The following is a 72,089-nucleotide window of genomic DNA, read 5'->3' on the forward strand; positions in this document are numbered from 1 at the left end:
CGTTCTCGCTTCCCGCGCGCATCGTCCCGGGTTCGATTCCCGTCGTGGTCAGGGATTTTTCCTGCCTCGAGATGACTGGGTGTTGTTCTGTCGCCTTTATCATCGTCATTCATCTCCATTACTGTTAGAAGAAGGCAATGGCAAACCACCTCCACTACGAGCTTACCTAGCACAGCCGTGTGGGTCTTCCGCATCGTCCCCTACGCTCCTCCTAGTATGGAACCTCATCATCACTTTTTCGTACTTATTTCTTCACTCTGAATTAAATAAACTGACTTAATGAAATATGCACTGCAAAAAGCAAACACTTCGATAAACTACAGGCAACAGGTCAGAAGAGCATAAATACACTCACGAAATCTTCATTCAGTATGAAAACATTAGTTACACATACTGTGCCATGTTACTCTCTAACTTCGATCAAGTTCAGTTACATTCAGTATTAAATACAATCTTGGGTTGGAGCATCAGTCGTCCCAGAGTAGAACCCAAACAATAACTGAACAACGATATACAGGGTGTTACAAAAAGATACGGCCAAACTTTCAGGAAACATTCCTCACACACAAATAAGGAAGAGATGTTATGTGGACATGTGTCCGGAAACGCTCAATTTCCATGTTAGAGCTCATTTTAGTTTGGCAGAGGCGGACCAATTCCATGGCCTCCACGCTGTCCTGACCTCAACCCTCTTGACTTTCATTTATGGGGGCATTTGAAAGCTCTTGTGTACGTAACCCCGGTACCAAATGTAGAGACTCTTCGTGCTCGTATTGTGGACGGCTGTGATACAATACGCCATTCTCCAGGGCTGCATCAGAGCATCAGGGATTCGATGAGACGGAGGGTGGATGCATGTATCCTCGCTAACGGAGGACATTTTGAACATTTCCTGTAACAAAGTGTTTGAAGTCACGCTGGTACGTTCTGTTGCTGTGTGTTTCCATTCCATGATTAATGTGATTTGAAGAGAAGTAATAAAATGAGCTCTAACATTGAAAGTATGCGTTTCCGGACACATGTCCACATAACATATTTTCTTTCTTTGTGTTTCAGGAATGTTTCCTGAAAGTATGGCCGTACCTTTTTGTAACACCCTGTATATCAAATTGTATTTAGTTTTCAACAGAGGCTGGCGAGCGCTCTTTGACTGCCAGTAGATTGCAGCCTTGGTGTTGCGACTCGAGCTGCTGGGTGGTAGCTACATTTCTCTTCGCCAGTCCCATCGAAAACTGCGTGGCTCTTCAGAGATGTACAACTCCTGTAAACATTATTATTCCAACCATTAGCACAAACAAATTCCCCTCACTTTTAGCACACCTCTCTGCTCAGCAGTGATGACACACGAAAACCGCCCATACCTACAACATATCTGAGGATTAATAATTAATATTGCCGGTGGCAAGAGGATGACCATCACGTCCGCGACAAAAATAGTCGCGTCTCTAGCTCAGCACTAGTCTCTCTTCGGTTGCTACTGAGTGTAATCCGTTCTGGAAATCGCGGTACTTGCATAGTTCCTGCAGAAGACTGCACTTTTGCAGAAATATCAGCTGCTTGATGATAACTGGTGGGGATTTAACAAAAAAATGTTCAAATGTGTGTGAAGTCTTATGGGACTTAGCTGCTAAGGTCATCAGTCCCTAAGCTTACACACACATCCATGCCCGAGGGAGGACTCGAACCTCCGCCGGGACCAGCCGCACAGTCCGTGACTGCAGCGCCTCAAACCGCTCAGCTGATCCCGCGTGGCGGGATTTATTAGAAAACAGGTTATTTCTTTTAGAGGGATGACGAAATTAACCTTGTTACAGCGTCATGTCTTTGCAACAAGGTATTTATGCTGTAAAATGTTTCAAGTTCTTTGTTGTAGTCGATGGAATTTCCTTGGAATCAAGTGTAACCAGTGGTCTGTTTCATATAATCAACTTCTGAAGTTTTAGACTTGTTTAGAAATATTTAACGTCACAGCTTCGAAAGAACCTTAATAAGTAGTTGCTGCTATCCGTAACATTTCCACTGTTCTGATCTCTGCAAGGTATACACGTAAAAAAAAAAAAAAAAAAAAAAAAAAAAAAAAAAAACGGTGACTGTAGAACCTAAACATTTTATTCCATTCAGAAGATTCTTTCTACCAGGGCTAATTACATTAATTCTGACGATTACATGGGTTTCTTTTTACGCTTTCAGAAAATTAATTTTCACACCCAGCGCGTTCCGCTTTTCTACTCCTGAACACAATTCTCCTCTTTCTGGGTTGGTTTCCTTTGCGCAGTCTCAGAAGAGATGGAACCGGCACAAAGATAATGAATCCTCGAGAAAAGATGAAAGTTGTCAAAGAGAGAATTTAAAAGCAATATTCCTGGAGACGCCCGAGGCAAACACGCAATAAATTATAGCTTAAACAACTGAACGACTCTCAGGCCTACAGAGGAAATTAAAAATGTAGCCCAGAATGAGAAACAAACTTAGATCCGATTTAGAAACAATCAAGACGAGCGATACTTTAAATTAAACGCGCAAAGGAAAGGAGGATGGGGAAGGGAGCTCCTTTTAAATTCCAGCGCCGTTACTGTGAAGATGTGGGCGGAAACTAATGCATACATAGAGATGCACCTCTTTCAATTATCTGCAAGAAATTGGTAATTATCTCGTCCTATTCACATAGCCACACACAGGGATGCTGTTAGATTAATTTAGGTTACTCACACTCTGAAGCGAAAAATGGATAAAAACTGTTTGGTCTTTCAGTTCGGTAAATGTAACTGGTGCCGTATGTCACTGAACAACAAATCGCCTAACGCTCTTTACTCGATTCACAATTACAAATAAATGTAAGTTTTAGATACGATTAGTTCAAAAATGGCTCTGAGCACTATGGGACTTAACTACTGAGGTCATCAGTCACCTAGAACTTAGAACTACTTAAACCTAACGAACCTAAGGACATCACACACATCCATGCCCGAGGCAGTATTCGAACCTGCGACCGTAGCGGTCGCGCGGGTCCAGACTGTAGCGCCTAGAACCGCTCGGCCACCCCGGCCGGCAGATACGATTAGGATAATTAAGTTTTATACCGAATAAACATTGACACTTGAGAGAAATCGAATTCACAGAACTAATGGAGCGAGGTGAAAGAAACTTCTTACGCTTATAACTGGTGAAAGAAAGTAGTCTAACGTTGTTCACAACGTGATGCAATAATCTTCAGGCATTATTAGTTGAAGATCCCACAAAAGGGAACATTAGGCGCTTCTGCTTGGCGTAGACTGACTGGATGAGGTTATAATCCTTATGAGTGAGAAAATGGCTACGCACATATTTATTTATTGATTTTATTTTTTATTTATTTATTTATTGATTTATTTAACCTGGCAAGATTAGGGCCATCAGGCCCTCTCTTACATCTAACCAGGCATTCTACTTATTTTATATTCATATGTTTTAGTAGGCATGTTAAACTACATCTAGTACAAAAAGTGAAATAAACAATTTGAAAGGTACACCTGGAAAAATACATACATATAGAGTTTATTTTCTTATGTCACAAGTACTGTTATAATTAGACATTATTGAAGAGACAGATTTTAGATAGGAGTGCCGGCAGCAGGGAGTATGAGGGAGACTCATGGTGAAGGGAGGAGAAGAATAGAGACATGATGAAACATAATTAAGGAAATATAAAGGAAAAGAATATTGCGTGGCTAATAGAGAAAGATGAAGAGGAAGGCATCTCAGGAGCAAGATAGGAGACGCTAGCTTTGCTATTTGACAGATGAGGGGATTGTCCTTGTACATTAATTTTGTGGAGAACTTTGTGAGGATGATAGTAGGAAATGCTTCAACTTCTTCTTAAAAGCAGCAGGAGATCGAATTTTGCGCAAGGTAAGGGGCAGTTTGTTCCAGAGGCGGACAGCGGCAACTGAGAAGGAGTTTGCAAAAGTTTTTGTTTTGTGAGTGGGCACAGTTAGGATACCAAATAAGAGTGACCTCGTGTTTCGATTATGATGACATGACAGGTTTTTAATCTCTGAAGCAAGGTACTGGGGTGCTTGCGCGATGAGGAGTCGGTGAAGTAGACATAGAGTGTGGTAGTCACGCAATTTGTCCGGCCGCAGCCACCCTAGCTCGGAGTATGAAGCACTAACATGATCATATCGGCGAATGTTGCAGGTGTAACACACACAGGCATTCATGGTTAGCTCTAGCCGTCTTTTGTTTTCACTACTCATGCCTTGTTGAATCACATCACAATAGTGGAGGTTCGGTAGAACGAGTGCTTGCACGAGCTGGCGTTTCAAGTCCTGTGGAAATATGTTCCGAAACTTTTTGAGAGCATAGAGACAAGCAGACGTCTTTCGGCACACTGCGACTGTATTCTCCGCCCAGTTGAGATGCTCATCCAAAGTTACACCCAAGTTCTTCACTGTTTTCTGATATGGTATTGGAGTACCGTCGAGCAGAATAGGAGGGAGCCGTTCGCGGAAATCTGAACTTATTAATTTCTGATGGGCTATTAAGATTACTTGCGTCTTTCTTGCATTTAGTTTAAGCCCCAGGTTTTTCGCCCATCTCACTACTGAAGACAGATCACCATTCATCTGAGCGATTGCAGTGTTTACATCTTCAGGTCTGACGCTTAGGTAGAGCTGGAGGTCGTCGGCATAGAAATGATATTTATAGGAGGACAGAACCGACGAAATATCGTTGACATATAAAGAAAACAAAAGTGGTCCTAAGACTGATCCTTGTGGCACTCCCGAGGAAACATGTTTCCAGGAAGATTTTTCATTTACGCAGACAACACATTACTGTCTGTCTTTTAAGTAGCTTTCAAACCATCTCATTGCACTATCAGAGAAATTAAGCTGTTGCATTTTTCTGAGCAATACGTCAAAGTTAACAGTGTCAAAAGCTTTGCTGAAGTCCAGTAGCGTCAATATTGTTGCCTTTCGATTGTCGATGGCATATTTCAGGTCATCAGTTACTTTAATTAGAGCAGTGTTTGTGCTGTGATGTTTACGGAAGCCGGATTGAAATTTGTCATATAGGCTGAATTCATGCAAGTGTTCCGTGATTTGGTCATGAACAATATATTCAAGTGCTTTGGAAACAGCAGGCAGTATGCTAATTGGTCGGTAATCACTAGGCAGTTGCGGGTTTTCGATCTTAAGGATGGGTCGAATTAGGCTTCTTTTCCATGCAGTGGGATATATTCCGTTCACGAGGGAAAAATTAAATATGTCAGTTAAGACAGGTACTAAGATATCGGCAACATTCTTAATCATGGTTATACCGATACTGTCGTTGCCTATTGCATCAGAAGAGATTCTCATTATTGCTTTTCTTGCCGTATTTGTTGTTACATGTTTTAGATGGAAGGTATCGTTGTTAGTTATCCTGTTTGGGGATTCTTGTGGATGGTAATTATCAGCTGTGCTGGTATTCAGAGGTGCAGAGAAGAATTCATTTAATTCGTTAGCTGACACATGAAAAGTAGTTTCCGATTTTGCCTTTCCGACCCCCAAGCTACGGAGATTCTTCCATAGAGTCGTGGGCGTCAGATCGCTGCATACAAGGGAGCGAGCGTGCCTGATTTTAGCATTGCGAATGCGTTGTTTCACTCTGTTCCGTAGCTTTCTATATTCTTCGAAACGCTCGGGTTTCGGATCTGACTTGAAACGCCTGTGGGCAGCATCCCTATTAGTCATCATTTGACGTAATTCAGCTGTCAGCCATGGAGCAGGAGATTTTCTTACACGGATTGTGCGCACAGGTGCATGTTTGTCATAGAGGGCAGTGAGTTTATCACCAAGTTCATTAATTTTGCCGTCGATTGTGGGTTTTCTGATTATTTGATGCCATGAGATTTCTGAGCAATCGGCTGTTAGAGCGTCAAGGTCAATACGTTTCATGTTCCTACAAGTTATGTAACGCAATTTGATCCTTGGGGGCTGCACAGAGTAGGCCAGGAATATTACATCATGTGCTGAGAGGCCAGGGGCCGATGTTTGACCAACATCTCTTACTTTGTCAGTCTGTTTCGTTGCGATTACGTCTATAAGAGTATGACTGTGCGCCGTATGGTGTGTAGGTTGTAATGGAAGAATGTTCATGCTATTGCAACTAAACAGTCTTCTTAGGTTTATTGCGGAGGGACTGTCTCTTAGCAGGTCTATGTTCAAGTCACCCATTACGATGACATGTTCGTATTGACACTGAAGTGAATGTAATGCACATAAGTGCGAGGCTAAGTGTGAGTTTTGTGTGACGCTGCTGTGAACAAGTAAAATTCCGCGCATGTTCATTCGTGTCATAACTTACAGCGTGCTGACAGATTTTCATCGTGCGACGTGATCTGCAGTGAACTCGTGTATGTACTGATGTTCTGACACGGTGATCCAGTTTACGACTCTGTTTTCAAGGTCGCTATTCTGGCTAAAAGCCACTGACCACAAGAACGAAATTCGCCAATAAGAGTGGTTTATTTTATTTATTCATCGCATGATGACAGAGAAATACAGATAAATATATACAACAAATACATACATTTCTATACAGATACACACAACTCAAGTGCGTAATTTACTCACAGTTCTACGACCAGGTTGGAAATCCAGTCAGAAGCTTCTGCGGACAAATTGTGAAAGCCTTCCATTGTCCTTTTGAATGCTCTGCAAGAACATTCGAATGTTATGCGATGTACGGTTTGCTGCTCTTCACCATAGCCACATTCAGTGCAGGACTTCCATCCCCACTGGTGTAGCAATGCTCCACATCTGCCCCGGTCAGTTGTGATAGGATTTGTCGGAGTAGGTAAAAGCCGTCTGGCCGCTAACAGGGAGTTTTGATTAACAGGAGATGCTTCATGGAAGAATGGTGTAAACAACGCAGTAATTGGTATTTAGAGGTATGGAAGGAGGTTTTGTAGGATGAATTGTCACGGAACATAACGTGATGTTTAGCCGGGCGTGTATCGATCTGAAGGATGCCTGCCGAACTGTACAGGATGAGGCAAAAGTGTGGATACTCCCCTATAAAAGTCGAACGGTGTGAGGAATCCAAATGGCGTCTCGTATGGGGTATCTGTAGGCGGGGGCGCAACCTATAGGAGCTACGGCGACAGCTGCGGCCATCTTGAAATTCGCCGTATTGGATTTGGATTACGTGTTTCAAATGGGAAGAGGGTCACGTGATACACGATTCTGCACTGCCTCTTCTTCAGGAATACACATGTGAAAATCTTTTTAAGATATCTTAATATGTATAGGAGCTATGACTGTTAAAGTCTGAAATTGCAAGGAAGTGATCAGTTCTGTTTATTCCAGAAGGAGTGTGCGCTGATATGAAACTTCCTGGCAGATTAAAACTGTGTGCCGGACCGAGACTCGAACTCGGGACCTTTGACTTTCGCGGGCAAGTGCTCTACCAACTGAGCTACCCAAGCCTGGGTCTCGGTCCGGCACACAGTTTTAATCTGACGGGAAGCTTCAGTTCTGTTTATTGTTGCACAATGGCAGACAGCAGGAACGCATTGAAATTGTGTTAATGAGTGGTGGACAAAGTATCAGAATGACTTCTGCTGACTTCAGTGTCCAACATCCTGAGAGAAATGATGTTTCACATACGACAGATCCAAGATATTGGACAAATTTCGTTCAACAGGCTATATGGTGTACAAGCCACGCAGTGGACGTCCCGGAACGGCCACCGACGACGAGACAGCAACAGAAACTGTGGCATCGTTTGTGAAAAGTCCACATTGAAGTCCGCACCAGTTATCAGCAATATCCGGTGTCAGTCAGGGTTCAATCCTGCTTGAGCTGCACGCACACCAGTAACACTCGTACAAGTTACAGTTGCAACATCGTCTCTCGGAGTATGACACTGATCGACGATTGCAGTTTCCAGAATGGGTTCTGGATTACTTTAACAGGAATTCAAACTTCATACGGAAGGTGTTGTTCAGTGACGGGGCTAACTTTTACGTGTAAGGAGAAGTAAATAACCAACCGTCATTACTGGTCGGAAGCAAATGGGTGGATCCCTGTAGAAGTATTGCTGCTGAAAAAGTTATGGTTTGGTGTGGGATTTGGGACACAAAAATTGTGGGTCCGATGTTTGTTTATGGAACCTTGAATGAGAAGAAGTATCTCGACATGCTCCGTGATTAGGTGCTTCGAATGCTGCTGAAATCGCAGCGTGATTTCACAACCTTCTTCCAACCAGACGGTGCACCTCCCCACTAAGCTACTGAAGTCACGTAGTCTCTGGGTGAACAGTCTGGAGGTCTCTGGATAGGTAGGAGGGGTCCTATCGACTAGCCACCACGGTCCTCTGATCTTACATTCGCGGGGACATTTGAAATCAATTGTATACGAGGTGAAAAACAACAATGTAGACCATCTCTGCCGGTGTATTGAGACCCACAATTCCTGCGACCTGTGCAGCAGACTGGTAGAATAGATCCCAGTTGTGTGTCCAGAGCAATGGACATCGTATTGAGCATTTGCTGTTCTGACGACTACGACAAGTGTCGTAAACTTTAACAGACCATAGCTCCCACACAAATAAAGATATCTTAAAACAGATTTTACATGTGTATTCCTGAGAAAGTGGAAATTCAAAATGATGCGCCACATAACCCTATTTCCATATGAAAGACGTAACCCAAATCCAATATGGCGGATTTCAAGATGGCCGTCGCTGTCGTTATAGCTCACATAAGGTGCATCCCCACCTACAGACGCTCCATACGAGGCACCATTGACTTTGGCACGCTTGACTTTGGAGTATCCAGTCTTCAACTTCACCCCGTAGTTACGTGATTGTGTTCTGTGGATAGCGGGATTCGGTGCTCCTGATACTGTGACGACATGAGATTGTGTTCTGTGGGTTTATACTGGATTACCTACATAATGGATGCCAAAAATATTACTCGAATTTATGAGGAAATATTAGTCAGTGGTATTACAATAAATTAGTAAGTTCTAATACTTCAAAGATAAGATAGCACGATGTATTTGTATTACTCTATAGTCATTGTTGCTGTGATTTTCGTTATTCATTTTTAGAATTAACTAAGGCACGGATAGGCTCCTGAATATCGTCTTCCATCTTCTGTCTGCCATAATATAAAGACGCATTTTCTTCTTACTTATGCTTTTACAAATAATAATAATAATAATAATAGTAATTGTATTTAGGTGAATTTATGTGTATTTTTATAATAGTCCAGCAGAGAGCTTATTAGTAATGATATGTCGAGAATGTTTCTCTGTTTCGGTTTCCCTGTTGGGAAGCGATTGGTTTGGTGACGTGTCGATTTGCGAGTCGTTATATACAGATTTTCATTCAGTAGAAATCGAATCTTAGTCTCAGTTTCTTGTGACGAAATCGGATCAATGTTTCTTGTGCAATGTAAAGCATTGTGTCGCATTATACTTTGTATTATCACGGTCCGCCGTCATCAAGTTTGTCTGCTCCCCAAAAACGACACTGAACCTGACCACTACGAAATCAAGTAATCAACATTGAACTCATTACCCCATACTTTTCTTTGTCCTCGCCTTTCTGAGGTCACTGTGATGTATCCCAACTCCGAACAATTAGTTTTCGGAGGAATTAAATACATTCATTACTTTCATTCATTACTTTTCAGTCAAATTTCTTCTCTTAATTTGAAAAGGATGCATTACAGAATGCTTTCCACCCAGTGACAAACAGTTTGTAATAGTATATTTTCTTCATCAGCATGATGATTTTAATTACTAGGCCAAACTGATGGACTAACGAGGAGAGAAAGTGCCATTTGATGAACGATTGAAGAAACTACGCAAGGCAGACGTTTAGCTAAAGCAACCATTTCACGGAACGACTTTGATATTGACGTATTGCTAAAAGCGATACGCTTCCTTTTTCTGATGGCGAATGGAACATCTTCAAGGAATTGGAAATACAATGTTGGGCACAAGGGTACACGTCTTGGGCGTCCGTAGAAACCCATTCAGGAGGGACAAGTTTATAAAGCTAACATATTTGAGACAGCTTATTCAATGAGTTCCGGGAGATGTACTGACCAATGTATTAAATTTGACAGGAATTTCAGGGGACTGATAGCTGTAGGCAGAATTTTCTTTTGGAGGTACATGAAACTGATGTCTAAAATTTAAACATATTTCAGTGGCATAAGCAAAGTAAACCTATTTATCTTCAGTTATGTTATTCTATCAGTCCTCAAAGATAGTAATAATGTTATTAAAATAGTTTCCTACTGGTGGCAGAATATTTGAGCCTGTTCACCTGTGCTTAGTCTGATGATGCAAATAAAGAGTTTTAAACGAGAAAATGACATCGCCTGTGCTGGAGGAGCAGAAAATGGATGTTGCGCTGTGTCGCACTCCGTAGAGATTGGAAAGGCACCATCTCCTGGAGAGAACATCATTTCGACCTTCTCTTGTTTTCTCTATACTAGAGACTAGCGTTCGGCGCTAGGGTGCTGGACCGGCACGTTTCTGCCGCTCGTTAAGAGCTCCACGAGAAAGCGACAGAGCAAACGGAGCCGGGGTCCTGTTTCGACACTGTTCTGTTAAGATTCACACTGGCCTTGACGGCAGGACAGCGCCGAAATCTGCACCGCACCTGAGAACAAAATAACTTCCCGTCAAGAGTGTGACAGACCTGAGTTCTTCAGGAATCGCCAAGGCCGCAGTATGTCTCGTCGGGTTCATAGTACTAAATTTTTGCGATGAATAAAAAGTTTGTACCCCAAAATTAAGTCGGGTGATGCCGAGGGAATTAGATTAGGAAATGAGACACTTAAAGTAATAAAGGAGTTTTGCTATTTGGGGAGCAAAATAACTGATGATGGTCGAAGTAGAGAGGATTTAAAATGTAGACTGGCAATGGCAAGAAAATCGTTTCTGAAGAAGAGAAATTTGTTAACATCGAGTATAGATTTAAGTGCCAGGAAGTCGTTTCTGAAAGTATTTGTATGGAGTGTAACCATGTACGGAAGTGAAACTTGGACGATAAATAGTTTAGACAAGAAGAGAATAGAAGCTTTCGAAATGTGGTGCTACAGAAGAATGCTGAAGATTAGATGGGTAGATCACATAACTAATGAGGAGGTATTGAACAGAATTGGGGAGAAGAGGAGCTTGTGGCACAACTTGACTGGAAGAAGGGATCGGTTGGTAGGACATGTTCTGAGACATCGAGGGATCACCAAATTAATATTGGAGGGCAGCGTGGAGGGTAAAAATCGTAGCGGGAGACCAAGAGATGAATACACTAAGCAGATTCAGAAGGATGTAGGCTGCAGTAGGTACTGGGAGATGAAGAAGCGTGTACAAAATAGAGTAGCATGGAGAGCTTGCATGGGGGCTTAATTATATAAATATGAAAATAATTTTAATTTTTTGATTTAATAGCTGTATGTCTGATTACGTAGTCTCGTAAACGGTTGGCCCTGACTAGTTTTAGTACGCAATCTGACTGCATAGAACAACAACAAAGAATGAAATGAAAGTTTCCGTTAATACAATCAATGAATTAAGTCCCCAGCAACTATAAAACCTACGAACCCAACAAAGCACAAGTATAACTGTTCTGTGTGTGGAAGTGTGATTCAACGTACGCATCTGCCACGGTTCTTCTTCAATAAGACAAGAAATTTTAAATATCATTTATACTGAAGTAATTAAAAAATAGAAATACTATAATTGCGCAAGAAAACCAGAATTACACTCTAATACAAGAACACAAGCCAGATGCTTTGTTGACTGAACCTGTAATGACGCATTATTCAAGACATGAAATAATGAGAAAAAAAACCGAGTTTTGTTACCTTCATATATATTGACGAAAAGCACTCTAATCATTACAACATCTCCATTAGAACAACATCTGCTATCTAGCCCATCAAATAACTGCATAAAACATGGAACAAGCACTCACTACTACGACATCTCGACAAGAACTTTTCACTACGACATCTCAGCAAGCACTCCCTACTACGAGTTCTCGACAAGCACTGCCAGTGGAGGCGGCGGAATAATACTCTTTGGCGCGATCTCTGGCGCTGTGGCTCAGTGTAGCCACTTTTCCACCTTTCAAGCTTCATCAAACCAGTCTCAGGACTGAAGACCACAACAACAACAACAACAACCACCCCAAAATTGAGGGGGGGGGGGGGGGGCGAACATTAGTAGGCTACTATTATCAGAAGTAGCATTTTATTCGTAAAAGTCCCACTATCTGTCCTCTTGGATGCTCTCTCATATATAAAGTTTCTTTTTGTTACACAGTTATTTTTAGTGATATATGAATGCGTGGTGTCTGTTCTTTCGGACATGTCCAAAACAGCAGACACCTCTCATTCACATATAATTCATACGGCTAACTGGGCATTGGGTCCAGCTCCTTCAGTGCGCATGCACAAATACGTCGGACCTCCTGTGGGAATCTCAGAGTAGCGAACAGTGAGTCACTGGACAGGGACAGCGGATAGGTGGTGCACGGTGGGAATGTGGATCGGCCGCGAGACGCAGTTGCGATAACGCTGTGCCCCGGATGGCGCAGGGGTTACCGCAACTGCCTACTAAACAGGCGATCCTGGGTTCGAATCCTGGTCCGGCACACATTTTCGCTCGTCGCCGCTGATCCCGCATAATGTCCCGCTCTGTCTGACAGCAGTGATCCCTCTCAATTTACATTTTTAGAGTCGCTATCACCTGGTTCGTTTATAGGGGTTTCATTATCGTTCAGCAATGTATGCAGCGCAGAAACTATTTGTAATGTATGGTCCACGTTTTGGAAGTAAAAAATGCCACTATCGTTAATTCGGATTTAATAAAATGCACATTGTGATTTAAATTTTGAGAATAAGTAATTTTTACGGCTTTAGTTTATGCTAAAGGAATTCAATCCGTTCACTTTGCAGGACGCCAGACTCTTTATACAAGCATATTAAAACACGCTGCAGTGTGCATACTACACCGAAAGAGAGGATGTTAGGAATGTATTACCGCAATTTGAGAATCAGAGAATGAAATGTTAACGATAGTACATGTACTAAACTACAGGATATTATCATGGACAACACAGTGGTATATTTGTAGTCGAATAACAGAGAAAACCAAAATTTGTCGGTTACTCAAAGAAGAAGAGTCTTACAGGGAGATTTGCCTGGGAAATACTACAAACTAGAGACACGTTTTGCATAGAATTGCTGATTCTGGCTCAGACGAAGCCTACGAAAGTGGAGGATTACCAACGAGAACCGATCGATGGCGAGCAGGTAACTGAGAACTGTCAGTTGGGGAAAGAGTCAGCTGCTCAGTTGTGACGACGGTACAGCCCGCGAGTGAGTGCCTGAAGTCATCTGGGATCATCGGTACGGGATGACCTGTGACGCTGTAGCAGCATTTAGTGACACTCTTGACTTCTCCAGGGCTCTAACGGTATTCTTCTCCAAAGCTCCAAATGAGCATAACTGGCTCACAAAGTGTTCTCCTGTTCTTGTTCACCACTTACCATGGACAACTCTCGCTGATTTGTCCGTTGTATGTTCTACAACCAATGTGTTATCACTTTTCTTTCTTTTTCGTAGCGTTAATCCTGTACGGGTCCGTTTACTATGATTTGGCTGATTCTGTATTAGAGATAGATGTCCCAATCTTGAGTCCATAGTCTCTTGTCTCTCTGAATTCCCGTGGAATCCAATGGTGCCAAGTGTAAATTGTAGTTTAGGTGCCTACCACTCTATATCAAAGTGCACAGTTCACCGCTTCATTTGTTACTTACCTCAAAGGCTTCCTTTTCTCTCTTGGTCAACCACATGTGGCTTGCTCTCGAGTAGGAAATGCAAAAAAAATAGTATATATAAATCACAGATAACAAAATGAAAAAGGTTGTTTATAAACAAGTATTGTAAATAGTTAGAATGTGTTTTCAATAATTTCTATTGCCTCTTATACATACATCAAAAAAAGTTTTGCATCACCCCAGTTCCCAGATCTCCTGGAGATTGACGTTGACTGTGGATATCGTATCACAGACACAGTACCTTAGACCGTTCAGAGATGTCACTAAACCCGCCCAAAAATATCAACAGCCATTCATGAGCAACGCGTATTAGGAGGTCCGACAGCCGATCAGTTCCAGTCATTCCACCAGGAAGGAGGTACACGGCTCGTGTTGTCACCGCTGTTCGATCGCGTCCACATTGTTACTTTGTGCCAGGAAGGGCTCTCACTAAGGAAAGTGTCCAGGCGTCTCGGAGTGAACCAAAGTGATGTTATTCAGACATGGGGGAGATAGAGAGAGGCAGGAACTGTCGATGACATGCTCAGGCCGTCCAAGGGCTACTACTGCAGTGGATGGCCGCTACCTACGGATTATGGCTCGGAGAAACGCTGACAGCAACGCCACCATGTTGAATAACGCTTTTCATGCAGCCACAAGACGTCATGTTAAGAGTCAAACTGTGCGCAATAGGTTGCATGATGCGCAACTTCACTCCCGATGTCCATGGCGAGGTTCACCTTTGCAACCACGTCACCATGCAGCGCAGTGTAGATGGACCCAACAACATACCGAATGGACTGCTCAAGATTGGCATCGCGTTCTCTTCACCGATAAATGTCGCATACGCCTACGCCTTCAACCAGACAATCGTCGGAGACGTGTTTGGAGGCAACCCCGTCAGGCTGAACGCCTTACACACACTGTTCAGCGAGTGCAGCAGGATGGAGGTTTCCTGATGTTTTGGATTGGCATTATGTGGGGCCGACGTGCGCCGTTGGTGGTCATTGAAGGCGCCGTAACGGCTGCACGATACGTGAATGCCATCCTTCGACAGATAGTGCAACCATATCGGCAGCTTATTGTGTAGGCATTCGTCTTCGTGGACGACAATTCGCGCCCCCATCTTGCACATCTTGTGAATGACTTCCTTGAGGATAACAACATAGCTCGACTAGAGTGGCCAGCATGTTCTCCAGACATGAACCCTATCGAACATGTCTAGGATAGATTGAAAAGGACTGTTTATGGACGACGTGACCCACCAACCATTCTGAGGGATCTACGATGAATCGTCGTTGAGGAGTGGGACAATCTGAACCAACAGTGCCTTGATGAACTTGTGGATATTATGCCACGACGAATACAGGCATGCATCAATGCAAGAGGACGTGCTACTGGGTATTAGACGTATCGGTGTGCACAGCAATCTGGACCACCACCTCTGAAGGTCTCGCTGTATGTTGGTACAACATGCAATGTGTGGTTTTCATGGGCAGTAAAAAGGGTGGAAATGATATTTATGTTAATCTCTATTCCAGTTTTCTGTACAGCTTCCGGGACTCTCGGAACCGAGGTGACGCAAAACTTTTTTTTGATGTGTGTACTTTAAAAAGTATTGTAAATAGAATATGTTTTCCATAAAATTTTTTTTACCTCTTATAGTTATGGCAGTTATAAGAGCCGAGGGACACGAAAGGGAAGCAGTGATTGGGAAGGGAGTGAGACAGGGTTGTAGCCTCTCCCCGATGATATTCAATCTGTATATTGAGCAAGCAGGGAAGGAAAAAAAAGAAAAATTCGGAGTAGGCATTAAAATCCACGGAGAAGAAATAAAAACTTTGAGGTTTGCCGATGACATTGTAATTCTGTCAGAGACAGCAAAGGACTTGGAAGAGCAGTTGAACAGAATGGATAGTGTCCTGAAAGGAGTATATAAGATGAACATCAACAAAAGCAAAACGAGGATAATGGAATGTAGTCGAATTAAGTCGGGTGATGCTGAGGGAATTAGATTAGGAAATGAGACACTTAAAGAAGTAAAGTAGTTTTGCTATTTGGGGAGCAAAATAACTGATGATGGTCGAAGTAGACAGGATATAAAATGTAGACTGGCAATGGCAAGGAGAGCGTTTCTGAAGAAGAGAAATTTGTTAACATCGAGTATAGATTTAAGTGTCAGGAAGTCGTTTCTGAAAGTATTTGTATGGAGTGTAGCCATGTATGGAAGTGAAACATGGACGATAAATAGTTTGGATGAGAAGAGAATATAAGCTTTCGAAATGTGGCGCTACAGAAGAATGCTGAAGATTAGATGGGTAGATCACATAACTAATGAGGAGGTGTTGAATAGGATTGGGGAGAAGAGAAATTTGTGGCACAACTTGACTAGAAGAAGGGATCGGTTGGTAGGACATGTTCTGAGGCATCAAGGGATCACCAATTTCGTATTGAAGGGCAGCGTGGAGGGTAAAAATCGTAGAAGGGGACCAAGAGATGAATAAACTAAGCAGATTCAGAAGGATGTAGGTTGCAGTAGTTACTGGGAGATGAAGCAGCTTACACAGGATAGAGTAGCATGGAGAGCTGCATCAAACCAGTCTCAGGACTGAAGGCCACAACAACAACATAGTTTAAAGTTTATCCTTTTATTCCAACTATAATACAGTCACACATCAACTCCCTGAGAGAAGCCGGGTACACCAGCTAGTGTGGCTATAAAGTTACAATCATATGTGCACATGTTTTTAGTCATAAAAAATGGTTCAAATGGCTCTGAGCACTATGGGACTTAACTTCTGAGGTCATCAGTCCGCTAGAACTTAGAACTACTTAAACCTAACCGACCTAAGGACATCACACACATCCATGCCCAAGGCAGGATTCGAACCTGCGACCGTAGGTGTGTCGCGGTTCCACACTCAAGCAACTAGAACCGCTCGGCCACCCCGGCCGGCTTTTAGTTATGCTATGCTAAGACTGACATGATGACGTCCGATCATAATACCAGCTCGTGATGATGAAATCTCGGTCTGATGCCGACGGAAATAAGGGTTAGGGTTCAACGTCGCCTCGACGACGCGGCCATTGGAGACAGAGCGCCCCCACTGAATGGAGAAGAGTCGGGAAGGCTGTGGGCGGTGTACTCATCAGCGGAGTAATCGCGCCATATGCCTCACATGAATTAGGGAATACACGGGAACGCTAAATTTGTAGAAATGGACGGCGATTTGAGCCTCACTTCTCTCAAATGCAATTCCGTCGCGTTAACAACTATACTATTACGCTCGACCTGGTGTCGAAATAACCTGCCACTCGTGTCTTACAAGCCCACTGGATACAAGGAAATAATCTCTCCAGCACAAATGCTGTGAAAAATTGCAATCTCATACCTCGTTTTTGCATCTGCACTCAACCTTGTTAAACGCCATTCATCGTCACCATCACCAACAGCATCATGATCAGGGAGTACTTCCAGCAAGCCGGGTAGTGTGTTTCCGAATAATTTGGTTTTACGTGTTTCCGTCCTAAAAGATTTCCTCCTTCATCACAACATTCCATTTCTCTCACTCTCTTTCAAAGTCTAATTTGGTCCACCCACTTGGTCTTCATTGTACATGTTCCTTTCCAGGTACGTTTCAAATGGCAAAACAGCTTCAGCGTCGCTGCACAAAGCCTTGCCTCCATGGCCAATGTCAGATGTAGATCTCACCTTATGCGCTCGTTTCTGATCTTGTCTCTCCACATCTTTTGTAGAGAATACCCAAGGAACATAATTTCAGTAGCACTAGCTTTTACCTTACACTTTTTGTTTACGACGCGGTTTCCAGACTATACTATATGGAAAGTTCTGAAAATGGTCTCTTTATCTCTTCATCGTTACCCCAGACATGTCTTATTACAAGATTGGATACTTTAGATCGCTTGGATATCTTTTTCAGGACCTCAAGGTTTGAAATCCCACCACGTGCTACAACACTACTAAGATATGCGAAATTGTGTGCATTATCAATCTTCTCCCCTCCAAAAATAGGTTACACGAAGTGGGTGTTCTATGCAGTCACATGATGTTGTTTTTATTTACTTATCACGTTCTTTGGAACATCCGATCCTCAGATAATTTATCATGGAAAGAGTAATTACATAGTTAACAGACTGCTGATTAGAAAATCTATAACAAGATAATTAAAGAATTAATAAAACACGAAAACATTTTTGAAAAACTGTACGAATAAATAACACGCTACAGAGAAATATTTTTAACTTCTTAGAGAAACTCCTGTGCATAATTTAACCCGCCAGGATAGCTGTGAATCTAAAGCGCCGCTTTGGGGATGTGAACCTGCGCCGATCTCGGATCAAATACTTCCCACGGATTAACTACGAGGATGTGGGTGCCTTAGTGTAGTTTTTAGTCAGTTTCCCAAACCCATCTGTTCCAGTCCCTCTTTAGTTTCTCGATTCACAAACATTTAGAAAACATTCGTTCATTGTCACATCAGTAATATTACACGCAGACAGTTGGGGTACACGTATTACGTCCCGAAGTGGCGTGGGGGAGGAACGGGGTGAAGAAGAGGGGGATAAGGGGCTGGCGACTTTAAGGGCATCCAGCAGCCCTTGAACTAAGCATATCAAATCCGTTAACCTTCACCCGTCGCGCCCATTTTGTAACGCTACGTCAACGCCCACTTTCGATTTATTATAAACACTTAAAATTTCTGGAAGAATTTTCGGAGTGCTATCAACTATTACATCATCGTAACGCATGTTGAAAGACGTATTACTATTTTCTTATTCTTTGGGAAATAGCCGGCCACTGTGGCCGAGCGATTCTAGGCGCTTCAGTCCGGAACAGCGCTGCTGCTACGGTCTCAGGTTCGAATCCTGCCACGGGCATGGATGTGTGTGATGTCCTTAGGTTAGTTAGGTTTAAGCAGTTCTAAGTCTGGGTGACTGATGACCTCAGGTGTTAAGTCCAGTAGTCCTTAGTGTCCTTTGAACCATTGGGCAATACGACAGCAATACGAGTTCGAGTCTCGGTCGGGCACACAGTTTTAATCTGCCAGGAAGTTTCAGTTTCTAGGCCAAACGAATTCAACTCAGCCAAATTTGTAAGATCGCAGTTTCGTTCCCTTTCATAATTTATCCACATTGATGTTATTTTTTATATATGTGCAGTCCACTACTATACCCTGCAACATTTCTAAGTCCATAAGCAATAACCAAGATTCTGAAAGGTTACTAACCCCACGCGCTGCACTTTGTGGTCCTGGTTGTGCTGCGACTACAGAGTCTGACACAAAAATTTTTACACTCTTCGTCAGACTCTATCGAGATATCGATATTGTCGTTCGATTTGAGTTACGAGTGTGTTGTAGTATAGTCTTTGGCTCGACAGTGGTTTTTAAAGTTTGATAATGCCGTTGAAGTGCAACGTCGGTAGAGGCGGGAGTTTGAAACAGATCCGCCAACCCGACTAACAATTAAACACACTATTGACAAGTTTGACTTGCATGGAGTCCGCCCCGGTAGCTGAATGGTCAGTTTGACGGATTGCCGTCCTAAGGGGCCTGGGTTCGATCCCAGCTGGGTCGGGGATTTTCTTCTTCATCATCATTTCATACCCAACCAGCGCGCAGGTCCCCCAGTGTAGTGTCGAATGTAGTAAGACCTGCACCAAGGCGGCCGGACCTGCCTCGTAAGGGGCCTCCCGGCCAATGACGCCAAACGCTCATTTTCATTTCATTTCATTTCATTTCCTGGAACGATTTGTGATACTCACAAAAGAAGATTAAACTCCTCTCAATGAGGACAACTACAAAAATGAGCCACAAATAATAAAACAAATAGCAGCTGAAAATGGATAAAAATAAAACATGACAAGCGAACAAAACCAAAAGTTAAAACAAAAATGAAAAGTGCAACCAGCACAAAGCAGCATACAGATCAACACTAACACACAATCACAGGCACACAGAACATAAATACATAGAACACAAACGCACGCAACACATCTGAAAAATAAACATCCACAACAACAAATAAGTGGCACTGAAACCTCCCCTTGGATAAATTTATGTTTTTACTGTGCTGGTAAACCCCTTACATTATTTGATTTTCAAACAGCTGAGAAAAACTGAACGTACTCAGACATTCCTCTCTTTACTTACTCTGATCATCACTAAACTGACACACAATATTTTTAGCGCAACGCAATCTGACTTTCAATAATCCCTACACAAGAATGGTCATGACTAACAATAACCTATACCTGTCATGATTCACTTACCTCACAAAAATCTTCGTTACTCGAACTACTGCAACACAGCGAGCGCCACTAGTGCCAGTTAAATAAAAGATTCAAACTACTGAAGGCACTAACTACTGATAGGCATACTTAGCAAATGAAAGATTTTGATAGAGAACAAACAATGTATTTACCTTAATAATGTTCAAAAGTCATCATATAAATATCAGTTCATGATATCCAACATTACAAATTTACTCTTTCTTATGGACACACGTCCAGATCGTCCGCTCTCAAAATTCTGCCATCTCTCTTCCCACATCCACCACTGCTGGCGGCTCACCTCCAACTGCGCAACGCTACGCGCTGTTCACATCCAAGTGCCCAACACTACAATAGCGAATATTCCAACAATGCCAATCAGCCACAGACTTCACACAGCACAGTCAGTGATTTTCATATAGAGCGCTACGTGGCGTTACCAACACAAAAACCTAAACAGCCTACTTACAGCACACACTCACCTACAACAACAAAGCAGCTCACAGAATGTCACTTATTTTTTTTAAAAAAAAAAAAAAAAAAGAAAAAAAAAGAGGACTTAAACTTCCTGCAGAACAGGCAATTCTATACTCAAGAAACTGAGGCCGACTAATACTAACACAAACACAACATATCTGGGATATATCAACTAATGTCAAGAGTGCAACTCAAATTATTTTAGAAGAGCAAGTAGATATTTCAACATCAGGTACACTGAACACAAAAGGACACTTGAGAGTAGCAGCAGTCATTTCACGTTTGCAGATCATATTGTTGTAACACCGAAAATGCAGGTAAAATACCTTCTGCACCATCCAAAATTTTCGCCGTTTAATATTCGTTGATAACTTGCACTGTAATTTTGATTCTGAAGCTGTTAGCTGTATTACAGAAACTACATTTAATACGTAATCGACGTACTAGCGTGTTTATTTTTGACTGCATATAAATGCAGTAACTGTTCATTCTTGTATTGCATAACAAAGGCTACTTAAACTAAAGTAAAGTTTCACTGCCAGAGCTAATAACTAAAACATACTGCATAAATTAAGAGTGCACAATTTCATTTATTCTGCATTTAGCTTAGCGAGTGACTTCTGAGGGCTTGGTATGTACTTCACTGTCGTTATTTTAAAAGTAAAACCATGTGTCATTTGCTTAAAGTAAATTCAGTTCAATATTTCAATAATCAAAATTAAATTGCTTGCCTTTTTCTAAATTTTGCATTACGTTACAATGAGGTTACCGAAAGTTATTTTTTACATAACAATGTTCAACCAGTAATTTCATTTAACGTTACTTTCAAAATTTAGTGTTTTAGAATGAGTAACTTCAAACTCAGTGCCTTCTGATTCATTTCTTTTCTGGTGAACTGTTATGCTGTGGTAGAACGTGACAACGTTCTGTTGTCACGCCAGTGATTAATTGGTTCAAATGGCTTTGAGTACTATGCGACTTAACATCTGAGGTCATCAGTCCCCTAGAACTTAGAACTACTTAAACCTAACTAACCTAAGGACATCACACACATCCATGCCAGAGGCAGGATTCGAACCTGCGACCGTAGCGGTCGCTCGGCTCCAGACTGTAGCGCCTAGAACCGCACGGCGACTCCGGCCGGCAGTGATTAATTGCTCAAATTTCTTCCCCATTACCTTTCTCATGATTCTGGAGATTCATAGCCCTAGTGGGCCGGTAACCACCTAATTATCCCTTCTTTTTAGCTGATTAGTGTTTTCTTTGTGTTATCAGTGATTTTTGTAGTAAATATTACGTGGTATCCTTTTTCCCCCTGTGCGGTTCGTGAGCGATTGTACTACATTCCACCTATTTCAAAATTATCATCAGAATTTAACTTAAATTGCGAATAGGTTCTCCCTTCAGAAGAGCCTATTGTGCACTTTCCTCCAGCTAAACGGTGTTATTTTCCATCGGGAACGATAGCCTAACTCACTGTAAAAATTCATTAGGCACATGCGATCACGGTCAGTTATGTCGCAATCCAGGAGGCCGATTAGGAAGGAGGAGGTTACAATGTGGACAAGAAACACAGACTAACACAAACACGGACTTAAAACTGTTTACACGCAGCAATAGACGTACACAGAAGCTTACATTAGAAGAAAATTACGATATACAAAAATCCATAGTGGAAGGAAAAGAAGTGATGAATGAATGGGCAGTACTATGCGATAGAACGCTATTCTCATTTCTAAAGGAGTTATCTGAAAGCCAACACACAGCGAAGCAGTATGTGTTAGGAAGCTCTACTCAAACACATTGTGGAAGCACGAACATGCAAGATCTACAAAAAGTATGTACACACATTTACATACATATTTCGGTCACCCATCTCAATGAACATTTCATAAAGCAATTACCACGCATTTCAGCACTTTTTTGGAAAAATAGTACTGTAACCTCATAAAAAATGTCAAAGGGTAAAGTAGCGAATCATTGTTTACAAAAGCAAAACATCATAATATAACGACAGTAGTGCTATAGAAAGAAGAAAAAAACAATTGTATTATATTAGGCGTTAAAAAGTTGTGAGAAATTACGAAACAAAACACTGATAAACGCTTATTAATTGCACTTGACATACTGGGCGACAATAATTGACTCTGTGCTGCAAATAAATGTTCAAATGTGTGTGTAATCTTATGGGACTTAACTGCTAAGGTCACCAGTCCCTAAGCTTATACACTACTTAACCTAAATTATCCTAAGGACAAACACACACACCCATGCCCGAGGGAGGACTCGAACCTCCGCCGGGGCCCACAGCACAGTCCATGACTGCAGCGCCTCAGACCGCTCGGCTAATGCTGCAAATACCGAACAGCTTTGTCAACACCATTATGTAGTAATTAATTTATATTTTTGTTCGTCATGTTAATATTTCTGTCAGTACTTCTAGTAATGTAAATACTGTAATCGGAAGAAACTGATAAATATCAAAATCCATAAATTATATGTACAATGTTCAACAAATAACAAATAAAACCCACTGTAGATGGAGGCGTTTGTTCAAGGCGGAACCACATTTCCGTATTATAAAATAGCTAATCTCTTGAACCTATGGTTTAGCTCTGGTAGTGCCTCACACACAAAAGACTAAATCGCGTTTGATGAGTTCTGGGGGGTCCAGTTTTACCTCTACCTCCATGTTGAATTAATTTCAAATGACGTCGTCATCCGCATACACAAGAGTATTTACGACAGGTGTTGTCAGACGTAAAAAAAAAAAAAAAAAAAAAAAAAACCTCAGACGGGCGATGCAGAACCGGAGAAGAGGAATGTTGAGCAGGGGCATAAGCCTTCTCCACGACAATGCTCGCCACATCAAACCGTGCATGTTCTGCAACAGTTTGGATGGGACGTTACCACCCACCCACCATACAGTCCGGACCTACCGCCCAGTCAGTACCACTTGCTTCACAAGTTGTTGCAACAATGGCCTGGAAGGTGCTTCAGTGACCACGACGAGGTGAAAGATGAAGTTCGGCGCTTCTTCAGCAGGACGGTGGCAGGCTGGTATGAGACGGGCATACAAAAAATGCTACAGTATTTGCAAAAATGCATCGATCGAAATGGCGATTCTGTGGAAAAATAGAAAAATGTGGAAGCTAATGGTGACGTACAATTTATTATAAATAAACGTTTCTTTATATTTTTCTAAAAAAAATTGGAGACCTTACTTTTGGGATGACACTCGTAGGTACTCTTTTTGCCGCTTCCTCGGCCCCTCTTCGTTACGGTATCCTCGAGCAGCTACTTCGTGTCGGAAGTGCGCTTGTCGCCGTAACAACGGCACTCCGGAGCCGATTAGTTCGTGCCGCCCGCGATCGCCTGCGGGTCGGCGGAAGCGGACGGGCCGGGGACGCGGCAGCAAGTGTGTTCCGGTGCCACGCCCCGGTCGCGACCCGCTGACCCCCGAGCGCAGAGCCGCGCGGGCAGATCAGTAGCCGCGCAGACCGGGCGGCGCCGCCGAGGTCACGTGACGGCCGCCGCGACGCGTCGCGACGCCGCCGCCGACGCCGCCGCCGCGCGCCGGCCGGCCGCCGGGTCTCGTAGCGCGCTGCGCCGCAGTGCCGCTCCAGCCGCCGCCCGGGCGTGACGTCACGGCTCCTGGAGGCGGCGCGCGCGGCGCGTCGTCTGCTTCTGCGACGGTGGCGGCGGCGGCGGCGGTCCAGCACCTGCCCGCTGCACTCCTCCGGCGGAGGGCGCACGGTCGGCTGCCGACACAGTGGGCGCAAGGGGCCGTCGCATTGTTGCAATATGACACCGCAGTAAAAGCGAACTGGGCAGCTCCACTTATGTTTCTGCTGGGTAGAACTGTTTATCTCGATGTCAGGGTAGTTTGAAATCCAAATATCAGTAATAAAAGGCTGATCGACAGTTCATGTGGCTACCGCGTTGCAACAACGTGTTCTCGGCCGACGCACGCGAAGTGGCATTAATATTAGCGATCGTCACTCTGGAAGCAGGAGTACTCGGAGTTTAATCCTCGAACCAGAAGACATTTGGCACTCATTCTGCAGACCGGGGACATAAAATTCGTTGTAGCCACCGAGGTCAGGGCTGCACCAGAAGTGTCGCTAATATTTCAGTTTCCATTTCTGGACGGTCTAATTCTTGAAACAGCAGACTCGTGTATTTTTACGCACAGCACAGTCAGAGTAGTGATTTCGTAGATCACGTCTTAACGTCAACACATCAATTCGGTTGTAACAGTCAGCGATTAAACCAGGTGTGAGAGAGGTATTTGCAGTTGGGAATGGAGCATCGAAACCATACGTAATATCCATCTAGTGTCGTCAGTTCCATGATAGCTTTCTGGATACCAGACTTGTAGTTCCGAAGTGTATCCACATCCGTTCTTAACTGTAGCTTTCCCATACTAATTTAGCTGTCACGTGACACTCTGCCCGAGCCAGTTTCGTCAGTTTTCCGAGCTGCCTGGGTGGAATAAAGAATTGCAGAACAGCGCACAATACAGAAAACACTGTTCGAGTCGTGTGCCAGTGTGACTGACCCTCGGAAGAAAGGTGGTAGAAGAGTTCAGGTGTACAGCAAATTCTCAACTATAGCAGCAGTTCCTGTTATAAGGTCGAGAGTAGCAAGGGGGAGGGGGGGATGCGACGAGACAGGAGATCTGTCCCGTTAGCCCGGACTGTCTGCCAGAGCGGTCTGCTGTCGTCGGCAGCGCTCGGCCCGGGCGCCGCTTCAGTTGCGTGCGGGCGCAGAGGCGCGGCGGGCTTCCAGACCGTCCCCTGAGACACAGACCGCCCGCAGGCTGTGCGTGCTGTGCGTGTTGGTGGGCGTCGCCACCATGCCGTGGCTCAACACCTGCCTCTGCCACCACCAGGGCCGCCTCGGATCGCCGGGGGACGACGAGCACAAGGTAGGAGGCGCGCCAGCGGTGGCCGCGCACAGCGGCTGCCAAGTCGCAGTAACAACTTTATACTATCTGGCTGCGGTATCAGTCACAACTAGCAAGTAGCAAATAAAAGTAGCACCACAAAGTACACGGTGTATCAAAAAGAATCACACGATTTCACACGTTCTGAAACTAACAAGGGAACCTCCCCATCGCACCCCTCTCAGATTTAGTTATAATTTGGCACAGTGGATAGGCCTTGAAAAACTGAACACAGTTCAATCGAGAAAACAGGAAGCAGTTGTGCGGAACTATGAAAAAAATAAGCAAAATATACAAACTGAGTAGTCCGTGCGGAAGATAGGCAACATCAAGGATAGTATGGTGTCAGGAGCGCCGTGGTCCCGCGGTTAGCGTGAGCACCTGCGGAACGAGAGGTCTTTGGTTCAAGTCTTCCCTGGAGTTCTTTATTTTCAGACAATTATCAAAGTTCAGCCACTCACACATAATCAACTTCGCTCTCCAAAATCCCAGGACATGTTCAGATTTGGTTGGACATATGCAGGATTTGACGTTCTACACACGGGAAAATTTGAAAACGTTAAAAACATATATTTTGACAGAGCACAGGGAAAACTGTGCGACTGTGAAACTGTTGCATTCATTTGTTGCAGTTTATGTGACAAACTCTTATGTTTTCATCACTTTTTTGGGAGTGATTACCACATCCACAAGAAAACCTAAATTGTGCAAGGTACAAGAATCTTTTTACCCATTCGCCAAGTGTACAAGTTAGGTGGGTCGACAACATATTCCTGTCATGTGACGCACATGCCGTCGCCAGAGTCGTATAGAATACATCAGACGTTTTCCTGTGGAGGAATCGGTTGATCTGTGACCTTGCGATCAAATGTTTTCGGTTCCCACTGGAGACGCACGTCCTTTCGTCTACTAATCGCACGGTTTTGCGGTGCGGTCGCAAAACACAGACACTAAACTTATTACAGTGAATAGAGACGTCAATGAACGGACGGACAGATCATAACTTTGCGAAAATAAACAAAGTAAACTTTTCACTCGAGGGAAGACTTGAACCAAGGACCTCTCGCTCCGCAGCTCCTCACGCTAACTACGGGACCACGGTGCTCCTGAGCTCAGACTAACCTTGATGTTGCCTATCTTGCGCATGGACCATTCAGTTTGTATATTTTGCAAATTTTTTTTTCATAGTTCCTGTTTTCTCGATCGATCTGTGTTCAGCTTTTCAAGGCCTATTCACTGTGCCAACTTATAACTAAATCTGAGGGGGGGTGCGATGGTGAGGTTCCCTTGTAAGAAACATGTACAATGAATTTTGCTTTCTGATGAACAGGAAACTCAAGAAGTTTTTTTTTCATACCTTTTCATAGGTGTTCAATATGCCCCCTCTGGACATATAAGACACATGTCAATGCGGAATTCAGATTGTTCCCACACTGCAGCGAGCATGTCTTGAGTTACAGATTCCACAGCTGCTGTTACGCAGTCTCAGTTCATTCATCGTCGTTGGTAACGGGGACACGTAAACAGAGTCTTTTATAAACCCCCGCAAGAAATAATCACATACACTCAGGTCTGGTGATCTTGCAGGCCAGTAATGTAAGTCTGAATCATTTGGTCCAATGCGACCGATCCATCGTTCAATAACCCCTTGATTTAAAAATTGCCACACTTCCAGATGCCAATGTGGCGGCGCCTTATCCTGTTGGTAAATGAAGTCGTTAGAATTACTCTCCAATTGTAGAAAAAGAAAGTTCTCAAGCATATCGAGACATGTGCTTCCTGCAACAGTGTTCTCGGCAATGAAAAATGGACCATACACCTTTTTCCGTGAAACTGCACAAAACACATTAAATTTTATAGAGTCCCTCTCATGTTCCACAACTTCATATGGTTGTTCCGTACCCCACATTCTCATATTATGACGGTTCCCCTTTCATTTAAATGGAATGTCCGTACCCCATATTCTCACATTATGACGGTTCACCTTTCCATTTAAACGGAATGTTGCCTCGTCACTAACCACTAAGCAGGGAAGAAAAGTATCTTCCATCTTGCCAAGAACTAAATCACGATGTTTGTCACCTACACGAAGAGCTTGCAGTAGTTGAATTTTGTATGGTTTCATGTGTAAACGTCGACACAACAGACGTCAGACGGACGTCGGGGGCAAGCTGAGCTGTCGAGCTGCACGGTGAACGGATTCCTGCAGACTCCTTGTGGAACTATGGCGGATGCGTTCGACGCCTGTGTCAGACACTCGGGGACGGCCCGGCGATTTGCCTTTACAGAAGCAACCTGTCATCGGAATTATTCTCACCATTGTCTAATGCTCTGTGCTGTAGGAGGATCCACACCATACCTAGTTCGAAACTCACGCTGAACAGTTATTACTGAGCCGCACTGCGCAAAACGTAGAACATAAAACGCTCTCAGTTGTCCCAACACCATTTTTATTACGATTGAAGTGGGCGCACACTGCTGCTACCTAGCAGGAACCATGTAAAACTCGAGTGTTTGCTTTTTCCAAGAGTACGTTGTTCACGCATATATGCCAAGTACCATAATAGTTAAGATTTTTTAAATCGGATGATTCTTTTTGACAACCTCTGTAATTTATACTCTGGTTATCCGCAGCTGCTTCAAGACAAGTTGTTGCGAACAACTCGGGTAACAGCTGGTAAAATTGTTGTTTTATTGAAGTACAGCCGGCTTCGCGACCGAAACCCGCATTGTCAGGTGCACCAGTGTTAAAGAAATCTTGTGTGTACCCATCACTCCTAGTCAAGATATACAGGGCGTTACAAAAAGCTACGGCCAAACTTTCAGAAAACATTCCTCACACACAGATAAAGAAAAGATGTTATGTGGACATGTGCCCGGAAACGGTTAATTTCCATGTTAGAGCTCATTTTAGTTTCGTCAGAATGTACTGTACTTCTCGATTCACCGCCAGTTGGCCCAATTGAAGGAAGGTAATGTTCACTTCGGTGCTTGTGTTGACATGCGACTCATTGCTCTACAGTAATAGCATCAAACACATCAGTACGTAGCATCAACAGGTTAGTGTTCATCACGAACGTGGTTTTGCAGTCACTGCAATGTTTACAAATGCGGAGTTGGCAAATGCCCATTTGATGTATGGATTAGCACGGGACAATAGCCGTGGTGCGGTACGTTTGTTTCGAGGCAGATTTCCAGAACGAAGGTGTCCTGACAGGAAGACGTTCGAAGCAGTTGATCGGCGTCTTAGGGAGCAAGGAACATTCCGGCCTATGACTCGCGACTGGGGAAGACCTAGAATGACGAGGACACCTGCAATAGACGAGACAATTCTTCGTGCAGTTGACGATAACCCTATTGTCAGCGTCAGAGAAGTTGCTGCTGTACTAGGTAACGTTGACCACGTCACTGTATGGAGAGTGCTACGGGAGAACCAGTTGTTTCCGTACCATGTACAGCGTGTGCAGGCACTATCAGCAGCCGATTGGCCTCCACGGGTACACTTCTGCGAATGGTTCATCCGACAATGTGTCAATCCCCATTTCAGTGCAAATGTTCTCTTTATGGATGAGGCTTCATTCCGACGTGATCAAATTGTAAATTTTCACAATCAACATGTGTGGGCTGACGAGAATCCGCACGCAATTGTGCAATCACGTCATCAACACAGATTTTCTGTGAACGTTTGGGCAGGCATTGTTGGTGATGTCTTGATTGGGCCCCATGTTCTTCCACCTGCGCTCAATGGAGCACGTTATCATGATTTCATACGGGATACTCTACCTGTGCTGCTAGAACATGTGCCTTTACAAGTACAACACAATATGTGGTTCATGCACGATGGAGCTCCTGCACATTTTAGTCGAAGTGTTCGTACGCTTCTCAACAACAGATTCGGTGGCCGATGGATTGGTAGAGGCGGACCAATTCCATGGCCTCCACGCTGTACTGACCTCAAACCTCTTGACTTTCATTTATGGGGGCATTTGAAAGCTCTTGTCTAGGAACCCCGGTACCAAATGTAGAGACTCTTCGTGCTCGTATTGTGGACGGCACTGATACAATACGCCATTCTCCAGGGCTGCATCAGCGCATCAGGGATTCGATGCGACGGAGGGTGGATGCATGTATCCTCGCTAACGGAGGACATTTTGAACATTTCCTGTAACAAAGTGTTTGAAGTCACGCTGGTACGTTCTGTTGCTGTGTGTTTCCATTCCATGATTAATGTGATTTGAAGAGAAGTAATAAAATGAGCTCTAACACGGAAAGTAAGCGTTTCCGGACACATGGGCACATAACATATTTTCTTTCTTTGTGCGTGAGGAATGTTTCCTGAAAGTTTGGCCGTACCTTTTTGTAACACCCTGTATTACTCAGTGAATATTGTCTACGTACACTGGTGAACGTGACAAGGATGTGATGAGTTAATTTCTGTTAATTTCTGTGAATTTCTGGTGGGTGGATCACGTATCTTAATACGTGAGCCACCCACCAGAGTCATGTTTTAAGATTTGCCTGCACCGGTGTGACGGTAGGGCAACTCGACGTCGGGAGGAGTAGAAGTGGCCCGTACAAGCCACTGAGGCGGACTATGCATGCAAATTTTAATACGTGGCTTTACAATGTATTTCCGTAAGAGCTTGCAAGAATGTAGCAGGACATAGAGAATGCTCTACTGAACAAACTGAGGTAGAGAAACTGGGGTCGGAGAAGCCAGCTTAAGAAGATATAGAGTAGACTTTTCTACTGCTTACTGTCTTCCAGGTTATTTACAACTAACATGCGTTCAAGTTTACACGTGCTGTGCTGTTTATTTACATGTACATTGATTATTTCCTGCAAGGATACAAGGAAGACGAGTCTGATTATTAGGAAGTCTACCTGGCCGTCTTATCGGCCACCTCTACGTGAGTTTCGTACAAAGAGTTCCACCTGAGTTGTTGGAGAACGTACCCTTGGCTGATCGTGGGAGGATGTGGGTACAACATGACGGTGCATCGCCTCACTTCAGTGCTGATGTCGGCAAACATCTCAGTGCTGTATTCCCTGGTCGCTGGGTTGGAATGGGAGGTCGTATTCCATTGCCTGTGAGGTCACCTGACCTAAATACCTTTGATTATTTACTATGGTGCTATTAAAAGCTACTTGTGTAGTAGACCCCAGTGGATACGGAGATGGAATTAGCTGCCAGAATTGTAACTGCTTGTGATGATTCGAAACACTCGAGGGATATTTGTCAAGGGACGTCAGAATCTTGTTCGCCGATGTCATGCTTGCATTTGTGGTTGATGGCCTTCAGTTTCAGCACATCTTGTAAGATACAGTACAAATGGTACCTTCATTGTGTCAGTGACGGTATTTGCAGTTAACTGTAACTAAAGTAAATAAAAAGTGTACAGTAATGTGACTACTGTATTTCTATTATCTTCCTAAGCTGGCTTCACCGACCCCAGGTTCCCTATCTCTAATTGTTCAGTGGAGCGTCCTCTACGTCCTGTTAATTTTTTGCACGCTCTTAAGCAAACACTATGCATAACTACACGATCAAACCGCCAGCAGTTTATACGAAATTAATGGATCACGTCTCTCTCACCATTCGTTCGCCACTGTCATGTAGACAACATTCACAGAATAATATTTATTGACTAGGTGCGATGGGTACACCTATGACCGTTTCATATTGTTCCATCTGATGATACGGCTTAAGGCCGCGAAGTCGGTTGTGTGTCAGTGCGATTTTACCAGCTGTTAGCGGAGTTCTTCTTAACATAATAAAAGTAGCGTATAACATTCCAACGCCGTGAGCCAACTATTAGAAGAAGTTTGCACTTATTTCTAAGACCCTTGTGTCACGCTTTCCAGTTTCGCTGCGATTCAGTCACAATTAAAATTCACAAGTAGCCACTCAGCATTATAACATTGAACGGAATGTGCTGTACATTGGCTGATGTTCTTACTTCGTTCTAACAACCTTGTGTCTCACAATATGGACACATTATCTACCTATGGTCGAAGAATGAACCACACAGCTGATTTTCTCTGTGAAAAATTTTACACTTGATGCTTTACCTACCAGCATCACTGATGTGCGAGGGTGGTTTGAAAAGTCTGGTAAGAAAAGCAAGAAAGCATGTTTGTTTCATAAGCAACTCACCTTACTTCCCGACATAGTCTGCTTCGACGGATATACAGTTGATCCAGCGATCCTCCAGCTTTTTCATGCCATCGGAAAAACTCTGCAAAATACGAGTAGTTGACTACAACTACGACTTCCTCATTTGATAAAAATTTCCCTCCAGGAAGAAAGTTCGGGAACAGGAAGAAATCAGTTGGCGCTAATTCTGATGAATAATGTGGATGATGAACCGATTCACTGATGTGTCGGATGGTGCGTTATGCTCGTAGAAAAGCACTTTTCTGCAGGTCAAACTTGATCTTTTTTAACCAACACAAGTTTCAGACAATCCAACAATGAAGCATAAAAGGGTCCAGTTACGGTTCTACCTTTCTCAAAGTAATCCGTGGGGATTATTCCTTGGTAATTTAAAAAAACTGTGGCCATCACTTTACCACCTGACAAAATGGTCTTTACCTTCTTGAGTGCTCTTTGGCCAGCCTTTGTCCTTGGTTTGATTGCTCTTTCGACTCAGGTGTTTAATGATGGAGCCAGGTTTCGTCAACAGTCACAAACTGGCGTGAAAGGTCTTGTGGGCTGCAATTAAAAATTGCGAGATATTTTGTTGAGATGTTGTGCCGCGTTCGTTCATAGTCAACTACGAGTAACCGCGGCACCCACATTGCACACAGCTACTTCATGGCAAATTATCTGTGATGGTTATTACGTATGCACTCGATCAGTTGAGAAGCCTACAGTCCTACCAATCTCACGAATCCTTATTCGACGGTCTTACGTTAGAATATCATGGTTTTTTAAAATGGTTATCTTTGTAGTGACCTCAGTTGGGCGGCCGGAGTTTAAATCCGTCAATCCAAAAGTAAATAGTCTTCAATGATGGTGCAGAGTCAGCGTGAACTTCATCAAATTCTTTTTTGATTTGTGCGTCAGTCCAGCCCTTCAAATGAAAACGTTTAATGACACCAAGAAACTCCGTTTTCTCCCTTTTAAACTGAAATCTGGACACTGACGAATTCACACAGCTGTACATTGTTCAAATTCTTTACACAATCCTTGGAATAATCAAGCTTGCCAACCAAGGAAATGCAACAAAAATTTTCCATTCTTTGATGGAAATTTATCAGACTTAGCAAACTATCCTCGTATTTGTGAGGAGTGTTACATTGTCTTCTTCTCCCCCCCCCTCCCGCCCTTCCCCCCCTCCGCTCTCCCCATTCTTCCCGAAATCTGTGTAGCGTAGGCCGAGGTATAGTTTACGTTGAGAGGTGATAATTCGGTTGGTAATTGGTGAAGCCAACGAATGTGAACGCCAAATAAAACAGATTATATTAAACAGATAGACTTATGACCTAGCCTAATGTACGTTTCCGCCATATTTAAACGCACTTAACTCACTTCTCATCATAACACTATTTTAATGCCTATTGTACACGTGTATCGTATGTAAACTACGAAAGATGCCAGTGGGGGTGGGGGTGGGGGGGTGGGGGTTGGAGAGGGGGGTGGAGGCTTTTCACTACAAAACTTTTCGTCAAAGTTGAACAGTACCGTTGGTATATCCACGTGAAGAATATTTTTTTCCAACATTACAATACACAGGTAAAGTTTTGATGCATCTTCAAGCATTGCACTCAAACTATTCCCGATTTCAACGGTTAACTGGAAGATCTGTACTTTACACTCTTTTAACTTAAATATCAACATTAAAACACACAACAAAGGCTTTATCAGCAACTACAAGGCAGAAAATTTACAAATACGGAATGGCTTTAACAAGTGGAGAATGGAATTTTCACTATTTGCTCAGAAAAAAATTTGAATCTTCAGTTGAAAATATATTTTTTATGCTTTATTGGTTTCGACAAATTTATTTTTCATCTTTGAAAGCCTACAAAATTTGGAATATTATAATTCTTTAGACCTTGGCTAGACATTTACGTGAAGAATCGGAAATACGTTACAGAACGTTACTTAGTATTGGTTTAGCAGATTTCAGTGGATTCTCCATAGAAGCGTAATGCCACGATATGTCCAGAAATGTACATTTGTGTGCGATTGTTGTAAAGACAGATTGACAATTTACATTAATAGAAGATATAGACATGTGCTAAACCAATTGCAAATTAGTCTCTGTAAAGTACTTCTTATGCTTCACATAAATGTGTGGCAAAGGTATATAATATCTCGAATTCTGTAGGTGTCTGAAAATGACAAAATTAATCTGTCGAGATGGGTAAAGCACAATAACAATTTATTTTCAACGGACGACTGAATTTTGTTCTGATAAATATATACTAAAGTTGCTGAAAATTATAGCCATGAATAAAATAATCAGTCCAGTATGCTTCACGCTTCTTTAAAAAATTTATTCCAATTCAGTGTGGTGCGTTGGTACAGAAATCTTATATTGTAATTAACATTAACAGACAGTCCTAGTTCGCACACTGTTCTTTATTGGCTCCAAAACGACGCGTTTCGCCAGGTTACGGCATCCTCAGGATATATCGTGCGATGTGGGTCACCATTCACAGCAGCGTAGAGTAAGACCACGCTCATAAACTGTGAACACGGCCCCAGAACGAAGTGCCAGTGGACGATTCGCGCTGACGCAGTGTGTACATCACCGCTGAGCGCCGACGCTTTGTTCAGGGGCCATATTCACAGTTAATGAGTGTGCTCTTACTCTAAGCTGCTATGACTGTTGACCCACATTGCACGAGATAACCTGGTCATCCCCTACCCGGTGAACTGCGTCGTTTTTGAGCCAATATAAAGCACTGTGCTACCTAGGACTGTCTTTCAATATTAACGTTTATATATCACCCTATTTAATCGCATAATGACTTCAGCGGCACGTTGTTGAAATATTCAATTTGCATAGTTTACAGGCGAGAGCAAATCACTTCTGTTGCTTTCACACAGTTCACCTTACCAGAAATACCAGTTAGCAGATATAATTGTATTTCTCCGCAACGTTAAAATGTGATTTCTGCGATTTCTTAGAGTAGTTTCAGATCACTAACACGGGGTAACAAATCGCAGAAAACGCATTTTAACGTTATGGAGGATTGCAAATTGTGAATTTGTTAACTGCGATTTTAAACCGTGACAAATCACAACTAAAAATTGCAACTAAAAATCACAGTTACCGAAAAGTAGCACTTACAGAAACCACTGGCATCGGAAACTAACAGTTTAGCCCAGCCACACGAGGGACACGATGTCGAAAGAAACGGATAGATGCTTTGCTCCTGAGTGGTATCTGAAGCGGCCCCTAGACTGTCAATAACATTATACGAGATATTGACTGTTGGGTACTAATCTGAAGGGACTTTGCGCGAACCTTATGTCAAATCTCCAGGTGCAAACATGGCGAATATGGACGCCATCTGTTACTTCAGCTTGAGCTGGCTTTGTGCTCGCGGAAAGGATAGAGGAAGCGTAGATGGATGAAGGAGCGATATAAGAAGAGAGGAAGACTGACATACAATCACTCGGTAAATGACTTGCGAGCCAACTGACAAACGTTTATCTGACGATGATATTTGATGTACTTTTGAAAATGTTTGCGCCTCTGAAGAAGAAAGGATACTCATTTGCGATTTCAATAAAATCGCAACTAAAAATCGCAGTTACCGAAAAAATTAGCATTTGTGCAGTCAGCGCCTGTCAAATATCTTACGTTAACTGGCTTATAGAAAGCTTGAAATATTACATTAAGGTAAGGGATGATGAATTATACATATTTAATGTTGAAATTGTAGTTATATTTCAATTACAAAGGATTTATTGCCCTTGAAAAAAGTTCGTGGCATGTTGCACTTGGTATGTCTCGCCTGCAACGAATTTAACTTCTTTACTAACTGGAATTCGTCTACTTCCGGATACATTCCCCTTTGATTATGACTGTATACTCATCTGACTTATACCTCATGAGGCTGACGAACCCTTACAGACGTCCAATAATTCTAAAATGAACATGCGTTCCACTGATTTCGAAGCCATTTCCATAGTTCGGTTTACAAAACTTAACAAGTCGCCCAAAATAAACAGTTTGGCATATGGGCTGCACCAAGGAAGATGTACAAGATTCGCCAGAGACTATTCAGTCAAACTAATTTATGTAACAGAAATCTCATGTCAGTACGTCCGTCAATATTTTATATAATACACGGTTACTATAAATGATACATTCGTTTTCAGAGCTCTGTATTTTTCAGAGTACTACATGTACAAATATGACTGATACATGAGGGTAATCACAAGCTCATCAAGTTTGCATTTTGCACTCTAAATGTTCAATGAGTGATCCTCTAATCACACGACACAAGTAAAAGTGGTAATGGAGTTGGTTCCATACTTTCCGTAACAAAATCCTGTTAGTAGTCATCGCAGCAGCATTGAGGGGTTCTCTGAGCTGTTAAAGTGTTCTTTGAGCTGAGATCAGTAAAAACGGTCCTTTCCCCCTAACGAAAAGGTTACAAGGCGTTAGGTCAAACGGCCGGGGAGGCCAAAGGAATACAGCCACACCATTTTCACCACTAAGCCCAACCCAGCGACGTGGAAAATCGCTGTTTAGATAGCAACGAACATCATTGCGCCAATGGTGGTGTGCCCTGTCTTGTTGGAAGATGAAACGCCCGGAATCAGCAGTCAGCTGTGGAAACAACCATAGCTGCAACGTGTCAAGGTAATAGTTACCCGCCACAGACTTTTCACAGATGAAAAACGGTTCATGTAGCTTCGTCTGTGACAATGCACAGTGAACATTAACCTTCGCAAATATCGTTCGTGCGCCGCAACTTCATGGGGATTTTTTTCAGTGCCCCACACTCTCACATTTTGGCGATTGAAATTTCCAGATAGATGGATGCTCTAGCGTTCCATCACACAAAAACCTTTTTCATGCTTTGCTGTCATTGTGTCAAGGCAATTCACTCTCATAAAGCTTAATAGTGGGCACAATACAAACTCTATTCATGCTTTACACGTAATGCTTTGGAAAACATAGAACTTTGAAAACGAATGAATCATTTGTAGTGGCTCTGTATGTCGCGCATCCTTAGATCTTATCCGCAGATGATCAATAATATATGAAGTATTGCGCAATTTATTGACAGTACAGGGAGTCGCTTAAGAAAATTATCGAACTTACACACAAGTATCGATAGAAAATTATCTATACCGTAAGGTATGATATATTTTGGTAAAAAGATTAGTGTAAATTCTCTCTCTCGGCTGCAGTCTCTCCATCTGTGTTTCTAAAATCTGTCTGTAATAGAGAGAAATGGTCGGTTTCACAATTAACAAGCGTTAAATGATGTAAAGTTGTCACCTTCTCTTATAGTAGGAGGTTTGCCATGTTTGAGGGTCTTTTTTTAAAAAAATAAATAAAATAAAAAGAAACGTTCCTGTACGGGACGACAAAATCTATTATTGAATATTTTTCGCTAATTGTTCTTATTCGTGTAACTCACGTGTCGAAATTAATCAACTTTAGGTCTGAATGTCGTTGATTAAGATACACCGTCCGTCCAAAAATCTCCGAGGCTGATTTTAGTCCTGGTGTACAAGCGCCGTCATATCGGTAACTAACGGTGTCAGCTTGAACTAAGAACTGTGCACAACAGATGTGCGCTCGACCAGTCATCTGTGAACATGCAGTGTTAAGTAGAGGACGTGCGGTCGTGTGTCAACGTTACTGTGTCTTAGATCTCTAAATCAAGAGTGCGTGCAAAGTTTGTCCCGCACACTTTGACGCCCGAACAAAAACAACGATGCGCGAACCCCTGTCGCGACTTGATTGAAATGGAAAAAGCGAACTATTACTTTCTGGAAAAGACGTGACTAGGGACGAGACTTGGTGTTGTCAACACGAAAGTATGACAAAACGTCAAAGTATTGAAATTCATGTGTAGGGTCAACGCACTGACGATGTAACCGACATTCAAGCCATGTCGAACCACATCGCAAAGAAACATTTTTCTGACTGTTTCATATGGTTGTATAAACGTCCTGTGCGTTGTAATAAAGTGAGGGGGGGGGGGGAGGGGGGAGGAGGAGAGACTGTGTAGAACACCTAAAGTATTAAAACCACCATTGTAAATTTTTTCTCTATTTTCTACTTACTCAGTCTCGAAATTTTTCAGACTGCAGTATGAATGTGTCTTATGGTAGGTCTGTAGGAATCACGGTACTCTACGTTTATTTATTATTAGACAATGCGTCAAAGTTTCATTTTGTCTTATTTAAACTATAGCCTACGTCAACTGCCAAAGTGCATTAAACTATACATTTATGTTTAAATTTTTTTGACAGAAGTGAAGGATGTTTTATTTAAAGGAACTAATACTAACTGCATCTCTGAACAAACGGCAATTTCAAGTAGACTATATACTTCTATAGTCTTAAACGGCTGGTATCTGGGAAGATGAGAAAAGACGTGTCTATGGCGAGCAAGCGTTGATAATAATTCATGCAAGTCGAAAGACGTAAGTCGTAAGTCACAATTGCATTTGTCTGAAATTTTCTTTTGAAATTGATAAGAATGAGGACTGTTGACTAAAGCAAAAGAAATACGATTTTGTCATAGATTAACATTATCATGAAGTAATATGCGTTAATGTTGAATGTTTAACATTTTGAACGTTTTGTAAGTGATTATACAAACTCTGTAGTACTTACATTTTAAAGTTATTAATACACTAAACTGACTAAATACTGCATGTTCTTTCCATAATAAAATAACAGCTGAATGGCATAAAAATTTGGAGTAGTTGTTGGTGACCCGGATTGTAGTGTTGTAGATGCTGGCAACCATAAAATCAAGCAATATTTGTACTTTCTTTACAGTTTACAACATTTTTTTAAAAAAATGGAACCTGAAATATTAAATTACAGAACAGATTATCAGAGAAACATCTGAATATTTTCCAAAGTAAATAAATGAAACTGTATAGCAACTTTCCATTCTTCCTCTGTACATTGTCAGAAATAGTACATCATTCAGTCGTTTCACTGATAACCTGTTACGTGACTTTCACAACGAGCTACGTCTCTTTGAAAGCTCCGAGGGCACTGATGTCACTGGAATTGTTTGGTACTCGTTACCCAGTTTGTACAACTGGCGGAATAAAACCTCTCATGTCTTCTTCACGGTTCTAAAGCATTAGCTCAATATGGCGACACATAAGTTGCCTAGTAAAGGCTCATTGCATCCTTTTGATCAGCCAGAGCAGGTTCGGAAGAGGGAACTGTTCCATTTCTTTTTCTCTTTTGTTTGCTGTACTCTGATGTCTTACGATGACTCCAACGATACTATACCGATTCTCTTTTGCTAGGCGCCATTCTGTCTGCTGATTCGATAATTCTTGCACTTAAATTGTTTTAAACAACGACAGAAACAGAATAAATAAATAAATCGAACTGTGATAACAAGAGGATTTGAAGTGAACGAAATGTGAACGAAACGTTACCGAAGTTGGTGAGGCGTCGGTAATGTTTCCGTGCACTGGCTCTTGTCGCTCGCACGCACACCGCATTTTCAATATGGTTGGCCTGTTCGTACTCGCGCTTTCAGTTGTCGGGAATATTGGAACTGAGTCACGCTACGTAAATTTTCGTTAAATAATAAATACGTGCACTACTGCCCATTAATATTGCTACACCAAGAAGAAATGCAGATGATAAACGGGTATTCATTGGACAAATATATTATACTAGAACTGACATGTGATGTAACGTCCATTGTTCAAAGTGCCGTCAATGCGAACAAGAGGTGTCCGAGACGTGTAACCAACGGTACCCCATACCATTACGCCGGGTGATACGGCAGTATGGCGATGACGAATACACGCTTCCAATGTGCGTTCACCGCAATGTCGCCAAACACGGATGCGACCATCACGATGCTGTAAACAGAACCCGGATTAATCCGAAAAAATGACGTTTTGCCATTCGTGCACCCAGGTTCGTCGTTGAGTACACCATAGGAGGCACTCCTGTCTGTGATGCAGCGTCAAGGGTAACCGCAGTCATGGTCTCCGAGTTGATAGTCCATGCTGCTGCAAACGTCGTCGACCTGTTCGTGCAGATGGTTGTTGTCTTGCAAACGTCCCCATCTCTTGACTCAGGGATCGAGACGTGGCTGCACGATCCGTTACAGCCATGCGGATAAGATGCCTGTCATCTCGACTGCTAGTGATGCGAGGCCGTTGGGATCCAGCACGGCGTTCCGTATTACCCTCCTGAACCCAGCGATTCCATATTCTGCTAACAGTCATTGGATCTCGACCAACGCGAGCAGCAATGTCGCGATACGATAAACCGCAATCGCGATAGGCTACAATCCGACGTTTATCAAGGTCGGAAACGTGAAGGTACGCATTTCTCCTGCTTACACGAGGCATCACAACAACGTTTCACCAGGCAACGCCGGTCAACTGCTGTTTGTGTATGAGAAATCGGTTGGAAACTTTCCTCATGTCAGCACGTTGTAGGTGTCGCCACAAGCGCCAACCTTGTGTGAATGCTCTGAAAAGCTAATCATTTGCATATCATAGCATCTTCTTCCTGTCGGTTAAATTTCACGTCATCTTCGTGGTGTAGCAATTTTAATGGCCAGTAATGTAGTAAAACATTACTAGGATAGCTGCTATAAAGTACTGATGCGTGTGGAAGCTGTTGTGTCGGCTACTGTTGGAGTCAGAACCGACACAAACAAGAAAGATGAGAAGTTGCGACGGCCGATGGTAGGAATCCAAAATGATCTGAACATAACACTGTCATATCAATAGAACACTTTATTTCTAACAAGGAAGGAAACATAACTCGGTCTAAGGCGGTGCAGTCATGGACTGTGCGGGTGGTCCTGGCGGAGGTTCGAGTCCTCCCTCGGGCATGGGTGTGTGTGTTTGTCCTTAGGATAATTTAGGTTAAGTAGTGTGTAAGCTTAGGGACTGATGACCGTAGCAGTTAAGTCCCATAAGATTTCGCACACATTTGAACATTTTGAAACATAACTTCTCGTTATGAGGTGGCTTGATGTCCTTCCTGTGCCTCCTACATGTAATTACATTTACTCTCTGTTACTACTCGCTGAAAGCAGGCTAAATATGGTGTTCCTATTACTCAGTAATCATGTTCTTTAAGTCTGCCACTACACTGGGCCCGACCAGCGATGGGCGGCTACTTAAGTCGTCGTTGATAGGGGGGCACTGAACTCTTGTCTTCCTGGAGGTGTGGCTCTTGCCCGCTCTTTCTACTGGCTCGCGGGTCAGCGCCTTCTTGATGCTGTTTCGCGGCGCTGAGCTGGTCGGTGTACAGTCGATGCTTTAGGACAGCACAAAAGTATCAGTTAAAAAGTATCGAGTAAGAAAGTGTATGTATCGCAATGAAAGTTCGCCACGTCTAACACTTCCACCGGAATGAAACTGTCACATTAATCCTCTTCTCTTCTCCTATCCCAACCATAGTGTCGTTTCTCAAAATATGGGGTCGCTACCGTACACTATGTCCACTTCATAGACTCTTTAGTGTGGACGAACACCAATAACTCACATCAGTGATCAAGTACTTTCTCATCACATTCACTACAGAAGATCTGACTTATCTCTTAAGGAGGAATCAAATGAAAAGGGGAGAGATGGAAACAGGTAAGGAAATTGATTATTATTCCAAAATTAATCGCTGTAGCTGTTAATACATTAATCCCACTGTGGCATAAGACTGTCAGTGGCTTCATGGAAAATCGTTCGCGCTTGCCTACGGAACCACGACTGAAGCCGTGCTTGCACCTCTTCGTCCAAAACTACGGCCACGAACGTTTTTCTTCGGGTCCCCAAAAGTATGGAATTACATGGGGAGAGATCGGGATTGTGTGGCGGATGTATTAGGAAGCGTACTCGAAACAACCTTAGCAGCATGTGCGACAGAATTATGCCGTCTGCCAACATTTCTGAGAGTTTGAAATCGATTGGCGCACTTGAGTTTTTGCTCAGTGTCCGCGTACTGCTGTTCGTTTATGGTGGCGCCGAGTTCATGAAAGCCAATGAGCAGTCAAAGTGCTTCTTGTTTCGAGTACTCTTCAGAAGTTTCGCTGGGAAGCCCTTACACATCTTTCATACAGTCCCGTTCTCTCCCAATGCGATTTCCATATTTTCAGAGCCCTGAAGAAAGACGTTCGTGGCCGTCCATTTCCATCGGACGGGAACAATCACGGTTCCGCGGGCAACGGTGAACAGTTTTCCAAGAAGCCACTCACTGTCTTGACTCACAGTGGAAAAAACGTATCATCAGTTATGGGGATTACTTTTTTACATGTGTCTCGTTTTGGTTTGACTGTCCCTTGTATATTCAAGCTGTGTCTGTACATGAAATAGTAATAAAAAGAGAGAAACATTCGCAAACCCCCTCTCTGTCGCTGTTGTCCGTCTCTGGAACAAGCTACGATGCACTTAGCATTTGAGAAGAAGCTAATGTCCTTCCTTTAGTCAACGAGATAATTTTTTCCAAAAGATTATCGTCTGTGGCCAGTTTTCTATGCGCCAAATCGCATAGCCGATGCCACCATCTTCTCCCAGTTCTGCTTATTCCTCTTTTAGTTTCTCAGAGAATTACGCCGTTTTCTTGCCCCCTCTGTTCATTACTTGTGTTTTATCGCGTTGCTCTTTGCCTCCCCCTTTCTACCCCGCTTCTCACGTACGTTGCACCCAGCGATAATGATCTAAATGTTCCTGCGTACAACTTCTCTTTATTGTCCTAATTTCCATGGAAGAATGTATACTTTTTTCTGCTGTTTGCTCTCCCTATTTACGACATATTTGCTGTAAGTGTTGTACCCCATATAAAATATAAGTATTTTTAGAACATATATGTTATGTAAACATGTTGTAAATATTTATGATGTCTGGTTAGATGTAATAAAAATCATGATGCACGTAATGTTGCCAGGATTAATAAATAAGTTAGTCCTCTTATGCTACATGTAATTATTTTGCTTTAAGAAAAATTTCATAAAATGTAATATTGTGAAATTTTTAGTTAGATTCTGACAATGATGCCCACACCTGAATGCTCTAAGTTAGAATAGCCGATGCTGGGTAACAAACTTCGTGTTTGTCGTCTCTCTTGTCACACGATCACCAATAATAAATCTTCATAATGTCTGAAAAATGCGTGTGCCCCTCAATATTCGAGAAACACTTTCATACTGATACTTCAACTGAACCAAAAATATTGTCACGACTAATTAACCTTATCAAAAAGCCTATATGAAGCAATAGTTAATGTGGTAATGTGCCCTGACACGTTCCGACGCCCTCACACCCCACGAGTAGTACCTACCTGTATCAAATACCAACGCCAACTCAAAAGAATCTTACGACAGCTCGCACTCAGAGCGAACAACAAAAACAAAACATGAAACGTTGTCTGCAGGCAAAGATAAATTCTTTTACAATTGGGCACGTCTTACTACAGACATACATTACTAGGCTGGCAATGCAATACTTAGTATTACTGGTGTCACTGAAGGCAGCAGGTCAGAACAGTAATATGGCGGCTAGCGCAAAGGACGTGCTAACAGCTGTTTATTTACTGATAAAGCACTAGGGAGAAATGGGAATAACTGATATAACTACACTACCTTTAGAGTTTTGACATAATAGCCAATAGCCAATGTATGTGCTGTGTTTAGCCGTAATTTTTCGTGGAGCAGTCGGAAGATGCAAGCATAGCTACAAGCATCTTACGCGTGTTTGCTATGCTGAATGTAGGCGTAAATAATTACATTACAGCTTGTCCTATCCGAAATATTTATTTAAATAGTTTATGTATATGTTAGAGGGTTTAATAATCTAATATTAACAGGCATAGCTTTATGATATGCTGTTAAGTAATTTTCATTAAATTCGGCTTTTCTTCGAATAGTATGCTCATTATGGAAGTGCACCTGTAAGTAGAACGCGATATTTGCGCTGATAACAAGTGTCTTTATTCATTTGACTGTTCTCACGAAAGCTACAGTCTGCTATAAACACGTATTTATGTAACTTGATGCTCTTCTCATAACACGATTCTACATCGAATCCGTTAAGCTCGACTAGTTCAAATGGCTCTGAGCACTATGGGACTTAACGTCGAAGGTCATCAGTCCCCTAGAACTTAGAACTACTTAAACCTAACTAACCTAAGGACATCACAAATATACATGCCCGAGGCAGGATTCGAACCTGCGACCGTAGACGTCGCGCGGTTCCAGACAAGCGCCGAGAACCGCTCGGCCACAACGGCCGGCGCTCAACTAGTACGTAAATATTTACTCAAGTGCAGATATTCTTTAAAGCTCTTCGTAAAGCTTGCAACTCCATTTCGTTTCAGAAAATGATGTTGGTACGACACACAAACTTCATGAAGGTGCCATCTTACCTCACCAAAAGTCAGGCTTCAGTAAATGGTACGTCTTTGGCAACCCAGTAATGTACGTCTAATTTTAACTAGCTGTTGTCCCATAACTGCCGATACATAATGGGACATGGAACCATTGGAAAGAATGAACTTAATGACGAAGTGCCAAAAGTAATAAATGTCTATGAAGTGTGGTGATATGGGATCATTAGTATATGGTAAGTATTCTTTAGCTTCACTTTTCGACGTCATACCCATCATTAGCCATTTGACATACAGTGAGTTCATGAAAGGCCGGTTCGTGGGGCGGACGCCAATGGGTTTGTATTTGACAGCTCGCTGAGCAGAGGGCAGTAGGGCAGAGGGCTCGCAGTCCAGCTTCTTTTTTTTATTGGCTTTTGGAACGTGCCCACACAGCCATCTCAATACTGAACGTGTTTTATTACAGATTACAGTTTGTTTTGACCATTCAAAATATACATTAGTTTAAGCCGTACCTTGGCACGAAGTTATACAGGGTGTTACAAAAAGGATCGGCCAAACTTTCAGGAAACATTCCTGACACACAAAGAAAGAAAATATGTTACGTGGACATGTGTCCGGAAACGCTTACTTTCCATGTTAGAGCTCATTTTATTACTTCTCTTCAAATCACATTAATCATGGAATGGAAACACACAGCAACAGAACGTATCAGCGTGACTTCAAACACTTTGTTACACGAAATGTTCAAAATATACTCCGTTAGCTAGGATACATGCATCCACCCTCCGGCGCATGGAATCCCTGATGCGCTGATGCAGCCCTGCAGAATGGCGTATTGTATCACAGCCGTCCACAATACGAGCACGAAGAGTCTCTACATTTGGTACCGGGTTTGCGTAGACAAGAGCTTTCAAATGCCCCCATAAATGAAAGTCAAGAGGGTTGAGGTCAGGAGAGCGTGGAGGCCATGGAATTGGTCCGCCTCTACCAATCCATCGGCCACCGAATCTGTTGTTGAAAAGCGTACGAACACTTCGACTGAAATGTGCAGGAGCTCCATCGTGCATGAACCACATATTGTGTTGTACTTGTAAAGGCACATGTTCTAGCAGCACAGGTAGAGTATCCCGTATGAAATCATGATAACGTGCTCCATTGAGCGCAGGTGGAAGAACATGGGGCCCAATCGAGACATCACCAACAATGCCTGCCCAAACGTTCACAGAAAATCTGTGTTGATAGCGTGATTGCACAATTGCGTGCGGATTCTCGTCAGCCCACACATGTTGACTGTGAAAATTTACAATTTGATCTCGTCGGAATGAAGCCTCATCCGTAAAGAGAACATTTGCACTGAAATGAGGATTGACACATTGTTGAAGGAACCATTCTCAGAAGTGTACCCGTGGAGGCCAATCGGCTGCTGATAGTGCCTGCACACGCTGTACATGGTACGGAAACAACTGGTTCTCCCGTAGCACTCTCCATACAGTGACGTGGTCAACGTTACCTCGTACAGCAGCAACTTCTCTGACGCTGACATTAGGGTTATCGTCAACTGCACGAAGAATTGCCTCGTCCATTGCAGGTGTCCTCGTCATTCTAGGTCTTCCCCAGTCGCGAGTCATAGGCTGGAATGTTCCTTGCTCCCTAAGACGCCGATCAATTGCTTCGAGCGTCTTCCTGTCGGGTCACCTTCGTTCTGGAAATCTGTCTCGATACAAACGTACCGCGCCACGGCTATTGCCCCGTGCTAATCCATACATCAAATGGGCATCTGCCAACTCCGCATTTGTAAACATTGCACTGACTGCAAAACCACGTTCGTGATGAACACTAACCTGTTGATGCTACGCACTGATGTGCTTGATGCTAGGACTGCAGAGCAATGAGTCGCATGTCAACACAAGCACCGAAGTCAACATTACCTTCCTTCATTTGGGCCAACTGGCGGTGAATCGAGAAGTACAGTACATTCTGACGAAACTAAAATGAGCTCTAACATGGAAATTAAGCGTTTCCGGACACATGTCCACATAACATCTTTTCTTTATTTGTGTGTGAGGAATGTTTCCTGAAAGTGTGGCCGTACCTACTTGTAACACCCTTTATACACTTAACAAAGGACTGATTCTGACATAAGACAAATTTTAGAAACACGGTACACTGAAATGAGTGAACAAGACGAAAATGTTTGGCTGGATAGCTCGAGCAGTCTTAAGATCGCTGGCAGCCGATGGCTTTAAGTGGCGGCTTAGTGGGTTTCCCCAGGCGGTACGGTGTGAGTTTGGTCTCCCGCAAGGTGAAGCGGCGATATGGAGGCTGCATGTGGTTCAAAAGAAAAGATGGATATAACATTTCTATGAAAAATGCGTTACATACCATGTGGACATGCCACAGAAAAAGCAAATACACCTGAAAAGTTGTGGCGATGACACTAGCTCATTGCTACTTTAAACAGAATTATAGAACCAATATTTTCAAAGTTATAATTCTTTTAATTACAATAGTTCAAATGGCTCTGAGCACTATGGGACTTAACAGCTGTGGTCATCAGTCCCCTAGAACGTAGAACTACTTAAACCTAACTAACCTAAGGACTCACACACATCCATGCCCGAGGCAGGATTCGAACCTGCGACCGTAGCAGTAGCGCTGTTCCGGACTTCGCGCCTAGAACCGCGAGACCACCGCGGCCGGCTACAATAGTTAATAAAATTAATAGCAAGTGATCTGTTTGAACAATATGTGCATGTGATGTGTCGTATGAAATCAGGTACGTGTGTAAACAATTGTAGACAAGTTTACTGAATTGTTCTGTAAATTGTGCCAGTATTACACATTTCACAGGCACGCACAACACGGTATGAAGGCACTGTAGTTGTCCCAGATCCTCAAATAATATTAATAGTGGACCAAATAGCAACCACAGTTTGTTATTGGTTGAGTATCTGCAATTTTAAGTCAAGTTTTAACACACTACAAGGCCAGATGTTAGCGTTCATTCATGAACGTTATTATCAACTTGATTAATACCGTGTCATTTTTTAATGATACTACACAAATAGGCCTTAATATTTTTCCTCTGTTCTAGTATACTGCACGTATATACAATAGCTTTAACCTTGAATTGTGCTCATTATTTAAACACGTAACTTTTTTATAGTAGGTATGACGTCACAAAGAGCATTAAAGAGCAAGTTAAACGGCAAACTGGATCTTTCATAAGTGATTTCTCGACAGTAATCTTTCGGCAGTAATCTTTCAATCGATTTCCGTAAATTATCGGTGTTCGTGAGGTTTTTTTTTTTTTTTTTTTTTTTTACGGCAAATTTACCAGTTCAAGTAGGTTAACGCGACCCGAACTTTAATTTGGTTTACACGATCTGAGACAGGTGCAAATTGTGATATTTTACTGAAGTTAATATTTACATTCGTGTGTGATGAACTTGATGGATATCTCTTATGGTCGTTATTGACAATAACGATGTTTAGTTTACATCTAGAATAGTATGGAACTGTATGTTCGGTCTACGAAGGTTCGGTTGATTTTATAAACTAACTGTGCTGTTGTATGGACATCGCTTGTACTACGTAACTGCATACGTAATTAATTATTGCTTAAATGTTATATTTTCAGTTGAATTCAAATATCTATGAGAGGCCACCATTCTCGTGTGTGTGCAAACTTTAATTAATAAACATGATTTGGTTTTAATATTAAATATTAGGTTTATACTACATCATGATTTAAATAATGAAAACTGTACCAGTTATGTATTTTTTCACAGTTAGCGAGAAACATTTCGAGAATTTATTCCCACTGTCAAGTGCATATGTTTACACAGGTATTTTTTGTGATGTTGGCATCACTGTGCACTGTAGTCGTCGTTTCGCGATTATAAGGTCTCGTGCCTGCTCCGTTATGCGGAACACCACACACACACACACACACACACACTGTTTCTTTTTTTAATCAAAATAGGTTACAGAGATATTATGACAGGATGGATTCACAAAGAGTTTGCAAACACTCAAAGGTGTTACATTTTCTTTGGATTGTCAATTACAAAATTTATTTTTCCGTTGCTATTACTAACTTTAAATTATCGATTATGTTTCATATTCTATTTTATTGTGAATTCTGGATACACTCTATGGACAAATGAACATATTTATGGAAATAACTGCAGTTATATGCTGAAGAAACATTTGAAAAAAAAAACTGATTCACAGGGAATGTTTACCCTTACTGTCTGTGGCGTGCAAAAATTTCCAGCTCCTCCATTAAATCCATTGTATGTGATATTTGGAAGTGCTGGAACATCAAAATATTTTCTTATATAGTCGATCATTTAGAGATTGGATCTTTAGTAACATCTGTCAGTATAGGATTTTGAAGAAAAAGACAACGTCAACTAAGGATAACTGAATGACGAATCACCTACTTTTTTCTTCACTTGCGACAACAGTCACAAAAACGTTTCAAAATGCAGTTACCGATTTTTGTCAGATCGTCTGCCCCATCCCCCCAATGATTCTCTTTATAAACGTTGAAATTTAAATATTATTTAAATTTTTTTAAACTTGCGAATGAAATGTTGAGTAATCAAATCTCATTGCTCTACTGAGAGTAGCAGTTGCGTCTCCAGTAATGGCTATAGTACTAATTTCGCGTATGTAGACTCGTATGAAGACCAAACGAGAGAATTGCAACACCGCCTGCAGTGCCTAGACCTCTGCCTGCTGTTGCCTTACGTTGACGATGCAACAAGAAACAAACGCCAGCACTTGCAACACGTGCATTTATACATAACTTTATTCAAGTATCATAATTACACAGACTGTTACTCAACAGAGTTTATAGATTCTAAAATGATTCATGAAGTCTCTTCTGTTTTCATCCACAAACTGTCTGATGGGTAAGGCTCTCTGGCCGAAACCGGTGACTGCATTTTAAAATGTTTTTGTGGTTGTTGTCACAAGAAAATGAAAGAAGTGCAGATTTGAATAACTGAGATAAAAGTTGTCTCAAATTATACGAATGCCACACAAAGTCGTGGATGTCAACATAGAAGTTCATTAGTCAACGCTTTCAGTGCGATTTCCCAGCTTCTTTCGTAAAACAAGGTTCTGTCTCACTTTCAACCAAGTAGTGGCATGGACTTTGTAACCTCCCCCTCACTTATCGACCTTAATGACAGAGAAAAATTAAACCGCGTGTACCTAATGGAAATTTGGGAAAAGCAATCGTCACCGAAGTTAATCTGTCGGTAAAGAGGGAGGAAAGGGTTACATCTAAATGAAAGGAAAAATGCAAGTGAAACTGGTGGAAATTAATTTTGAAAAGGGGTAAAGTTAATAATGAAAGTAAATGTGCGGCCGTTACGTTAACAATTAACTAGCCGTAATTAGATATTTGAGATTTGGGGGAAATTACGGTCGCCAGTCCTAAGGACAATTACTATAGTAACTGAAAAAGAAAGGTTATTACACATATAATTAGCACTAGAAGCGTGGCAACTGAAGGTTGACATGTGTAGTGTGAAAACTGAAAGTTTGTCAGAAGTAATAAATTTCGCTACACTCTGACTTAATTTAGCAAAAGAATTAATAAAATCGGAAAATCGAAAGTTAATTTAGTGACTGAAGTTAATAGTGAGCTTTCTTTCTGAAGCACATCGAAATTCAGTAAAATACGGTTAGTCTTGGACTACCTCAACAATCATTTCAAAAGCTACTTGAATCTACGCAATTTAGAAATAAGAGATTTAACTTTGAACTTGAATTAAATGATTCTGAACAATTAACAATAGTAAATTTTAGTACGTAACAAGCTGAGCTGCAGTCACAGGTAAGCTAAAATACGGTAACAAAACTCGCACTCTTAATTTGTGCTTGTGTAATCTAAATATTGTAGCCAGCTATGAATACTTTAACTGAACTTTGAAATTAAAACAGTGAAATAGAATAATATTGCTTTAATGCTGGCGTTTGAATTTCAACGACACTCGGGTTCATTCCGGAAAAGGAAGGGACCCTGCTTGGTAATGCAATTGGGACAATGAGCAACAAAGGTTCATGCTACGTTGCTGTAATTTTGTGATTTGAACAGTTTTAAAAGCTGAGGTCTGCGATACAGTTCTAAAACTTTACGTGCTTCCAGTCTTCCTTGGTGGATTGAAGGTTTGAAGCCGTCGATCGAGGAGGTGGCGACAGTCACTCATTGTCGGCCGTCGCTGTTGCAGAAGCTGGAAGTTGGCGCGCCGCCTCCTCGACACGGTCACCAGGCGAAACGGGCTCTTGATGTGCGCCAGCTAATGCTTCCCGTCCGCGATACCGTGTCAGAAACTATCATAGCAAGTCGAGCGCAATTACATGCTGCCAAACCCCGAAAGCGCGGCAACTCGCGGGAGCGTCACACAACACACCTGCTCCACTCGCTACTCCAGGCAGACTCCCCCTGCTCTGCCCGCGCTCCACGCGGCAGAGTTAACACTACCAAAGATCCTAAACACTTTGGTTCTCCACACGACCTATCGATGTATTGTTCGATAGCATAGTTTTCTCTAGGCCAGACCCAGCGTATAAATACAAATAATATTCACAAAACAAACCAAAATTACAATATATAAAGAGACAGAAATGTCATATCTTCAGGTGACAAAATAAGGAAAAATCTATAGTACAATAGATGGAAATAGAAGGATATGCATTTCCGGCGTTACAACTCGACTAATGTCTGACGTAGTGCTGGAGGGAATTGTCACCATGAATATTGCAGGGCTGTTAATAAATCTGTCAGAGTACGAGGAGTAGAGATCTCTTCTAGACAGCACGTTGCAAGGCCTCCCCGATATGCTTTATAACATTTATTTTGTGTATTTTGGTGGGCAGCGAAAGTTTTAAAACCCAGAAGAGTGTTTCTGGAGCCACTCCGCAGCAATTCCGGACGTGTGGGGTGTCTCATTATCCTCCTGGAATTGCCCACGTCCGTCGAAATGCACAATGGACACGAATGGATGCAGGTGATCAGACAGGATGGTTACGTACGTTTCAACTGCCAAAGTCGTATCTAGACGTATCAGGGGACCCATATCACTCCAAGTTCACACGCCCCACATCATCACATAGCCTCCACCAGCTTGAACAGTCTGCTGCTGATAAGCGGGGTCCATGGATTCATCAGGTTGTCTCCATACCCGAACACGTCCACCTGCTCAATAGAATTTGAGACGAGACGCGTCCGACCAGGCAACATGTTTCCAGTCATCAACAGTCCAATGTCGTTGTTGACGGGCCCAGGGGAGGTGTAAAGCTTTGTGTCGTGCAGTCATCAAGGGTACACGAATGGGCCTTCGGCTCCGAAAGCCCATATCGATGATGTTTCGTTGAATGGTTCGCACGCTGACACTTGTTGATGGCCCAGTACTGAAATCTGCAGCAATCTGCGGAAGGGTTGCACTTCTGTCATGGTGAACGATTCTGTTCAGTAGTCGTTGGTCCCGTTCTTGCAGGATCTTTTTCCGGCCGCAGCGATGTCGGAGATGGGATGTTTTACCGGATTCCTGATATTCACGGTACACTCGTGAAATGGTTGTACGGGAAAAATCCCCATTTCATCGCAACCTCGGAGATGGTGAGTCTCAACGCTCGCGCGCCGACTATAACACTACGTTCAAACTCACTTAAATCTTGATAACTTACTATTGCAACAGCAGTAACCGATCTAACAACTGTATTTGATAAGCATGCCAATACCTGTTTCTTTCGCGCTTCATTGTACGAGGTGCATTCAAGTTCTAAGGCCTCCGATTTTTTTTCTCCAGACTGGAAAGAGATAGAAACATGCTCATTGTTTTAAAATGAGGCCACGTTCATTGTCAATACGTCCCAGAGATGGCAGCACCGTACGGCAGATGGAATTTTACCGCCAGAGTCGAGAATGAGAACTGTTTTAAACACTTAAAATGGCGACGTTTTCCTTACTTGAACAGCGTGCAGTCATTCGTTTTCTGAATTTGCATGGTGTGAAACCAATTGAAATTCATCAACAGTTGAAGGAGACATGTGGTGATGGAGTTATGGATGTGTCGAAAGTGCGTTCGTGGATGTGACAGTTTAATGAAGGCAGAACATCGTGTGACAACAAACCGAAACAACCTCGGGCTCGCACAAGCCGGTCTGAGGACATGATAGAGAAAGTGGAGAGAATTGTTTTGGGGGATCGCCGAATGACTGTCGAACAGATCGCCTCCAGAGTTGGCATTTCTGTGTGTTCTGTGCACACAATCCTGCATGACGACCTGAAAATGCGAGAAGTGTCATCCAGGTGGGTGCCACGAATGCTGACGGACGATCACATGGCTGCCCGTGTGGCATGTTGCCGGGCAATGTTGACGCGCAACGACAACATGAATGGGACTTTCTTTTCGTCGGTTGTGACAATGGATGAGACGTGGATGCCATTTTTCAATCCAGGATCAAAGCGCCAGTCAGCTCAATGGAAGCACACAGATTCACCGCCACCAAAAAAATTTCGGGTAACCGCCAGTGCTGAAAAAATGATGGTGTCCATGTTCTAGGACAGCGAGGGTGTAATCCTTACCCATTGCGTTCCAAAGGGCACTACGGTAACAGGTGCATCCTACGAAAATATTTTGAAGAACAAATTCCTTCCTGCACTGCAACAAAAACGTCTGGGAAGGGCTGCGCGTGTGCTGTTTCACCAAGACAACGCACTCGCACATCGAGCTAACGTTACGCAACAGTTTCTTCGTGATAACAGCTTTGAAGTGATTTCTCATGCTCCCTACTCGCCTGACCTGGCTCCTAGCGACAATTGGCTTTTTCCAACAATGAAAGACACTCTCTGTGGCCGCACATTCACCAGCCGTGCTGCTATTGCCTCAGCGATTTTCCAGTGGTCAAAACAGACTCCTAAAGAAGCCTTCGCCGCTGCCATGGAATCATGGCGTCAGCGTTGTGAAAAATGTGTACGTCTGCCTGGCGATTACGTCGAGAAGTAACGCCAGTTTCATCGATTTCGGGTGAGTAATTAATTAGAAAAAAAATCGGAGGCCTTAGAACTTGAATGCATCTCGTATATAAACAAGTCTAGATGTTTTTCTGAGCAACTGCTAATGCGTTTCTGATCAGTGATTAATAGACATAGTATCCAGCAAACGGAAAATTTTATCATACTGAAAATTTATTGTAAAATTTTAGGGTACGACCTGTCGTCATTTTTGTAACGCCATTGAGCTCAAGAACTTTAGTCGGCGGTCACTGAGTACAGCGTTGTGTGTTTTCTTCATATTTTGGTTGCGCGACCACACTCAGATTAAACAGCTCACTTGATAACAGTCGTGCATGAAAGGGAAAATTCTTTTACTGTCGCAGACTCTGTGAATAAGTAAGCAACGTTGATATTCAAGGGGAAAGCCGATTATGAGAATATATGTAGGTCAAACGACATGCTACAGTGCAGTAATGTTCTGTATGTAAAACCGCGGAGCACGTAATGTGCACTACAACGGTCCTTTAATCTCTGTTCCATACGGGGCTTCGAAGCACACGGATCGTATTTGCAACTACGCTAATGACGATGTATCGATGGAACATACTTGAATCTGAAACTTCCTGGCAGATTAAAACTATGTGCCCGACCGAGACTCGAACTCGGGACCTTTGCCTTTCGCGGGCAAGTGCTCTACCATCTGAGCTACCGAAGCACGACTCACGCCCGGTCTCACAGCTTTACTTCTGCCAGTATCTCGTCTCTTACCTTCCAAACTTTACAGAAGCTCTCCTGCGAACCTATAGCCATTTTTGCAGAAGACTTGCTGCAGCTTTTGTAGTTAGTGTTGGAGGCTTTCCTTATCGCAGATGACGCACGCTCTATGTACCAGGGTGGTTAGCACTGTGTACTGTTGCGATGGATGGATGGTTCGCAGGAGAGCTTCTGTAAAGTTTGGAAGGTAGGAGACGAGATACTGGCAGAAGTAGAGCTGTGAGCTTCGGTAGCTCAGATGGTAGAGCACTTGCCCGCGAAAGGCAAAGGTCCCGAGTTCGAGTCTCGGTCGGGCATGCAGTTTTAATCTGCCAGGAAGTTACATATCAGCGCACACTCCGCTGCAGAGTGAAAATCTCGTTCTGGATACTTGAATCTGTTCGACGTGGTCGCTGCGGGCAGCTGCGGATGGTAACGGATAGTAACTTTACACGAGTTACGCTTATTCTTTCATTGGACGATCGTTTTCTGAGCGAGGGTGTTGTAAAGTCCACGTCCACATTTCGTATCTTACCTAAAGATCCCTCTTCGTGTGTAACCTACTAATCGAAAGGGATTAAAAGAGGAATTACGTCAAAGTCGACGTCATTAGAGACAACTCGCCAGCTGTGCTGGAGGAAAATTGGGGTAAAGAATAGGACAATATTTCGGGAAACCCCTTAAAATCAAATTAGTGTCGTTTGCCGCGAAATTGAATTCCGATTGTGCCAAACCGGATTCAGTATCTTAAGTGCTACGCTACTGCGCTTGTTTCGCTGGTTATACTAATTACGGATTTCCAGTAAAAATATGAGATAGGATGAACAAATTTAAGATAATCTTAGCTCGTTATCAGTTTACTCACAAATAATAATTTTGCAAATAGGGAAGATACAGTCATGTTGTAATCATCCTCCGCCACACACCGTCAGGTGGCTTGCGGAGTATGGATGTAGATGTAGATCAGTACTCCTCATCGTTGTTACGCCATTAGAAAAATTTGTACCAGATAAAGTATTCTTGTTGCGCTTTTACTAAAAACAAGACATAAATTGGGTAACAATAGCCAAGCAGCTTCAGGAAATTCGACTATCCAGTTACGGCTAAGTTAAGAAGTCTGTCGACATTGGTGCTGAAGACCTCCTACTGTATCTCCAGAAAAAGGAGTGGCTTTCGACAGTGATCTTCGTATTCTGTGTTTCAGCAACTCCAGTGGACGAGAAATGCTTGCAACATTTCCTGAGTCTGCATCTGCGCGGATTAAAGCCTCGGACTAACATTTGTATTTTGTAGCGATAATCTGCTGATGTTACGGTGCGCGACATCCGATTAAATTATACGCAAATGCTGCAGAAAATTAAGCGAGTCGAGATAATGGAAAACATTTCTGTATCCAGAACATGGACAATTACTAATGAATTCAGCAGTAGCCCAAATAATTACTTTCATGCAGCAGGAAATAATGTGGGTCGTCTGTTTTTAGGATTTACGGATTTTTGTTTGATGAAGATTAGCTTCGTATCGAAGAATTGTGCAAAGTGAGTTTTGTGAAAATGGCTGACTAGAAACATTGGTCTTCTGAAAAATCTAGTGATGTCTCAAGCAGTCATTGAAGTTGGGGCTATCCGAAGAGTGTCCTGTAGAACGGTGGCGCCACGGGATATAATTTTACAACCTGCATTTTGTTACAGGAAACGAGAGTGATTTTGTTTTACAAATACGTGAACAGTTTAGCGTGAATAAAGTTTTTATTATACTCCGATTACAGGTTTTGTCGAATTAGGGCATCTTATTATTTGAATTAAAACACAGGAATACGTTTGCTACCACCAGCATCAGCTGATGGTAACGGCCGGGCTCCTGTGTTTTAGTGTACATCTGAAGCTGGTTTAATTTGGCCGAAACCGGTATTCATAGTAAAATAAAAACCTGATCTGCAGTGTTCTGTTCACATTCTACGGGTTTTGATTGTGAAAGGAAGAATGCTAGAAGCGATCGGCCTATCGATGCCAAAGCCATAGGAGATTGAGCAGTGACTAGGTAGGACAACAAGGAGGAAGAAAAAACGTCGGCACAACTTCATTCGAGGAACTTTCCCGGCTGTTAACTCAGATAATTTCAGCAAAATCTTATCGAAAGCTCTTCTGGACATATTAAATCCTGAAATAGACCAACTGGAAAGTGGATTTAGAAGCAACAGATTCTCATGATGATGATGATGATGATGATGATGATAAAGTCCCATACTCGGAGGAGCGTAGGGGACGATGCAGGAGACCCGCACCGCTGTACTAGACAAGGTCCTGGTGGAGGTGGTTTGCCATTGCCTTCCTCCGACCGTAATGGGGATGAATGATGATTATGAAGACGACACAACAACACCCAGTCATCTCGAGGCAGGAAAAATCCCTGACCCCGCCGGAAATCGAACCCGGAACCCCTGCACGGGAAGCGAGAACGTTACCTCAAGACCACGAGATCCTATCGAGAGAAAATTCTAAAACTTAAACAAATAATTAGGAGTATGAAAATATCAAATAAGAAGATAGCGCTAACAGCTGTTGCCTGTAAAAAGGTTTATTATTCGATAGATAGAGGCTCCTCAAAACCGGTAAGAAATTTTCAATAGACCTGAAAACTCTGGAAATAACTAAACAAATTCTCACAAAAGCAGTATTTAAAATTAAGTTTCTAGAAAAACTTTTAATTTCTTTCAAACTGTGTCAAGAAGCGGACAAGGATGCGATTTGTTACCACTATTACTATGTTGTGTACTGGAAAAAGTTATAAGAGAACAGGAAATAGAGGAAGAAATACTAAAAGATAACAACTACACAAGGCTGGTTAGACCGAAAGAAGCAATGAAGTGTTTAGCGTTTGCGGTAGATGAAGGAGACGCCTCAAAAAGTATGTCTGCAAATATATGGAGTGTTTTGGAAAGATATTGAAACAATAAAAAACAGCGTACTTGAATGTGAGAATTCTGCACAATAAAAAATGTTTCTCTGAACATTCTAAATTAAGGCACTGTAATTCAGCTATAAAACCAGAAGTCCTCTATGAGTCGAAAAAACTACTTTTGTCTGGACGCAAAATGGATTTTGAACGTTTGCAGAAGAATATTTGGAAAAGAAAGAAGGAAGAACCTTGTGAAAAACTTGCAATCGAGAACAAAAATGGCAACTGGGTTTAAAGAGTAAATGATGAGATATACTCATTTTACCCTAAAATAACCGTCAAGATTAAGAAAAGATGTGTTACTCACAATGGACATCTAGAGAGAATGAAGGAAGACAGGTTAACAGAGAAGTTCCACATAATGTTCCAAACCACGGAAAAAGACAAAGAAAAAAAGGTGGGGAAGAAAGACAAGGAAGGACTTAGAAGAACTGAAGATTAAACAGGAGATCCTACTCGACAGAGGTAAAATCAGATTAGAACTCAAGAGAAGCAAAGGTTTTCAGGAAAATAAACCAAACAGAAAAAGCTGGAATCAAATAGTTAGTTGAGAGTAAAAGAGCTTATTGTGGGAAAACGAAAGAATCTGCGAGAAAGATGAACGGAATGAGAAATAAATAGTTATCTTGTAGTGGTCCTTATTTGCCCTGAACCGAGATTTAAAGAAAAATCTGAACTGGAGAACAGGAATGTGAACACCACTGCTTCCCCATTCGTGTCCAGTTGTTGCGTCATATTACCGGTTTAGAGTCTGGACCATCGCAGAAATCATTTAGAATGTTGTGGTTACTCAATACATCACCATTAAATGCAGCTGTTTTTCTGCACCACTTTCTTCTTCTTAATATTCCTCACCGCTCTTTTTCTTCTGTCGTGTTGTCTTTTTAAAATATTAGTGTAAAATAGTCGAAATACGGAATGCCCCTGCTCTTGTTTACACGACAGAAAAAATGTAAATGTCTTTCAATATTCATCATTGTCGTTGTCTTCCTGACGAAATTTACGGACCAATTCAATTACTGCTTTGAAGCCCAGCATAGCCCTGTATGAGAGCGAGAGATGCAAATTTCGGTGAAATCTTTTCGTGGTAAAATATAAGATGTTTCCAAAAAAATAATCTAATTTCACAAGACTGTCTTATACATGACTGTAGTTAGAAATTTGAAGTGAATTTTAACTTATGCATAGAAACTAATAGTCTACCTTGGCCCCAATTGTAAGTTAGCGGTTCTTGTGTTTGCCGGCAGGGGTCTCTACCAGCACGCCGGCACGTTCGAGACACAATGTAGTACGTCGAGTTGAGATAGCGATAACACACACACAAAAGGCGATTTGCGTTAGAATTAACCATTGATCCGTGTGGTGTGTTCTTTGCGACGACGTTTGTGTTTCCAAGAACGCGGTTTTGCAGCTGCTAAAAAAAAAATGCCCCTGAGCACTGTGGGACTTAACTTCTGAGGTCATCAGTCCCCTAGAACTTAGAACTACTTAAACCTAGAACCACTCGGCCACCCCAGCCGGCCCCCAATTTTAGCAGAGTCAACATCATCGTATTTGTAATAAACCAAGTCTGAAAAGACCAATTTTTCACTTTAGTACCCTACTCATCCTGACTGAATTATTATAATTTTTTTTATAAACTGTGGCTATGTGTTAAGATAGGAAACCTTACAACCTATCTTCTAAGATAATTTCGTGCCTTTTGTGGAACTGGAAATATTACACACTTGTTGATGTCACGAATTGCGCTGCCCCTCTCGCCGGATGTTCAAGTCCTCCCTCGGGCATGTGTGTGTGTGTTCTTCTTAGCATAAGTTAGTTTAAGTAGTGTGTTAGTCTAGGGACCGATGACCTCAGCAGTTTGGTCCCTTAGGAATTCAAACACATTTGAAAATTTTTGGACAACGTAAGAACACGGTGAAAACAGCTACCTCGACCCGCAGTCGAGAACGAGAAAGACTCACCAAAGCCTAATGTGTTTCGAGCCGATTCACGAGAAATGATTTACGGCCTATTCTTTTTTGCAGAAATGGCAATTACAGGAACCAGGTACCAGGATGTGTACAGTAGTAGACCTGACTTTTGCACACTGGAGAATGTACCGAAAATTTCATTCTTCAATAAGATGGTGCACCGCTGCACTGTCATCTGCATGCAAGAACATTTCTTAACAGAAAAATTGCTTCAACGTTTGCAGTTCGCATTGCGCCATTATCCTCTTATTGCGCCCGATCTGACATTTGTTTGTGGAGGTTTGTGACGGACTATGTCTCCTTCCAATAGCTCTGGGTAAATTGCGACGCCGGTATGGGACGAATGTGTGAATGTTGCATGGGGGCTTAATTAAATAAATATGAATGCAATGCAAATACTTGTAATTTTTCGTAGCTGTAAGTCCGATTACGTAGTCTTGTAAACGGTTGGCCCTAGTTTTAGTACCCAATCTGACTGCATAGAATAACGACAAAGAATGAAAGAAAATTTTCGTGAACACAATTAATTAATTAAGTCCCCAGCAACTATAAAACCTACGAAACCAAAACACAAGTGTAATTGTTCTGTGTGTGGAAGTGTGATTCAACGTACACATCTGGCACGGTTCTTCTTCAATAAGACAAGAAATTTTAAATACCATTTATATTGAAGTAATTAAAAAAAATAGAAATACTATAATTGCGCAAGAAAACCAGAATTACACTCTAATACAAGAACACGAGCCAGATGCTTTGTTGACTGAACCTGTAATGACGCATTATTTAAGACATGGAAGTAATGAGGAAAAAAAAGGAATATTTTACCTTCATATATATTGACGAAAAGCACTCTGATCATTACAATATCTCCATTAGAACAACATCTGCTGTCTATCCCATCAAACAACTGCATAAAACATGGAACAAGCACTCTCCACTACGACTTCTCGACAAGAACTTTTCACTAGGACATCTCAGCAAGCACTGACTACTACGAGTTCTCGACAAGGACTGCCAGTGGAGGCGGCTGAATGGCGCAATCTCTGGCGCTGTGGCTCAGTGTAGCCACCTTTCATATGCCCTTCCTCCACGGGCCAGAATTTGATGGTATTTTTGCCAGCATTGGTGGTGAAAATACCACCAAATTCGTCCACAAAAATACAGACAAAAATAAAAGATAATATTAATACGTAAATATCACATAATTAGATAAAATTTTGGTTTTGCACTGACCTTTCAATAACCTAATATATAAAATACAGTAAGCAATACAAATTCTTTCATACATGTGACTTTACATAATAGTTTACACAATACACAAAAAAAATCAGTTTATACAAATGTTCACATAAAATGCTTTCAATGATTAAAAAAAACAAGTAGTTGATAGTTCCAGCAGTAGCACCCTGCAATGGTCAACAGGTGCCAACAGCAACAAGTGACATCATTTCAGTAGAAGCAGTTCCATTAGTGGCACCCAGCAATGTTGAACAAGTGCAGACACCAACAAGTGACATTTCAGTAGAAGCAGTTCCATCAGTGGCACCCAGCAATGTTGAACAGGTGCAGACACCAACAAGTGACATTATCTCAGTAGAAGCAGTCCATTAGTGGCACCCAGCAATGTTGAGTAGGTGCAGACGCCAACAAGTGACATTATTTCAATAGAAGCAGTTCCAGTAGTGGCACCCAGCAATGTTGAACAGGTGCAGACACCAACAAGTGTCATCATTCAGCAGAAACAGTTCCATTAGTGGCACCCAGCAATGTTGAGTAGGTGCAGACACCAACAAGTGACATTTCAGTAGAAGCAGTTCCATCTGTGGCACCCAGCACTGTTGACAGGTGCAGACAGCAACAAGTGACATTATTTCAGTAGAATCAGTTCCATCAGTGGCACCCAGCAATGTTGAACAGGTGCAGACACCAACAAGTGACATCATTTCAGTAGAAGCAGTCCATCAGTGGCACCCAGCAATGTTGAGTAGGTGCAGACACCAACAAGTGACATTTCAGTAGAAGCAGTTCCATCTGTGGCACCCGGCAATGTTGAACAGGTGCAGACACCAACAAGTGACATTATGTCAGTAGAAGCAGTTCATCAGTGGCACCTAGCAATGATGAGCAGGTCCAGACAGCAGTCCATAATATTCACTATCACTAATCACACTGTTCATCAGAGTTTATAAGCAGAAATTAAACATGTCCTAGTGGCACCAATCATGTAGAAAAAGTACAAGTAACAGTCCATAACATTCACTATCACTGATCACACAGTTCATCAGCAGAAATTAAACATTTCTAAGTGGCACGCATTATGTTGAACAAGTGCAGGTAACAGTCCATAATATTCCCTATCACTAATCAGACAGTTCAGGCATGAACAATAGTTTGAATGCACACACAATTGCTTGTACAAAATTATTCTCAATGCTCTTACACTAAACATACAAATTATAATAAACACACAAATGATATCAGATAATTGTCATATTAACTAATACAATACACAAATAACAGTAAACCTATAATATTTATGGGTGTCAGTGCAAGCCACAACAAACAAGTAAAATAATATTAAGGAGATAGGTCGGTACCAATAATTTGGGATACGAAAGGAAAACACACAAAACACACTCACTCACCTTTCATCCACATTAAGTACTACTGTGTAATTGAATAGTGTTAACTGTGTAAATGCAATTCTGTCAAAATTTGATGTTCATCATGTGTATTAAGTAGTAGTGGCAGCAATGTATAACAGTCAATAATAGTTAGTCAACGTCATAGTCATCATGTCAAGACCAATGTTTGCCAAGCCAGATCAAAATGTACGGTTGCTGAACAACTGTCAGTGAGCCAACATATGCAAATGCTTCCTCTCTCCAAAAAAAAGTATATACTGTTTAGTGATTTAACAAAGTGTGTGTGTAGACAATCTTCCTTCTGCTTGTGTTCTAGTCTGCTATCTTCATCCTCCTTGTTCCATAAAACCAAAAAAAAAAAAAAAAAAAAATGCTCCTCACTTACTTTACCTCTTATCCACCAAAACTCCATTAATCATCAGCATCACATAATCTCAATACTTCAATAATACCTCTTACGTCGATACATATAAACCTTATCATCAATATCATTTACCTTACTTCTTGTCCACCAAAACTCCAATAATCATCAACTTCACGTAATCTCAATACCTCAATAATACCTCTTCAATACGTCAATACATATAAACCTTATTACCAATATCATTTCACTTCCATAAGAACTCTTTCCTCTAGTTAGTCTCCTCGAACAAGTACAGATAAAATCCTAGTGCAAAATTCAATTCATCATCCCATACAATCCGAAGGCACAATGTCCACACCCAACCTCTGTGTAATCCATCTGAGCCAAATCTTCTACTCATTATGAATTATAAAGTACATTTTGGTTACCTTGTCCATCATTAAATAAAAGAAATGCATACATGACCTCTAACAGCCTTTAGTTCGAATAACTCTCAGTAATTAAGTACGATTACGGAGTATGAATGATCATAATACTTCACAGTGTGTACACCACTTCAAGAATCATGGCAGAAGAAAACATGTGGAGTATTTTTTGTGTCAAGTGTCACTTGCTATTTCAATTGCTCACGAGGAATGCAGTGTAATAATTGTCAATGGTCTAACCCTAGTGTTGGTATGTCATGTCGTTAGCTTCCTTCCTATTAGCATAAATTTATACAGCTTCCATAAAACCTCAGCTCATGTGACTTCTATGAAGTTTCTTGTACTAATGTCGTTCGTTCGTCGAATTATAGCAGTTCATTTTCTTATCTTAAAAATATAAGGACTGCATAGAATAACGACAAAGAATGAAAGAAAATTTTCGTTAACACAATTAATTAATTAAGTCCCCAGCAACTATAAAACCTACGAAACCAAAACACAAGTGTAATTGTTCTGTGTGTGGAAGTGTGATTCAACGTACACATGTGGCATGGTTCTTCTTCAATAAGACAAGAAATTTTAAATACCATTTATATTGAAGTAATTAAAAAAAATAGAAATACTATAATTGCGCAAGAAAACCAGAATTACACTCTAATACAAGAACACGAGCCAGATGCTTTGTTGACTGAACCTGTAATGACGCATTATTTAAGACATGGAAATAATGAGGAAAAAAAAGGAATGTTTTACCTTCATGTATATTGACGAAAAGCACTCTGATCATTACAAAATCTCCATTAGAACAACATCTGCTGTCTATCCCATCAAACAACTGCATAAAACATGGAACAAGCACTCCCCACTACGACTTCTCGACAAGCACTTTTCACTACGACATCTCAGCAAGCACTGACTACTACGAGTTCTCGACAAGCACTGCCAGTGGAAGCGGCTGAATAATACTCTTTGGCGCAATCTCTGGCGCTGTGGCTCAGTGTAGCCACCTTTCAATGTACATGGGTTGGGTTGGGTTGTTTGGGGGAAGAGACCAAACAGCGAGGTCATCGGTCTCATCGGATTAGGGAAGGACGGGGAAGGAAGTCGGCCGTGCCCATTCGAAGGAGCATTTCCCAGGAGCGATTTAGGGACATCACGGAAAACCTAAATCAGGATGGCTGGACGCAGGATTGAACCGTCGTCCTCCCGAATGCGAGTCCAGTGTGCTAACCGCTGCGCCACCTCGCTCGGTGTGGGTTGTAGACCTTCCCGCCATACACAGTTAAGAAATGCTCTTGGATTTCAAGACGAGTGGCTTTGTTAAAATACTGCGACGTTTCGAAGAGTGTCATACTCTTCATCTTCAGGCTAAATGTCGAAATACTGCGGATGTCGTAATATTTATAGTGATGGTGCGCGCCCTGCACGTGCAAGCGAACGGCTCGGTGCTCTCCAGCCGTCTAGCGAGTGGGGCGGTGGAAGAGGCTGCAGTGGTGGGGGTAGCGGATGCGCTGGAAGCTGCGTTCGAATTTCTATCTCGGAATTCCGGATGCGTCTTGCGTGCAGGATGGTTCTGGGCACACTCTTGTCGTATTTCCACTCCCGTGGGATTCTCAGGATCTCTTGCCTCCTTGTTTCAATGGATTCCTTTATAATGATGTCTAAATATGCGGTTGCTTGGCATACTGCCTTCTTGTTCTGAAAGTCTTTTATGTTACGCTCTGCTATGGCTGATTTCTCTGTGTGTCGCAGTCGTACATGCCCGATATGCTCAGTGCAGCATTTCGAGATACAGCACTGCGTTTGTCTGGTGTATCGGTGGCCAGATTCACAAGGGGTGCTGTATATCCAAGCTACGATCAGTTTTCGAGGGTCTTTCGCAGAGAAAATGCACTCTTTCGCCTTCGGCGGTGGTCCTGTCACTGTTTTTATATTGTTACGTTGGATTTTTCAGGCGGCCTCGCAATTTTGGCTGAGAGCAGTCCCAAGTCAATAAGGGAAGCGTGTCTTCTGTCCTCTTCCTCCTCTTCTTGGTTTGCTGTACAATTTCTCTTCTTGACTGCCCTACTGATCTGTTACCGAGCTAGGGGGCGCCGTGGTTGGCACACTGGACTCGCATTCGAGAGGACGACGGTTGAAACCCGCGTCCGGCCTTCCAGTCTTAGGTTTTTGTGAATTCCCTAAATCGCTTGAGGCAAATGCCGGGATGGTTCCTGTCAAAGAACACTGCCGACTTCCTTCACCATCTTTCCCTGATCCGATGGAACCAAATCAATCAACCAACGAACCAACTGACCGTGTTTCACTATAGCCATTTTTGCAGAAGACTTGCTGCAGCTGCTGTAGTTAGTGTTGGAGGCTTCCCTTATCGCAGATGACGCACGCTCTATGTACCAGGGTGGTTGGCACTGTGTACTGTTGCGATGGATGGTGACTGCCCTCAGCTAGGTGAAGTGCGTGCACCGCTAGTGTGAATATTAAGACATCTGCAATATCTCGACACTTCGCCAGAAGACGATGAGCACGACACACTTCGAAACGTCGAGGCATTTTAACATTGCCAGCCGTCTGGAAACCCTACACCATTTTATCAAAGGAGTAGGGCGATTCTGCCTATCGTCTGTTTGTTTCCATGAGCCCTGTGGAGAGCGCATTAACCATCCGTGAAAGGTAGCCCTCTTCACTTTAGACAACGAAGGGCACTTCTCTACGGCTCACCGAGCCTGCTGGAAAGAGAAGAGGCTACTTTTTCGTGACTTTAATCTACCGCTACTGTCGCGTCGCAGTGTTTCGGTTACGTTAAGGCATCTGATGAGCAGGATGCCCGTCTTTACATCTCTTACTGAATAAGAAAATCAAAAAGGGTTAATTTAAATGTAAATACTGTTTGCCACTGTTTCCCGAAGGAAGAGTAGTCAGACGTTTTCTAAAAAGGCAGTCAATTTACCCAAATGTGTGGCGGCTACAGATGATAAAGAAATACGTGTCATCAAGGCACTGAATTAAATGAGTATATGCCAAGCAAGATCGTAAGAGACAGAAAAGAGCCACCGTGGTACAACAACCGAGTTAGAAAACGTCTACGGAAGCAAAGGGAACTTCACAGCCAACATAAACATAGCCAAAGGCTTGCAGACAAACAAAAATTACACGAAGTGAAATGTTGTATGAGGAGGGCTATGCGAGAGGCGTTCAACGAATTCGAAAGTAAAGTTCTGTGTACTGACTTGGCAGAAAATCCTAAAAAATTTTGGTCTTATGTCAAAGCGGTAGGTGGATCAAAACAAAATGTCCAGACACTCTGCGACCAAAATGGTACTGAAACAGAGGGTAACAGACTAAAGGCCGAAATAGTAAATGTCTTTTTCCAAAGCTGTTTCACAGAGGAAGTCTGCACTGTAGTTCCTTCTCTAGATTGTCGCACTGATGACAAAATGGTAGATATCCAAATAGATCGCAGAGGGATAGAAAAACAATTAAAATCGCTCAAAAGAGGAAAGGCCGCTGGACCTGATGGGATACTAGTTCGATTTTACACAGAGTATGCGAAGGAACTTGCCCCCGTCTTGCAGCGGTGTACCGTAGGTCGCTAGAAGAGCGTAGCGTTCCAAAAGATTGGAAAAGGGCACAGGTCATCCCCTTTTACAAGAAGGGACGTCGAACAGATGTGAAGAACTATAGACCTATATCTCTAACATCGATCAGTTGTAGAATTTTGGAACACGTTTTATGTTCGAGACTTCGAGATTTCTGGAGACTAGAAATCTACTCTGTACGAATCAGCATGGGTTTCGAAAAAGACGACCGTGTGAAACCCAGCTCGCGCTGTTCGTCCACGATACTCATACGGCCATAGACACGGGTTCACAGGTGGATGCCGTGTTTCTTGTCTTCCGCAAGGCGTTTGATACAGTTCCCCACAGTCGTTTAATGAACAAAGTAATAGCTTATGGACTATCACACCAATTGTGTGATTGGATTGAAGAGTTCCTAGATAACAGAACGCAGCATGTCATTCTCAATGGAGGGAAGTCTTCCGAAGTAAGAGTGATTTCAGGTGTGCCGCAGGGGAGTGTCGTAGGACCGTTGCTATTCACAATATATGTAAATGAGCTTGTGGATAACATCGGAAGCTCACTGAGGCTTTTTGCAAATGATGCTGTGGTGTATCGAGAGGTTGTAACAATGGAAAATTGTACTGAAATGCAGTAGGATCTGCAACGAATTGACGCATGGTGCAGGGAATGGCAATTGAATCTCAATGTAGACAAATGTAATGTGATGCGAATACATAGAAAGAAAGATCCTGTATCATTTAGCTACAATATAGCAGGTCAGCAGCTGGAAGCAGTTAATTTCATAAATTATCTGGGAGTAGGCATTAGGAGTGGTTTAAAATGGCATGACCATATAAAATTAATCGTCGGTAAAGCAGACGCCAGACTGATTCATTGGAAGAATCCTAAGGAAATGCAATCCGGAAACAAAGGAAGTAGGTTACTGTACACTTGTTCAGCCACTGCTTGAATACTGCTCACCGGTGTGGGATCCGTACCAGATAAGGTTGATAGAAGGGATAGAGAAGATCCAACGGAGAGCAGCGCGCTTCGTTACAGGATCATTTAGTAATCGCGAAAGCGTTACGGAGATGACAGATAAACTCCTAGCTCACTTATTTGTTACATTGTTTAATTCTTAATTTCTTTGCGTGTTTTTGCTACTTGTATTGTTTAATTCATAAATTTCTGGCATATTATAGTATTTGAGAGTTGTAGCATCGCGTTGTAGTACCTGAATAGTGTAAATTCGCGTATTCGTTTGTCTTCTGTTTTTGTTTTGAACGGCCAGTGTCGGTTGGTCATAGCCAGTGTGCTCCCTGCCGCCGTTGGATAAGCAGCTGCCAGCAGAAAGTCGTATACTCCTAGCTCACTTATTTGTTACATAGTTTAATTCATAATTTGTTTGCGTGTTTTGCTCGAGTATCATGTCGTTTTTGGAAACCCAGAATCTACTCTGTAGGAATCAACATGGATTCCGGAAACAGCGATCGTGTGAGACCCAACTCGCTTTATTTGTTCATGAGACCCAGAAAATATTAGATACAGGCTCCCAGGTAGATGCTATTTTCCTTGACTTCCGGAAGGAGTTCGATGCTGTTCCGCACTGTCGCCTGATAAACAAAGTAAGAGCCTACGGAATATCAGACCAGCTGTGTGGCTGGATTGAAGAGTTTTTGGCAAACAGAACACAGCATGTTTTTATCAATGGAGAGACGTCTACAGACGTTAAAGTAACCTCTGGCGGGCCACAAGGGAGTGTTATGCGACCATTGCTTTTCACAATATATATAAACGACCTAGTAGATAGTGTCGGAAGTTCCATGCGGCTTTTCGCGGATGATGCAGTAATATACAGAGAAGTTGCAGCATTAGGAAATTGTAGCGAAATGCAGGAAGATCTGCAGTGGATAGGCACTTGGTGCAGGGAGTGGCAACTGACCCTTAACATAGACAAATGTAATGTATTGCGAATACATAGAAAGAAGCATCCTTTATTGTATGATTATATGATAGCGGAACAAACACTAATAGCAGTTACTTCTGTAAAGTATCTGTGAGTATGCGTGCGGAACGATTTGAAGTGGAATGATCATATAAAATCAATTGTTGGTAAGGCGGGTACCAGGTTGAGATTCATTGGGAGAGTCCTTACAAAATGTAGTCCATCAACAAAGGAGGTGGCTTACAAAACACTCGTTCGACCTATACTTAAGTATTGCTCATCAGTGTGAGATCCGTACCAGATCGGGTTGACAGAGGAGATAGAGAAGATCCAAAGAAGAGCGGCGCGTTTCGTCACAGGGTTATTTGGTAACCGTGATAGCGTTACGGAGATGTTTAATAAACTCAAGTGGCAGACCCTGCAAGAGAGGCGCTCTGCATCGCGGTGTAGCTTGCTGTCCAGGATTCGAGAGGGTGCGTTTCTGGATAAGGTATCGAATATATTGCTTCCCCCTACTTATACCTCCAGAGGAGATCACGAATGTAAAATTAGAGAGATTAGAGCGCGCACGGAGGCTTTCAGACAGTCGTTCTTCCCGCGAACCATATGCGACTGGAACAGGAAAGGGAGGTAATGACGGTGGCACGTAAAGTGCCCTCCGCCACACACCGTTGGGTGGCTTGCGGAGTATAAGTGTAGATGTAGATGTGGAAGACTCTGCAAGAGAGACGCTCAGTAGCTCGGTACGGGCTTTTGTTGAAGTTTCGACAACATACCTACACCGAGGAGTCAAGCAGTATATTGCTCGCTCCTACGTGTATCTGGCGAAGAGACCATGAGGATAAAATCAGAGAGATTAGAGCTCACACATAGGCATACCGACAATCTTTCTTTCCACGAACAATACGAGACTGGAACAGAAGGGAGAACCGATAGAGATAGTCAAGGTCCCCTCCGCCACACACCGTCAGGTGGCTTGCGGAGTATGGATATAGACGTAGATGTAGATTGTGGGTAGCTTTATTATAACAACAAAAACTTTTTCTCGATATTGTTGCTGCTCATGTTTGAGTCCCAGCACAGACTCATGTTCATTGACGTTCGAGCAAATAGAATATCGCCACATTCATCTGTATTCAAGAACTGATTGCTTCATAAGAAGTTAATTGGCAGTAGAACTAAATTTCCTCAAGGCAGGTTATGAAGCCTGCCATTACTTTACTTCTGTAATCGTTGGTGATGCAGGTTTCGGTATGTCATCTTTAGTATTGTGTTTTGCTGAGACAATTCCTTTTCAAACAGTTTTCAATTGCAGTCAGTGTAGAGCTAGAAGATATGGGAATGAAGTTTTTCGCGGCGGCACTTATGTATAAAATATTCTCGGTATTCTTGCCGCGTCAGTTCTAGATAAAATCTCGAGCTTTCGACGATTACCTCCATCGTCATCGTCAGGAGATGACTGTCTGCACTGCTGCTATGGTAGCCTCTATATAGCCCGAAGACGGCTTCTGATTGGTCGGCGATTACGTGCTGCTGTCTCAGACGGTGTCGGTGTGTGCGTCGGTGGCGCCACCGCTTCCGTTTGAACGTAAACCTTGGAAGGAACGTCTCTGCTGCTTCTCTGCACCAAGCGCTCGTTTCCACGAACAGCTCAGATGGTATCCACTATCGCGGTTAAAGTTCTTTTGGCTCATTCTTATTTCAACAGCCTCCTTAATAACAGAATCCCAGTACGTGGAGGCATGGGACAGAATTTTAGTTTCATCGAACAATATTTTGTGTTTGTTCGTGAGGCTGTGCTCCGCAACTGCCGATTTCTCCAGCTCTCTATTTTTAATATGGCGTTGGTGTTCTGCACAGCGGTCGGAAACGGTACGAATAGTCTGACCTATATAATTGCTTCCACACTCACAGGGTATATTATAAACTCCAGTGACCCTGGGCTCTCCGTTGTCTCCATCACTGGCCAACTTTTTTATGGAGAATTTTGAAGAACGTGCACTAAATTCGGCTCCCCTCCGTCCATCCTTATTTTATCATTACGTTGACGATACATTTATGATCTGGCCACACGGCGAAGAAGCTCTCAAACAACTCATGGAACACATGAACAGCATCCATTCGAACATCCAGTTCACTGTCGAGATGGAGAAGGAAGGGAGACTGCCTTTCTTAGACGTTTTAGTACAACGACAGGCGGACGGGCGTCTTGGCCACTCTGTATACTGTAAGCCGACGCATACCGATTTATACCTGAATGTACAGAGTTTCCATCATCCTGCTCAGAAGAGAGCCGTTTTGAAGACGTTGGTATATAGAGCCAAAACTGTTTCTGACGAGGACCACTTAAGGTCCGTGATTAATCACCTGAAGAACGTGTTCCGAAAGAACGACTATGGCGCACGCGATATAAAGGCAGCGTTCTCCAAAAGAAGGAAACATGATAATGCTGCAACCTCACAGGGTGAAACACCGATTGCGGTTCTTCCTTTTTGTGGCGCAATTTCCAGCAAAATAGGAAGAGTCCTGCGTAGACGTGGTATAAGACCAATTTTTCGTCCTCCTAAGAAAATTAAGGAGATGATGTGCCCTGTTAAGGACAATCTCGGCCTCAGGGTCCCTGGAGTTTATAATATACCCTGTGAGTGTGGAAGGAATTATATAGCTCAGACTATTCGTACCGCTTCCGACCGCTGTGCAGAACACCAACGCCATATTAAACATAGAGAGCTGGAGAAATCGGCAGTTGCGGAGCACAGCCTCACGAAAAAGCACAAAATATTGTTCGATGAAACTAAAATTCTGTCCCATGCCTCCACGTACTGGGATTCTGTTATTAAGGAGGCTGTTGAAATAAGAATGAGCCAAAAGAACTTTAACCGCGATAGCGGATACCATCTGAGCTGTCCGTGGAAACGAGCGCTTGATGCAGAGAAGCAGCAGAGACGTTTCTTCCAAGGTTTACGTTCAAACGGAAGCGGTGGCGCCACCGGCGCACACAGTGACACCGTCTGAGACAGCAGCACGTAGTCGCCGACCAATCAGAAGCCGACCAATCAGAAGCCGTCTTCGGGCTATATAGAGGCTACCACAGCAGCAGTGACGACAGTCATCTCCTGACGATGACGATGGAGGTAATCGACGAAAGCTCGAGATTTTATCCAGAACTGACTCTGCAAGAATACCGAGAATATTTTATACAGCTAGAAGATATGTTGGATGTATTTTTGGCTTTCTTGCTAAAGAGTGCAGAATTTTTGATCAGCCTTCGAATGTATCTCCATGATTTGCTAAGGATGTTATGAAAACTTGCTCTGTAGCACAGGTTTTTTTTCGTGATCGAGGCAGGTACAGATCTGAAGACACTTTGAGTACTTGCGCGTTACATGCGATGTCGACAAACGCAGTTCAAGTGGGAAGAAACGTGAGTGATGCTAAACAGTCTTCCCATCTGTACAAAATGCATGTTTAACCATCAGCTGCCTTTTTATTTAAAACCCAGATATCGACCTGTTTCAGTCACAGACCATCTTCACGGATTATATCTAAAGATACAAAAAAAAAAAAAAAAAAAAAAAATGAAATGCAGTAAACGGGAAACGTCACAAACTTTTTTCCAAGTAAGAGCTAAATATACATGAATAATTACAGGGTTAAAACAGTTTAAGCCACTATATCACATCTGTTATTACTTAAACAGTGGTCAAGTCTCATGTGTAGAGCATGTCATGAATTCTAGTATACAGCACATGACTTTTAAAGGCAAACATACTAATAACAAGCATAAACAGATAAACAGAGCAACACTGCGCTCTATCATTCATAAATTACATAACAGTCGCTGAGTGCACCCACTTTCCTAATGGAAGGTAACCTGACTTATCTCTTTTGTTGCTCTCCTTTGTTATATATTATTGTCTCATTATGTATTTCCTTCCTGTGGTTTATCTTTATACAGTCCTCCAGAGGATGGTCGAGTTCGTATTTCAGTAATAATTTGAATTTTGGTGGACTTTCTGCAGAATTACACATAGAGTTTGAGTTATTTCACTTCACAATACAACTCAACGTAACACAAATCTGCACAAAAGAACAAAGATTTTCCTCTGGGAACTGTTAGCAAAGAAACTACTAATATATATCGATCTATATATGCAAAACAAACTTGGAAACATACATTTCGTAAATAAAATACCATTAACTATCTGTTTTGCTATGTTCATAATCATTGTTGTAATTACATTAAGTATTTATAACCGTTGACATTCAAACATTTTCGCATAGCTTTTTAGTTATGGATTTTTGGTTTTTGTGTCTTGGGTGCGGTATCGTTCACTTCATATGATCCAAAATCGGTTGGTACATTTATCTCACCGTAATCATTTTTGTTACACT

This window comes from Schistocerca americana, chromosome 5, assembly GCF_021461395.2.
Source record: "Schistocerca americana isolate TAMUIC-IGC-003095 chromosome 5, iqSchAmer2.1, whole genome shotgun sequence".
NCBI lineage: Eukaryota > Metazoa > Arthropoda > Insecta > Orthoptera > Acrididae > Schistocerca > Schistocerca americana.